Source organism: Primulina eburnea, chromosome 9 (assembly GCF_022965805.1).
Source record: "Primulina eburnea isolate SZY01 chromosome 9, ASM2296580v1, whole genome shotgun sequence".
NCBI classification, from domain to species: domain Eukaryota; kingdom Viridiplantae; phylum Streptophyta; class Magnoliopsida; order Lamiales; family Gesneriaceae; genus Primulina; species Primulina eburnea.
This window is the reverse complement of record NC_133109.1, coordinates 34,136,575-34,190,088: the sequence shown is the minus strand read 5'-3', so window position 1 is coordinate 34,190,088 and position 53,514 is coordinate 34,136,575. Positions and strand designations below refer to the sequence as shown.

The following is a 53,514-nucleotide window of genomic DNA, read 5'->3' as shown; positions in this document are numbered from 1 at the left end:
AAGCCCATCTAGTTGAGAACTCGGCATTCAGGGAAGCGCGAGAGGTCATCTGGGAGGTCATCCCAGCCGACCTCCCATAACAGCAGTTCCGTAGATCGGGAGGTCAGTCGACCTCCCACCGAGCCGACCTCCTATAACAGCAGTTCCGTCGATCGGGGAGGTCAGCCGACCTCCCACGCCCTCCCATGCCGACCTCCCAAGGTCATCCTTGTCCGACCTCCCATATCAGCAGTTACGACGATCGGAAAGGTCAGCCGAGCTCCCAAGCCGACCTCCCTGGCCGACCTCCAAGAAGGTGATATCGGGACGATTGGAGATTCTCGGCCGAGCTCCCGAGCCGAGCTCCCATAAGGTCCTGGATTCAGGCGGGCTCATACTACGAGAGCTCTTACTCAGATATTAAGTGCGTAGCCCACAGAGATCAAAGCCCAGAAAGGTAAAGCCCATCAAAGATCTAATCAAATCTGGCACGATATCTAAACCAAATCTGGGCAAGATCTAATCAAATCTTTCGAAGATTCTGAGGATCCTAATCTGCCAAACTAGGACTCTATTGTTCTCCTATAAATACCAGGTTCCGTTCATTGTTTTATTAATTCATATATTCACATTCTCTCAGCACACACATTATCCTCTCGGTTTTCTGTTCTCTGACTTGAGCGTCGGAGGGGCTACGCCGGAACAACCTTCCGGCCCCCTTCTCACACTCTTGTTTGTGCTTTCAGATTTCGGAGATCTGACCCGAGCTCCCTAAAAGTACAAATCCGAGCTCCCCGCTCATTCTTGCAAGTACAAATCCGAGCTCCCCTCTCATTCTTGCAAGTCCAATCCGAGCTCCCCGAGTGACGTGCCGACTTTCCAGCCAGCGTTCCAAGGTTTGATCCGAACTCTCCAAGCAAGGATCTGACCTCCCAGTTAGCATCACCGATTTCAGCAATATCAATTGGCCGTCTGTGGGAACACTGAGCAAAGACGTAGATGTGAGAATTCAAAAAGAAATTGGGTGGAAGAGCTCCCAAGCATGCTATGGTCGTACATAACCACTCCGAAGATTGGCATCAGGGAGACGCTTTTCAGCTTAGTTTATGGAAATGAGGTGCTCCCGGCAGAGATGACGAAGAGACCTCCCGAGTAATATTCTATTATGAGCGAAACAGTGAGAGGCGAGCGGCGGACTTAGATTTCTTGGAAGAAAAGCAGGAAGCCGCGGCCATAAGGATGGAAGCTTACAAGAGACGCACAGCCCAATCGTACAATAGAAAGGTCATTCAGATGGGCTTTCAAGTGGGAGACTTAGTTTGGAAGAAGGTTCAAGATGTGGACGTGGGAAAGTTAGATCCAAGATGGGAAGGACCATTCAAGTTGATGGGAAAGCTTAGTTCGGATGCCTACTACTTCGAAGATCTGGCAGAGAAGAAATTGAAGAGGCCATGGAATGCTTACAACCTCCGCAATAACATCACTTAGATATTATACCTTTAATTTCTTTTATTTTGTCAGTTACTTTTGTAGAAAAGACCTAAGTATTCGATGCTATATTCAGTTACATTATTAAAATTACACATTTTCTTCCAAAATTATTGAAGCTTACACGGGTTTTCACCATGTCTTGCAGAAGCCCCGGAGCTCACCTCGTCTTGGTTACGCCAAGTTTGAAATAGGGTTTTCACCCTCAGTCAATTCAGGAGCCCAAGCTCACCTCATCTTGTCACGCCAAGCATGAATAGGGTTTTCACCCTCAGTCAGTTCAGGAGCCCAGAGCTCACCTCATCTTGGTCACGCCAAGTATGAAAAGGGTTTTGACCCTCAGTCAGTTCAGGAGCCCAGGGCTCACCTCATCTTGGTCACGCAAAGTATAGGAGCCCAGGGCCTCACCTCATCTTGGTCACGCCAAGTATGATAAGGGTTTTCACCCTCAGCCAGTTCAGGAGCCCAGGGCTCACCTCATCTTGGTCACGCCAAGTATGATAAGGGTTTTCACCCTCAGCCAGTTCAGGAGCCCAGAGCTCACCTCATCTTGGTCACGCCAAGTATGAAAGGGTTTTGACCCTCAGTCAGTTCAGGAGCCCAGAGCTCACCTCATCTTGGTCACGCCAAGTATGATAAGGGTTTTCACCCTCAGCCAGTTCAGGAGCCCCGGACTCACCTCATCTTGGTCACGCCAAATATGATATGGGTTTTCACCCTCAGCCAGTTCAGGAGCCCAGGGGCTCACCTCATCTTGGTCACGCCAAGTATGATAAGGGTTTTCACCCTCAGCCAGTTCAGGAGCCCAGGGCTCACCTCATCTTGGTCACGCCAAGTATGATAATGGTTTTCACCCTCAGTCAGTTCAGGAGCCCAGAGCTCACCTCATCTTGGTCACGTCAAGTATGATAAGGGTTTTCACGGGTGTCTTGCAGAAGCCCCGGAGCTCACCTCGTCTTGGTTACGCCAAGTTTGAATAGGGTTTTCACCCTCAGTCAATTCAGGAGCCCAAGCTCACCTCATCTTGGTCACGCCAAGTATGAATAGGGTTTTCACCCTCAGTCAGTTCAGGAGCCCAGAGCTCACCTCATCTTGGTCACGCCAAGTATGAAAAGGGTTTTGACCCTCAGTCAGTTCAGGAGCCCAGAGCTCAACCTCATCTTGGTCACGCCAAGTATGATAAGTGTTTTCACACCCTCAGCCAGTTCAGGAGCTCAGGGCTCACCTCATCTTGGTCACGCAAGTATGATAAGGGTTTTTCACCCTCAGTCAGTTCAGGAGCCCAGAGCTCACCCTCATCTTGGTCACGCCAAGTATGATAAGGGTTTTCACCCTCAGCCAGTTCAGGAGCCCAGGGCTCACCTCATCTTGGTCACGCCAAGTATGATAATGGTTTTCATCCTCAGTCAGTTCAGGAGCCCAGAGCTCACCTCATCTTGGTCACGCCAAGTATGATAAGGGTTTTCACGGGTGTCTTGCAGAAGCCCCGGAGCTCACCTCGTCTTGGTTACGCCAAGTATGAATAATGTTTTCACCCTCAGTCAGTTCAGGAGCCCAGAGCTCACCTCATCTTGGTCACGCCAAGTATGAAAAGGGTTTTGACCCTCAGTCAGTTCAGGAGCCCAGAGCTCACCTCATCTTGGTCACGCCAAGTATGATAAGGGTTTTCACCCTCAGCCAGTTCAGGAGCCCAGAGCTCACCTCATCTTGGTCACGCCAAGTATGATAAGGGTTTTCACCCTCAGCCAGTTCAAGAGTCCATGGCTCACCTCATCTTGGTCACGCCAAGTATGAAAAGGATTTTCACCCTCAGTCAGGAGCCCAGAGCTCACCTCTTCTTGGCTATTCCCAGCATGACAGGGGTCCTCACCCACACTCGGTTCAGGAGTCTCATAGCTCACCTCAGCTCAGCATAAATTTTACGGTTCAAAGTTATGGCTAAATGGCTGACCGAGCTCCTATGGCCGAGCCGAGCTCATCACTATTTTATTTTTACCCGGTCATTATGGTTAAGTGGCTGGCCGAGCTCCCATGGTCGAGCCGAGCTCAGAAATGTTTTGTTTTTACCAAGTTATTATTCTATTGAAAAGTTCAGCCGACCTCCCATGGCCGAGCCGAGCTCCCACAGCGCAACCTCCCATGGCCGAGCTTACCTCCCACAGCATGATATTACAGAGTTATTATTTTATTGAAAAGTTAAGCCGACCTCCCATGGCCGAGCTTACCTCCCACGGCATGATCTTACCGAGTTGTTATTTTGTGAAGGGTTGTGCCGACCTCCCATGGCCGAGCTTACCTCCCATGGCATGATCTTACCGAGTTATTATTCTATTAAAAAGTTCAGCCGACCTCCTATGGCCGAGCCGAGCTCCCAGAGCGTGACCTCCATGGTCGAGCTTACCTCCCACATCATGATATTACAGAGTTATTATTTTATTGAAAAGTTAAGCCGACCTCCTATGGCCGAGCTTACCTCCCACGACATGATCTTACCGAGTTATTATTTTGTGAAGGGTTGTTCCGACCTCCCATGGCCGAGCTTACCTCCCATGGCCGAGCCGATCTCCCTCAGCGCGACCTCCCATGGCCGAGCTTACCTCCCACAGCATGATATTACAGAGTTATTATTTTATTGAAAAGTTAAGCCGACCTCCCATGGCCGAGCTTACCTCCCACGGCATGATCTTACCGAGTTATTATTTTGTGAAGGGTTGTGCCGACCTCCCATGGCCGAGCTTACCTCCCACGGCATGATCTTACCGAGTTGTTATTTTGTGAAGGGTTGTGCCGACCTCCCATGGCCGAGCTTACCTCCCATGGCATGATCTTACCGAGTTATTATTCTATTAAAAAGTTCAGCCGACCTCCTATGGCCGAGCCGAGCTCCCACAGCGTGACCTCCCATGGTCGAGCTTACCTCCCACATCATGATATTACAGAGTTATTATTTTATTGAAAAGTTAAGCCGACCTCCTATGGCCGAGCTTACCTCCCACGACATGATCTTACCGAGTTATTATTTTGTGAAGGGTTGTTCCGACCTCCCATGGCCGAGCTTACCTCCCATGGCCGAGCCGATCTCCCTCAGCGCGACCTCCCATGGCCGAGCTTACCTCCCACAGCATGATATTACAGAGTTATTATTTTATTGAAAAGTTAAGCCGACCTCCCATGGCCGAGCTTACCTCCCACGGCATGATCTTACCGAGTTATTATTTGTGAAGGGTTGTGCCGACCTCCCATGGCCGAGCTTACCTCCCTCGGCACGATCTTACCGAGTTATTATTTCATTAAAAAGTTCAGCCGACCTCCCTCGAGATGACCTCCTCGGGTTATCATCGAAGTGTTGGGCCGAGTTCCCATAGCCCGATCGACTTCTCTCTGGATGACCTCCTCGGATTATTATTTTATGGTGTTGGGCCGAGCTCCCAATCGACCTCCCTGAGGATGACCTCATCAGATTATTATCTATCAAGTGTTGAGCCGAGCTCCCATAGCCCGACCAACCTCTCTCAGGATCTCCTCGGGTTATTATTTTATGGGGCCGTTCTCCCAGCCGACCTCCCTGGGGTCGAGCTCCCATAGCCCGGCCGACCTCTCTCAGGATGATCTCCTCGGGTTATTATTTTATGGTGTTGGGCCGAGCTCCCAATCGACCTCCCTGAGGATGACCTCATCAGGTTATTATCTATCAAGTGTTGGGCCGAGCTCCCATAGCCCGACCAACCTCTCTCAGGATCTCCTCGGGTTATTATTTTATGGGGCCGTTCTCCCAGCCGACCTCCCTGAGGATGACCTCATCAGATTATTATCTATCAAGTGTGGGGTCGAGCTCCCATAGCCCGGCCGACCTCTCTCAGGATGATCTCATCGGGTTATTAATTTATGGTGTTGGGCCGAGCTCCCAATCGACCTCCCTGAGGATGACCTCATCAGGTTATTATCTATCAAGTGTTGGGCCGAGCTCCCATAACCCGACCAACCTCTCTCAGGATCTCTTCGGGTTATTATTTTATGGTGTTGGGCCGAGCTCCCAATCGACCTCCCTCGGGATGACCTCCTCGCGTTATTATTTTATAAGGACGATCTCCCAGCCGACCTCCTTGAGGATGACCTCATCAGGTTATTATCTATCAAGTGTTGGGCCGAGCTCCCATAGCCCGGCCGACCTCTCTCAGGATGATCTCCTCGTGTTATTAATTTATGGTGTTGGGCCGAGCTCCCAATCGACCTCCCTGAGGATGACCTCATCAGGTTATTATCTATCAAGTGTTGGGCCGAGCTCCCATAACCCGACCAACCTCTCTCAGGATCTCTTCGGGTTATTATTTTATGGTGTTGGGCCGAGCTCTCAATCGATCTCCCTCGGGATGACCTCCTCGCGTTATTATTTTATGAGGACGATTTCCCAGCCGACCTCCTTGAGGATGACCTCATCAGGTTATTATCTATCAAGTGTTGGGCCGAGCTCCCATAGCCCGGCCAACCTCTCTCAGGATGATCTCCTCGGTTATTACTTTATGAAGTGTTGGGCTGAGCTCCGGTCGACCTTCCTCAGGATGACCTCTTCGTGTTATTATTTAATGAAGTGTTGGGCCGAGCTCCCGGTCGACCTCTCTCAGTATGACCTCATCATGTTATTATTTAGTGTTTGCCGAGCTCCAAGTGCCTGACCGACTTATCTCAGCACACACATTATCCTCTCGGTTTTCTGTTCTCTGACTTGAGCGTCGGAGGGGCTACGCCGGAACAACCTTCCAGCCCCCTTCTCACACTCTTGTTTGTGCTTTCAGATTTCGGAGATCTGACCCGAGCTCCCTAAAAGTACAAATCCGAGCTCCCCGCTCATTCTTGCAAGTACAAATCCGAGCTCCCCGCTCATTCTTGCAAGTCCAATCCGAGCTCCCCGAGTGACGTGCCGACTTTCCTGCCAGCGTTCCAAGGTTTGATCCGAACTCTCCAAGCAAGGATCTGACCTCCCAGTTAGCATCACCGATTTCAGCAATATCACGGTTCTTCTTTGTTCTCGGTATAACCAACGTTCTATACAGTTGTGTGGTAGTTGGCTTGTCTATGAGCAAGGTAGCCATTTTCATCTTCGTTATTCGGCATTGAATGATTTCAAACTTACCAGAAACTTTTTGCTACCGGATGCAGAGGAATGCTTAACATAGAATTTCAACCGGATCATATTCGTAACCCGGTTGCTAAATGCAGATGTATAGCTGGAGGAAGTGGGAGATTCAGGCAGGTCTGGTGGCCGAGGCGAATGCACAAGGTATTTGAAATTCTTGTGTTAATTAACCCTCCATCCTTTCAATCACTAAAATTCACAGTCAATTCCGAGTTTGGTTGGCAGCTAAGAACGAGTTGATGAGACGACAATCGACCTTTGCTTTGCATCGTGCATCCCATCCATGGAGTCGGAATCAAGTTCTCATTTGGATGGTATTACTTCTCATCACCACTTCCATGCCATCAATAAATGTTTGGAGCTCAACTTTGGCTTCAGTTTTCGTTGTTTCGGATTTTTTCTCTTGAGACGACATGTCCACATTCAATATATGCAGTTTTGCTTCCTTAGACAGTTTAGGAGTTCAGTGCAGAAGTCAGGTTATATGGCCTTGAGATTAGGTTTCATCACAGTGAGTGTTCAGACAAGAAACTGTAAGATGATTTTTCACCAACAATTGAAGAAGAGTGTAAGCTTATCCGTGACTTTTCAGAATCACGGATTGAATTAGTCTTAAAATTTTCATAAATATATATATGGTTCGCGTCATGGAAGACGAGTTCTATAAGATCGTCAGAATCAGGTATTTCACCTGACCTGTTCTTAACGAAAAGGTCCAGGGAGTTTATATATATAAGAGGTGAACCCACCAGATTTTTGTTCTGTAGCTGCCCACTTTGGGGTTATGCCATTCTCTGTATCTTCGTAAACATGCACGGTACGAAATTTGATCACATATCAAGATCAAAAGCACCAGTTTCTTGACACAAATCAAAGTCCTTGTAATTGTATATCGTGGTGCAGGTCATAATATATACTTCTGGCTTTCGTTTATGCCCGCAATCGTAAGTATATATCTAGTTTTCTTGCCTTTCCTACTTTAAATGAAAAACAAATTGGATTTTCTTCGATTATTTCTATAACTGGATGATTCTTCTTGGCAATATTAAGTTGTGCCCCTGCTAAACTCGAGTCGGATAGCATTGAACATAAAGGGACGTTCTTTTCCACTTGTTTACATTTCTAACCCACGCACAGTTGTCATGTTAAAGCTTGTCATGGTAGTGGGGACGAACTCCAGCATGTTGTGACCCTGTTAGCACTTGAAATCACTAAGCCCAGAGAGCCGTCGATCGGGAATCAAGTGAAGCCCAGAGACGATCAGTTTTGGTTTGGCAAACCCGAAGTTTTGCTACGTTTGATGCAGTTTATTTCATTTCAGGTGAAATAATCATGCCAAGCTTTAATGCATCGAATCAAGAAAAATGAGTAATAGTGTAGATCTTTGACATATTTTATGTTCGTGCAGAATGCTTTTGAGATGGCAACCTTTATCTGGTCCTTGGTAGAAACACTTGAAACATAACCTCTAGACTGTCAGTGCAGATTTATATCAATTTCAGTTTGTTTTTTGCAACTTTTGTGCAGTGGGGCTTCAAAGAAACATCCTGTTTCACGAGCAACCATGCAATTATCGTCGTCCTATTGATTACCGGGTGATTTCATTTTTCCACGCCTATTTCAAACTCATGAATACAACATCATCAATGGCATCAATCAATCGCACCTCGTGTGAAATTCAAGCTTTTTTGCAGAGTCCTGGTGCAGTTTTGGTGTGTCTATAGTACGGCCCTTCTCAACGTAATCATCACTACGGTGTGTAAACTACCAGAAAACTTGAAATGTTTTCCTTCCCGTTTGATCAGTTTTGCTATCATATTTATATATCTCAGACGGGATCACGTTTCAAGAAAGCTTTGATCGCGGAGAGTGTTCGGATGTCGCTACATAGTTGGGGCAAGAGGGTAAGGAGCGGTCCACGACTTTGAACTCGATTGCGACAAGGTCTACAAGTCCGATTGACGAGGGAGACGAGACGAATACAGCGACATCCGGCACTGTATCTCCATGTTCGTCCCCGGGTTCATTAAGTGCTCGTCTCGAACTGTCTAATGTAGCTCAGCAATGTGGTTTCGACGCTTCAAATGCAGTGGATGGTGAAAAAGATAGTGAAGCAAACGTCGATAGAACAGACTAGAAGGCCGGCCAAGAATTAGGCCAACCTTTACTCATGATAATCATATAATGCATCGTTAGTTTGAATTGCATTAACACACCATTTCTCTATTTTCGTAGAAAAGTCGTCCTTGAAATTTGTGTGGTCCAAGGCACTAACTAGCTAAGAAATGGGGATCGAAATTGGTTTTCTTCTGTTACAATTCAGTATCAACCAGAGCCCTGGTCTCACATATGAGATTTTTAGTGTGAGGTGAACTACTATTAGAGAGATTTAATGACACATTAATCTAAGTTTAAGTTACAGAATCAATAATCAAGCATAATTAAGTAATCCCACAAATAAGAAATTACTAACCCAACAAGATGAAACGATATTAATTTCATAAAAAAACATGCATGGAATCGCCTCAGGCTGTGAGTTCCTCCTCCTTATGCGTCTCAATGGTAACATCAGACTTGGGATACGCAACACAGGTCAAAACCCATCCACCTTCCAACTGATCATCGTCCAGAAAGCTGCCATCCTCCTGATCGACCGCCCCGCTCAACACTTTCCCGGCGCAGGAGGAGCAAGAGCCGGCGCGGCAGGAGTACGGCAGTTCGTACCCGGCTTCCTCCGCCTTGTCCAGGATGTATACATCGTCTTCGCACTGGAACGTCACTTCTCCTTCCGGGGTCAGCAGTTTCACGTTGTAGGTGGCCATGCATGTGACTCTTCCCTTGGAGGGGGAGAGCTTGGGGAGGAAAAGGGCGGTGGCTTGGGTGGTTCTGTTGAATATGGAGGTGCAGGTGTCCGGTGATGTGGGGCTACGGCGGGGGAGGAAGGAGGCACTGATGACGGTGCCGGAGAGAGTGGCCATTGCTGGAGTATGTTGGATGCGAGGAGAGTGTGGAGTTGGGGAGGGGAGGCTTTATCTTTGAAGTGTGGAGATAACGTGGCTCAGCTTAAGCTTGAATTTGTGTGGCAGTCACTAATCTAATCTGTTTTGGCATTGGATTCTTGTCCACTCATTCATCCATGTGGGCTGTGGCACTTGGATTGGGATGGGGTTCTATACAAGTCTAGAAAGTAGCAACTTATGGCAATTTCTCATTCTCCCAATAATAATAATAAATAAATAAATAAATAAAACTAAAACTAAAAATCACTCTCATATGTCCATTTTTTCAATATAAAAAATATAAAAATAAAAACCCTTTTGGTGTAATGTAAAATATAATAATAATGTAAAGAGAAAATTGATGATTTATCGTCCGCCTGATATGAAAATCTCAAATATTTGATGAGATCTCGGTGTCAAACATCAATTACAACAAATTACTAACCCAATTCAAATATATGTGAAGCATTTTAAGAAATTTTATGGATTGAGAGAGTGAGATTAACTTATTTTATTTTAAATTAGGATGAATACATTCACTTTAACAATGAAAAAATTGCATTTGTGTGTTATGTATATGTTTTTCTTTGTGATGTGACACTCTATGTTATTATGTCTATTTTTTTCTTTGTGATTTTGACACTTTATATTGTCGTAACAATTCAATAATTTAATTTTCTTTGAATATGGCAAAATATGGCCTTTTATCGTTTATGGTTCTAAAAAAGTGGAGTAAATCTTTTGTGAGACGGTCTCACGACTCTTTATCTATAAGACGAGTCAACCCTACCGATATTCACAATAAAAAATAATATTCTTAGCATAAAAAATAATACTTTTTCATTGATGACCCAAATAAGATATCTGTCTCACAAAATAAAATCCGTGAGACCATTCTCACTAAGTTTTTGCCAAAAAAGTGATGTCAATATTCAAATTTAAACAAGATTAATTAATATGTCATATTTATGTTCACGATTTTTCTATTTAATATCGATAAAAACACTATTCGAAAACATAAATAAAATCTTGTGTCCAAACAAATAGTCGCTCAATCGAACTCAATCTTACAAAAGTTTATGTGAAATTGGACGTCATTTAATCAATTTTTTTTAAATTCCAATTTTATAGTCACTATTACTATTGATGTTGCTATTGTTTTTATTTAAATAATTTTTACTATATCCTTGTAATAAATACTATAATTTCTCATGTTACAATTATCATTAGTATCATTGCTAGTATTAATGATGATGAATATTGACCCGATTCAAGGATCCAAACACAAACCCCACCCGGGGCCGGAATGGGATTGCCGGGTGACCCGTATATGGCCAGCCCCGAATTGCGAAGCCCTAAACGCATCCCGCCATTTCGATTTGAACCTCCCCAATTCCTGACACACACACACACATTTCCTTCTACTCCGATTCCTGAACTTCTTTCAAAACCACTGTACACCACCGTTGATTTTGTGTGCAACTCACATTTAGATTTTCAGTTCTCATTGAGGCATAATCAAGAGGATTGTTTATGACATGATCTTCATTTTTTGGTCCTTTCCCCATTTTTAAGTGTTTAGAACTTGATTTCATGACCTTTGAATCGATTTTTTTCTGGGATTATTGGTTTCATATCTCACACGTATGTCATTAAGAATGAGCTTTTGCGGACGTCCATTAACGTAAGAAGCTAGAAGAATTTATTTGTTGAAGATGAAGGAAATACACACAAGGTAACGACAATCCATATCCTTTCAACTCTTATATATATATTCCATTATTTTTGTTTCCTTTAATTTTGGTTCCTGTACTTTTGGTGGATGCAGGGGCATCAATTCAAATGGAGATAAGAAATCTAGCAACAAACCACTGAAAATCAATTGGCAAGAACACGCCAATGCACACTACGACTTCTCAAGACAAGATAACTTCTTGAGTGCAAACTTTCTTTTCTCCTTGCCAACTCAAAAACCTCAAATTGGTGAAGCAATGGATGCAAGGTAAAATTCATTTTTGTGACTTTGAGATAGTTGATAAATATATTTACCTGTGGAATGCTGTCCTGAAATATTCACTTTTCTACTATCTTGCTTTTCTACATACTTTCAGGCCTGCTCTCTGTTGTGATATGCATGGGAACAAGCCATAGAATATGTATATGGTTGTTACTGATAGGAAATCAAGCACAAACATACTTGAATTTTTTTCAAGTTCATGGTTATTGTTGTCCGTGTCTTCTTTATCCTTTCTCGCTGACCTGGCATTCATTTAAAAATCATGATATAAGAAAATCATGTACGTTGCTTATTCTTTATGGAATTATTACCCAGACGATTAATGTCGTCTCAGTGTTATTTGCTTTTATTAAATATTCTTCCCTCCTTTTCTTTCTTCAAATGTTGGGTAAACTCATTTTGATTGTAGATTCATTAAGAGGTGAACTTCATGAATCCATGATGCTTTTTTGCCTTTCTCATGATTTATCTTTCTGCATATATAGGTCCATGGTTTGTCAATTTCAGGATGTTAGTGTGCAAAATGTGCGAGTTGAAAAGGTAAAATATTTTTGTGGTTGTAGATCTGTATTGTAAATCTTTTTCCTGCAGGCAAATACATTAGAAAGAGGTGATTTTTGAGCTCACTCTTTGACTCTTGTGCACATTACTTAGGAGTGTTCTATGTTTCGAGGCTAAAGATTGGTGTTTGACTCCATATCAACTAAATTAAATTGAATCCTTGAACGGGGATCTGATACCTTAGTGCATCAGACGATAGGTTTGTGATCTAAAGTAATCGTCACTTGTGTAGTTGTGAAACCCTCGTGTCAAATTGGTTTATGGACGGAGAATGTTGCCGTCTGCTGCAATTGATGGGTTATTGTTAACTCGGCAGCATTTCTCTGCAATATTTATCCATTCCAGTTGATTTTTTGTTTCCTTTATACTTACTCGATGTTCTATGAATCTTTAGAAAAGTATGCTGGAATAGTAAACGCACAGGAATTTATAACAAAAGTTAAATATTCTGCACAGTCAACAATGCCTTGATTAGACTATGCCATTGAGTGCTTCATGATAAAGAAAGTGAAGAATTTAGTCAAAATTTATGTTTCATGCATGCCATGTCTTATAATTTCTTTACCATCATAAAAAATTTGTGGTGCTATAATTGCAGTTGCTTCGAGTATTGTAGCTTTTTCGTGAACAGTTTTTTTTTTACCAAAGAGATACATGGGTCAGGAATAAGAATAACCATGTCGTACAAATAGAAAATGTTTAAACGACATGATAGTGGATCAATGCAGTTTAAAAAGGTTGGATTTGATAGGGACAAGATGAATATACGAGGCAACTAACTATGATGTAGAATTGAAAGGAAAGTGTTTTTTTAATGGCATGCACTGTCATACGTACTTTCCTCTCCACAAGGAACTGAATTCTTCCTGAAACCAGAGATACCAACTCAAATCGAATGTAGCCTGATCAGTTTGAAGCCTCTGGTTTATTCCACCCAATTTTTCTGCTCCAGAGTTCATCCTTCCGTTTAACATCCAACATGTAGATCTAGGGCTGGGTTTCTGGCAATAGTACATTGTAAGATCAGTAAGTTCTTGACCCACCTTCGTAATAGATTTTCTCTCATGCTCATTTATTTTTTTCAGATTACCATACAGACATATATACCGTGTCTTTTATGTTGCTTGTCATGATTATTTGTCAAATCATGCTCCCCTTATTTCTCCATTACTTATGAAGAAATAGAGTCTAATGAATGGAACCTCATTTCTTTTTATTTTCTCTTGATAGCTATAGCATTCTTCACTTTTTCTTTCCCTCCTAAGTCAGTTGAGGTTAATTGACACAATTCTGATTACTGTCACATTCATTTCTTATTTGTTTTTGTTAGTTTTCGCATTTTATAATTTCTTTGTCCGCATATTCTCCTATTTAAAAGAAATGATTGATTTCTTCTAAATTGGTTGTAAGATTTTCTTTTGTTCTTCATTTTCATTTTTTGATCAGTTGTTCTTCGTTTTCTTTGTTGCAGTTTGTGAAATGTCAGTTTCTGGTTTTAATGCTGATGTAGTTTGTTATAGTGCTTTCAAACTTGATTACCACTTTTTACATTTACTCAAAATTTTATTCATTCAGCATTATTTTGGAATGTAAAATATGGCAGGCTTGGAAGCTACTTACAGGCCTGCAGTTGAATTCCAGAAACTACACAAAACCTGGAAAAACCCTTCCTTTATCTGAACATGCTGATGCCACCTCAAGGAGGGCAACTCAGCAGTGTTCGTCTGACTCGAAAATCAAGTTTTCTGGTAATACACGAATGCATCAAAGCCTAGGTGAATCCTATGTTCAAAGCAGCAAAGTTGAGGAAGACAGACAGGTTCTGATGCAAAGTGGTTCATACTCGACGAGCGATAGATTTCAAGCGCAAAACATAAATGGCGTTGCCCGCAAATCTGCTGCTTATGCAATAGCAACAGTTGGGTCCAAGTCAACATATTCTGAACGCATCATTGATGATGATGTACTTGAGGTAATTTTCGAGAAAGGTTTAAATGATGATGGACAAATTGGCTAATAATGTTGTAGTTTTAAACTGGTAAACTTGTCTACTTTATGCTACTTAGTCAATGTTTCTTCTATTGTAATTACCAAGTTGTTAAGTTATTAATGCATTTGTTTCACGGCTTTACTATATTTCTTCAGAATATTGATGTGGACCAAATAGTTATGAATCATTTTCAGTCAAGTTCGACTCCTCAGCCAACAATATCTAAACATCCTCCATTTACTCATGCTATACTTGAGGAAAAGAATTTGCCATCTGAGCTGTGCTTAAACTGCAGTCACGATATTAAGGTATATTATCATTTAACCTATTTACCTGATAATTGATATACTACAAAGTTCTTATGGTGACCACCTGAAACTGGTGCAGCTAGGACTTTGTTCGGAAGCTTCAAACCACCTGCAAGAAATGAAGGACTCTCTGATTAACATATCAAATGATCTAATAGACAATATTGATGAGATGAGTTCGGAGAAGGTAGAGAAGCTTCGTCTACAAAGGTTTGCCTACTCTTTGTCCATAAATCTCTCTACTTTCATGGTTTAAATAATTTAGTTGGTTAATTTTTCAAAGGAAAATACATGGACAGATATGAAAGAATTGTGCCAACTGTTTGTAAGGCTACCATGTCAGAATGATTTTGTTGTGATCATCCTCCTTTTTTTTCTTCCCGATAATTTCCTTATATAACTTATATAAATGAGCTGAAACCTAGGATGTTTTCATATTATTATTAGGCAGCAGCTTAATAAACAAATTCAGCAGCTTGAGAAATATCTACGCTCTACATCAGTTAATGAGGAGAGAATGCCGCCAAATTTTTCTGCATTTAAAGCAACCAAGATGGCTTTCCAGTGTGAAACCCCTCCAACAGTTCCGTTCAGAATTGACCCCAAGAAGCTCGATTCAGAGTTTCAAGTAAATAATGAGCCTGATAGGATTGATAGGTGGGGTTCATCATTTTCATTTTATTCCACGGACAGAGTTGGGATTTCAGCAGCCTCAGTGGGGAGAGAGGCATATGTACCTAAGTATATTGAAGTAAACTACATTGAGGGTTCAACTGACAAAAAGTGGAGCAGTCGGGAGTTTTCTTGGACAAGGGAGCTAGAGGTTTGTCACAGGTATAACCTTCCAGTAATACATCCTGCTCAGTGTTCTAATATGTTATGTTTTCTCCTGTTGTCAGGCCAACAACAAAAGAGTGTTTGGCAATCACTCCTTCCGTCCCAACCAGAGAGAGGTGATCAACGCTACAATGAGTGGATATGATGTATTTGTTTTAATGCCAACTGGAGGAGGAAAAAGCCTGACTTATCAGGTGAAATTAAATTAGTCTCATCCATTTTTAAAATTTTTTCAATGAAATCTATGCTGAGAATAAGAGATGATTGATCAGTGTTATCATCATAATTTTCAATTTATATCAGATTAATTGTTAAGAGTTTGAATGAGGAACATTGGAAATGCCTTTACTGGTGTTTCTCATTTTTATCATTTATTTTTCTGTTTAACAGATTTTCGTACTCAGGACCATTTTCAATGCTGAAGTTTTAGAATTTGATGAAAATTTAATCTGAATATTATATTCTTAGTGGTCGCTTTGATCTAAATCATAACTAGCTAGAAGACTCACATTTTCAGGGATCACATTTTGTCTACTGTAGGACCGTAGTACTGTCACTTTTCTGGGGAAAATGTGTTGTACTCGTCTTAAAATGTGAATTTTTATCTTGATTGTACAAAAATGTTTCTATATATGCTGCAATAATTCAGTCACCTAAGAAGTTGCTTTCCAGTGCTAATATTGCATAAAAATTTGCATGTTATTAAATACAATGTGGACAAGCTATGCTAAATGTTCATTTTTTTGCACTCACTTATCTATTGATGCATTGATTTTAGGGATAATTTCTGTACTCTAACTTTTATTTTACCAGCTGTTCAAACTGGATTTTCTGTTGCTTGTTGGAGTTCCATGCTGTAACAACTGACATTTGATGTGGTTTCTGAATGCTGATTTCTTGTAGCTCCCAGCCCTCATCTGTCCAGGAATAACTTTGGTCATTTCACCTCTTGTCTCTCTCATTCAAGACCAAATAATGCACCTGCTACAGGTAAATTTTCCACAATACTTATTTACGCCTTATTGCATCGTAAACTTTGAGAAATGCCAGTAACATAATTATTCCCGTCAAAATCAAACTAGGCAAATATACCAGCGGCTTATCTAAATGCCAACATGGATTGGTCTGAGCAGCAGGAGATTCTTAGAGAGCTTAATTCAGATTACTGCAAATACAAGCTGTTGTATGTCACCCCAGAGAAAGTGGCCAAGTGAGTAAAGTTTTCCTACATCCTAAAGCTTTATCCTGAAATCCACACTTAATTATTTATGGCCACATTCTGGAAGTTGTAATTTAGCCATAAGGTGTTGAGACTTTTAGGTCCAAGTCCAATAGTTTGTTATTATTTCTTATTTGTGCAAGTATAGGCTCATTAAGCCTTAATGCATTACAAGTCTCTATTTACTTAGAAATTCATTCAATCTTGAGATAAACTTGCATAATCTTTTGTTCGGCTTCAGTTCTTACTACACAAGTTTGAGCCACACGGTTTTCATTCTTGTCTTCTACTGTGAAACTGATTTCTTTTATCATACACATCTTAAATAAAAAAAATACCGCTGATATTGATGTTCTAGGTGTCTGTGTGAAATACATCTACAAAGTCATTGCTCTATGCACCCATGGTTATATACATTCTATACGGTGAGCTAAAACTGAATTGAATTCTATCAGCTTCATTTTATGTGGGTTTCAAGCAAATCAGTCGCTTCTGTAAAAGTCTGTAAGAAATTCAAAAATTGACAAAAGTGCATGTCTATGTATTTGTGTGATTTTTCCATCATATGTATAGACAAAATTTTGTCTACACTGCCGTGTACCTCCTTTGGTTAGTATACACGATGCATCACACTGTCAATGTTAGACTAGTTGTCAAGTTTCTTTGGATATGTTGTTGTACTAAGGAGGTCATTACGGGTCTTTAACATATGATTGAATGTGATTATTTAATAAACAGTCCTTTATCGAGAGAATACATACACAAATATAGAATATCGGAATCTTAAAAGAAGACATGTTGCTGTTTTATCAAATAAAATGATTGTTTTAGCTGTTAAATTTTGTTTGTGCGAATGGGATTTCAGCTGGAAGCCATTTGACTTTCTTTTTAATTGAGAATAATTCAACTATATTCTGCACAAACTGATACCCATCTCAAGGTTGCTAGGATTATTTATGATGAGAACCAGAATGTGTTTAAGAAAACATATCCAGTGGATTTTTTTTTTTTGCACAAAAGCAAATGGATTAGCTCAATATTCATTTCTGCAGAAGTGATGTCCTGCTGCGTCACTTAGAAAGCCTACATGCTCGTGATTCTCTTGCTCGGATTGTCATTGATGAAGCTCATTGTGTTAGCCAATGGGGACATGATTTTAGACCGGATTACCAGGTTTTGTATGTCCAATTTTCTTTAGTATTCGAGGGACACTTATTTAGTTGTTTTGACTGCCACTTCTTTATTATTCCGATCTTTTTTATTCTATTTTGTGGTAAACAGAAAATTTTCTTCAGTTTTCATTTGCGTTTGGCATGGTTGCAGTCGTTATATGGTTGCAATCGTTATTGGTGCTGTCATGTGCTTTTTCCAGAAACTCACATTTAAGGATCTTGGTCTAACTCGAGTATTTGTTTGTATCCAGTGTCTCGGCATATTGAAACAGAAATTTCCATCTATACCCGTGCTTGCGTTGACTGCTACCGCCACAATCAGTGTGAAGGAAGATGTTGTGCAGGCTCTTGGTTTAGTAAATTGCATTGTTTTTCGGCAAAGTTTTAACCGCCCAAATTTACGGTAAGTTTTAAGTTTAATTTATAATGCTTGGCCTTACACTAATGCGTAACGCTGCGAAAAATTGCAGATATTCTGTTGTTCCTAAGACAAAGAAGTGTGTGGAAGATATTGACAAGTTTATCAAGGAGAACCATTTTGACGAATGTGGGATCATTTATTGTCTTTCAAGAATGGATTGTGAAAAAGTTGCTGAAAAGTTGCAGGTATATCTCCTTACGTTCATGTGAACTGGGAAGCTGAAATTATGTGGATAAGATGAACCATTCTCTTCTCTTTTTTCCTAATAGAAGTTATGATGATACCAAAAAACAAATTCGCCCCTGTTTTTGTTCTCGACGTTAACGAGGCAAAATAATTTATGTATGTCTGCCCTCAAACTTCTTGTGTGTGAGGTACTGCTTGTGGAATAAATGAAAAAAAGGTTCTCATTGATCATATATTAAAAAAAATGAAAAGCCTCCTTCTATGAATGTGTATTTATTTGGCAGTAGTTTAAGACATTACTTGAATCATAGTATGTATTAATAGGTAATTAGGTATTTATCTGGAACAATTTTTTATTTAAGCAACCCTTTTTTCTTATAATCTAATTTAGATGCATATGTCATTTAATGATTTCTTTTATAGGTTTGATTATGGTTCTAAAATTGACAGTTCCAGTTCCGATGCCCGAATGTTCAGATTCGATTTTCGGTTGGAATCAATTTGAAGATATATTTTTCAATCTAAAAATCAAAATATTTGAATTATTTGTGAGGTATTTAAGCTAATTAAATTTAACGATTTAACAATTATATTACAATATATTAATTTTTTAGCATAAACGAAATAAAAATAGGGTTTCAATTTCACTTATATAAAATAAGTAGTTTAACTTATATAAATTAAGGTGTGTAAACCATAACTTAATCTACGATTTTTGTTACAGTTCATGCTGTTATGAAAAAAAAAACAAACCTCTATCTTAAAGGAGCCTCTGTAAAACAATTGATTTTGGTTTCTTATCTCTACATTCTAGGAACCAGAAAAATCCTTGGTTTTGGTTTCAGTTTTAAAATTGATACAAAAATAGTTTGCCTCTAGTTTTTGGAGATGGTTCCAATTTAGATTCATGTTTTGTAGGGAGCCGTGGTTGGCTCTAGTTGGTAAATTCTGTGAGCAGAGTTCCTCACAGTCAAATTAATGTAGAATTGTAGGCTTTAATTCGTATAATGTATTTGTAATTTTTAAGTGGTGATGCGTGTGTCTTCCAGCAATATGGACATAAAGCAGCTTTCTACCATGGCTCCATGGACACCGACCACCGTGCAATGACACAGAGACAGTGGAGCAAGGATGAGATTAACATAATATGTGCAACAGTTGCATTTGGGATGGGTATGGTTTCAGACTGTAATGCTGTCTTTGGAGTCATTTTCAGTGACGTGCTGACACGGATATTTTAGGTATAAATAAACCTGATGTCCGGTTTGTCATTCACCATTCCCTTCCGAAATCTATTGAAGGCTACCACCAGGTAATCTCCTGTAGCAATGTGTCCTTCCTTGTTTTTATGTACTTATTTTATTGTAAATATATATCTTATATGCCTGGATATTGAGTTGTGGATTGCAGGAGTGCGGCCGTGCTGGAAGAGATGGCCAGGCTTCGTCTTGTGTGTTATACTACAGCTATAGTGATTATGTAAGTCATAAGAAAATGACATCTTTTCTCATTCTCTCTTTTTGGATTTGTTTGAATGGTTTGCATTTCTTCCTGCTTGTGTTAATGCACGCCTGTCAACTTTTTGACTTTTTCTGCAGATTCGGGTGAAGCATATGATAAGTCAAGGAGTGGCAGAGCAAACACTCTTTGCACCAGGATATAAGCGTGCAAGTACAGCACCTTCGGGGAGGTTACTGGAGACAAACACAGAGAATCTCCTGCGAATGGTATAGATAGGATTTTGTTTGTTGCTATTAGAATCACTAAATTATTAATATATTTTAGCAACATATTTTCAGGTTAGCTATTGTGAGAATGATGTTGATTGTCGGCGTCTCCTACAGCTCATTCACTTTGGAGAAAAATTTGATTCTGTAAACTGCCAGAAAACTTGTGATAATTGTTCAAAAAATTTAAGCTTCGTTGAAAAAGATGTCACGGAGATTGCCAAGCAGCTGGTTAGGATTTTCTTATTTATTATTTATGCCATGAAATTCTTTCTCATAGATGTATTTGGTTCTTTTATCCTTAGATGGGCATGTGTTAGAAATACAATTTATTTACAACTTTTAACTGAAAATTGTTTTGTGACATGTTAATAGGTTGAACTGGTAAAGACAACAGGACAACATTTTTCGTCGGCCCATATCTTGGAGGTCTACAGGGGTTCCTTAAACCAGTTTGTATGTCCTAATGATCAAAACTTTGTTGATTTTTACTTATGTGGTACTTTGTTTAACATTATCCTGATACCAAACTTAGGTTAAGAAACACAGACATGAGAATTTGAGCATGCATGGAGCTGGAAAACATTTGGCCAAGGATGAAGCGTCCCGTGTGTTGCGTCACCTTGTGATCGAGGACATTCTGATGGAGGATGTGAAAAAAAGCGATTTATATGGATCAATATCATCGCTATTAAAGGTAAAACGGGCTTTCTTTTCAATGTTCTTTAATATACAAGAGAGCATCTATAGAAAACTCACGAGAAGAAGAACGCGTGTCTTCCTCACTCTAGTACACCCTCTCTTGTTTGTTCCGATACACCCACATACATATAATAGTTTATAGTTATTTATCTGATAGCATCCTTTGAATATTGCCTTTTTTTAATCATCAGGTTAATGAATCCGGGGTTTACAATCTCTTTGCCTGTGGCCAGACGATTAAACTAAGGTTCAATAACTCTGATTCTTGAAATAATCATACTTTTTATTTTGGAGCATTGAAATATGCAACATTCTTAATCAAATGACTATTAGATAATCTTTTCAAAGAAATGATTCATTGACATTCTGCTCTGAACATGTCCCATTGATTTGATAACAGATCTCTTGTTAAAGCTTTTGCTAAATGCCCCATCTTTTCTTGTTTTTTTCCCTACACAAAATAAAAAACATTTTCATAGTTGCTGCTTTTTTTCAAGTCACCCCCCTTTTTTAACTTGCACTTTTTCGAAATTTAAGAGCACGGTGTTGATTTACGACAAAATTTCTCTTGCAAATAAGGATTCATCATCGGCCAAGTCTGTATTCATATAGCAGTACTGAGGATCATTGTCAGCTCAAACAATTTATCTTAAAATTTGGTTGAATACTCCGATTTCTTTCCCTACTCCTCCACGATGTTGTAGTTTGTCGTCTTTATAATGACATTGTCTTCCATGTAGATTCCCATCTTCTGGTAAACCATTGAAATCAGGTCGATCTGAGGCTACTCCTGCAAAAGGATCATCGACATCAGGAAAACAAAGTCCTCCACCAGTAGATATTCCTGCCGAGCCCCACTCTGAAGTTGATTTGGTAATAATACAATCTTCCATCTTATTCTTAGGATTCATCGTTTTTCTATTACTACCCTCTAGCTTAGGTTCAATAATTTATTTCGTGTTGTCTTGTTTCTCTACAGAACCTTTCAGCCAAATTATATTCTGCACTGCGAATGCTCAGAACAGTCCTAGTCAAGGAAGCTGGAGAAGGGGTCATGGCATATCACATTTTTGGGTACACTTCTACGCTTGTTCTCTCTGTTAATAGTTTGCTCGAAGGAACTACTCAACAAGCATATATCTGTCCTAAACTTTTTCTTTTGCCATTGGTTCTTATTCGTAGAAATGCTACACTGCAGCATATCAGTAAAAGGATTCCAAGAAACAAAGATGAACTCTTAGAGATTAATGGTATTGGCAAGTAAGTGAGATCTTCCAATTAAATTCATCGAAGAAACTTGCAAATATAACCAATGTTTTAATTTCAGAGCAAAAATAACCAAATATGGTGATCGAGTACTGGAAACCATTGAAGCTACTATTAGGGATTATTACAAGGACAAAAACAGCAGCAGTAGCAATGATAGCACAGATTCAAAGAGGAGAAGACAGGCCACCGCTAGAGTTTCAAATACAAATTCAAATGACGATGATTTCTTAGTTGAAAGCACTGGCAGGTCCAAGAAAAGGTTGGTGAAAAAGGTTGATAAGAGTCTGGGAACAAATTTGAACAAAAATCTTGAGTGTGAGTACCAATACGAAGATATTGATTTTGATGATAGCTTATTTGAGGTTGAAGTTGGTGAGATTGATCAGAATAGAGGAGGAAGAGTTCTACCTTCATGGCATACAACTTGAGTAAGTTTCTTCATGGTCGATGCTAGAACCATTTCTCAGATATTCTTTGGGAAATGAAATGCATTTGATTCTAACATTAGAGTTGCATAATAGAAATGCGTTTCGCATTGTAGTCAAAACTTTGTATGCTGCATGAAGAGATTATCCAATTGCAATCTTTGCAATGTAACTTGATTTTGACAATATCTGATAAATGTTACTTCCAAATTAATTAATTAATAATACTTTTCTAGGTAAAACAGTGTTTACTGTATAATTTATTATGTTCTATGAATGATGTTGCATTTTTATATTTTTTTTAAAAAAGATGATAACTAATTCGTTGTTTAGAGTTAGTTTTATTTTTAAGAAGGCAGATTTATAACAATTATTAGTGACAAGATATCGATTTTATTGAATTTTGATATATTTGACTAATATTATATGTATATGTTAAATATATTTTTTATTTTTGCAGTTTTTCAAATAAAATTAGATAAACGGTTTTGGCTGAATTATAAAGTTACAAAAATAAAAAATCTATTGAGCCACGATGTTAGATCAATAAAAAGAAGATTTAAATTTTAGACGGTGTATCAAGCATAATAAAAACTAGTATATTGACGCACGCGTTGCTTGTTTGTATAATATTTTTTTATATTTCATTTGATTTATGTTAAAATGAGGATCAAAATATAATTATAAGAAATAACGAGGGACTACACTGTAATTTTGATATATAAATTGAAAAATAAATTGAAAAATAAAAGAAAAAAAAATACCACAATAAGAATTGAACCTATAACTCAAACCCCAAAAAATAAAGATTATATCCGCTAAATTACACATAACTTGCATTAAAAGTTTGACATTTTATTAATATATATAATTATTTAAACAGATTATGATATCAAAATTAGTTACTCAAAGTGTCTCAAACTTAATAAAATAGTATAGAAAATTAAAACATTGTTGGTCAATTATAATAAATTTGAAAGCTTAAGAATAAATAAATTAGGTCAAAAGGATTTTAATACAATTACTCATTTTTATTTTTATTTGACATTTTTTTATAGTTAGTAAGCTAGTAATACTTTATTTATATGTTTAATAAATACCCATAAAATATTACATCGATATTAATATATCTGTAAAAATAAGTGACGTGGTGGATGCGGTTTCTTAAAAAAATTGTCACTACATAATATAATATGATGTGATTACACCACTGATCATACCACTGAATCTTGATAATATAGATACTTCTCACCACTGATCTTACCACTGAATCTTGATAATATAGATACTTCTCTGACAGATTTCGTTGTAAAAAAATATGTGGGATCACTGCCCCATAGCGTGTCTCCACATTTCCTACCATAGTGGCATTCGAGGTGAATTGAAAACGTTCTCTACCATAATCCGAAAACACTAAAATCTCGGAAAACAAACGGAAATGGAAAGTAAAAATCTTGACTCCAAAAACTCCCAGAAGGAAGTTCAGGCACAGAAGAAAGTGGGGTTTCAAGAAGGGGATGATCTTCATATATATTCTCTTCCCAAGAAATGGAAACGAAAATGGAGGCATGTGAAAAAATCTGCCTTTTGGGTGGAGGAAATGATGCCCGAGGAAGAAGGGAAGATGAAAGAAAATGGAGTTTTAGAGGATTTTGTTGGAGGTTGCAGCAGAAATAATTTGGCTCCCGTTGAGGAAGTTTGCTCCATCTGTTTTGATAAATTCAACATCCCATGTAGTACAAATTGCGGTCACTGGTTTTGTGGCAAGTTTTCTACCTACTTTTACTTTTTCTTTATACTTTTGAGGATTTTTGGTATTTTTTCTCTGTTTTGTGTCTATGGGTGGCCTCCTATTCTTGAGTTAATGTATTAGATGAGAAGTGAACTTAGTATTTTGATTATATATGTTTATAGGTTTATAGTAAAGTTAAGATATAATGGTTTGTTGCAGAGGGATATCTGGAATTTTTCCATGCCAGTATGCCCATTTTCACGTCAAAAGCTGCCTCCTACGTCCTAACATAGTGTTTCCATTTTGGAAATTTGCGGAAAAATATATTTGTTAAGTAGAAAGCATCAAGCAGGGCCAGGGGATGATTTTGCTGTCGCACTTCGTTTCTGTGCTCTGAAGATTTTATTCACTGTTTCTTGTGAATATGCTTCATATGAGATGGACACAACGTAGGAGGAATTTGAATGGGGCCAAAATGTATACTGCGGTAGTGAAAATCAAAATATAGGTTTTTTCCCTTTGGGAGGTGGCAAAGTTCCATTGGTGGAATGCAAGGCCTTTTCCAGGTAGGATCGAGTCACATATCCGCTCTTACATTTTCTGCTAAGTTATCTTTTTTTTCATTCTTGTGTTCTTCGTCTTCTTTCTTAAGCTCCATGCTTGTCACTGGAAAAAGGCTACAACACGACCTATCAACATTTATGGAGATAAGTACAAAATTTTCATCTTTTAGAAGTTCAATACTTATCACAATGATATTTTTTTGGGTTGTTTAGTGAAGTTTCGCATAATTATGTTTACATTTTTGTCAGGACATATAGGAATCTATACTCTATTGCCTTTTGATTGCCTCTTCTACTCCCTTCCCTGTTTTCTAAGTAACATAGAATGCATGCCATCTATTTATAATGTCTTATGCATGATCCATTCTTTATTATCCGGCAAAGTAAAAAAATTTGTTGTGCACATATATGGTTTTATGATGTTTTGTTGTCAAACTTGGAACCCATAGTAACACATGCTGGAAAATTGATGTTACCTTTTGTTTTGCATAAAGTATTAGCTTTACTGCTACTTATGAGCAGATTATTGACAGCTTCCAATGGCGTGAGATGCATTTCTCCGTAATACGTCTTCTTGGGGTGAGCTTATTTACTGGGAACAGTTAAAAAAAATTACTTCTTCCATGCTTGTCTTCAAATGAATGTTTGCATCAGGTACCCGTGTTTTCATACTTAAATAATACCAAAACAAGTCCAATAGTTGTAGCTTCTTCAAATATAACTATTTAATTCAAAATTCTGTTTTTAGAAGTGCAAATTACATTTATATGTATACTGCAGGAAATCTACATTATTGTTCAAACTTAGCTGAGTAACTAGAACTGAATCAAGATTTTTGCATCAACTTCTGTCGATTGTGTTGTATGAGTTCATTCCCACTGGTATGTTGAGTTTCCCTTCTCATGCACACTTCACTTCATTCCAAGATAGGCGCTGGCGCTTTTAGGGACGAACTTACGAATATTGGATATTGGATCGATGTTTGGGCACATAAAAGGTAAATATACACACGATCTATACAGCATAAGCATGTCATACATCCTTTTAGAGTGAATGCCTGAAAGTTATTTAATTGAAATTACTTGCTATTATGCCAGCCACTTATTTGTGACTTCTTGGAATGAATGAGAGTCCATTTGACACTTGTATGCCACTTATTACACATGTTTGAGTCTTAGATCTTTAAAATTTTCGCGAGATAAATGATTGAGTTTGCTTCCATATACGATGTTCATGACTCATGAAACAGAGACATCTTATTGTGAATGTCACAACTCACAACTCTGTTCATATGTATGTGGAGCTGCGCATAAATGCCTAATGTCGTGCTTTAAGTTTCTTTACATGTGCACATGAGTAGGATTCTTTGTTTAGATTATCATGTAAAAGTCTCGCATTATATGCTGGAGGATTCGGGATTCAAAGTGCGTTTCACATTGGTACGAATATGTTTTTTGGTACTCAACTTTTCGTTGAGATTTTTGTAGTGCACAGGTGTCGTTCGAGACATCTGGCTGTGCTACAAATTGGGCATATTTAGTCCGAGTCGCTTGTTTCTCGGGTGCGCGGACTTGTAACTGTCTCTATATTTGACCCATATCAGGAGCACTTTAATTTTTAGCCATGATCAAAAGTTTTTTTTTTTAAAAAAAAAAATAGTCCCCCCTAGTGTTTTCCTAGTTTAGTCAATTTGGATTTAGTAGCTTTTTTCTTAAAAGTTTTTTTTTATTTAAAGTGTTTTTATAGTTTTATATATGTTTGGATAGATATTGTAGTGTTTTTAAATTTGCGAATAAAATTTTCAATGATACTTGGAAAATCCATTCGAAAGCCTAACACGCGTTTGCTTGCTTAATATGATTTAGGAAAAAGCTTGATGGAATCACAGCTCTTAAATTCAGTTAAGTCGATGTTATCTAAGAGGATATTTACTCCACGTGATTTGGATAGACAATTCATATATATATATATACGTGATTTTAAAAAAATTAGCGAGCCTTATATATATATATATATATATTACTAAATTTGAACTCTTGATTAGGTGGTAATAATCCTCTAGGATGAAATCAACCTTGAATTCTATGCTAGCCTGAATTTACTCGTCTTGTCCAGGTTCATCCTCTCCCCCGTGTCTCTTCAAAATTCATTTAATTTCTTGTTTCGTCTTATCCCAATCCAATTCTTGGAGTTATTAGATTAGATTAGATTTAGATGGGAATATCACGCTCCTTCGACGCACCTCGATTTTGCTTCCGCTGCTGTTGTTGTTATTGTCGCTGCTGCTGACGCTGTTGGTTGTTTTAGGTTCTTTTGGGAGCTTCGATTGATTTTACAGCTCCGTTTTTTTATGGATTCAACCTTGCTGCCAACCACGACCAAGGGGCTTTCTCTAGGGTTTTCATCTCATGGGTCGAAGGTGGTTGAAAGTGCTCGGGGTTCGAAAATCGCCGACGACTCGATTTCGTTCCAGATCGAATCGAGAGTTAAAGACCCTTTACATCCCGTGCCCTCGGTTCCACTCCAACTGATGGACCAGGAGACGGCGAACCATCATCATGATTTGGACCATCATCATGATTTGGATATTAATTCCAATGAAATTAAAGGTAGACGGACTGATGAAGGAGAAAAGGACGCAGAGGAGTTTCGGATTTTGGGCCATTCTCTGTGTTTGAAGCGAAGACGCGACTGCGATTCGGGGTCTTCGGTTCCATCTTCCTTCACAAAGGTATTTATGGTTTCTTCTCCAGATATGGAATCGCGTAGGAAGATGGTCAAAGCGTGGGGAAATCAGAGATTGCAAGATGCAGACCCTGATGTTTTTGGAATCATGGAAAAGGAGAAGCAAAGGCAGTATAGAGGGATCGAATTGATTGCTTCGGAGAATTTTGTGTGTAAAGCAGTAATGGAGGCATTAGGAAGCCATTTAACTAATAAATATTCAGAGGGGATGCCAGGGGCTCGATACTATGGTGGAAATCAGTACATTGATGAGATTGAAACACTTTGTCGCGAGCGTGCTTTGTATGCTTTTGGGCTTGATTCTGAAAATTGGGGTGTGAATGTACAGCCTTATTCGTGTACATCAGCAAATTTTGCAGTTTTTACGGGTCTTTTGTTCCCTGGTGATAGGATAATGGGGTTGGACACTCCATCCGGAGGTAACACAAGCCATGGATATTATTTACCAAATGGGAGAAGGGTCTCAGGGGCGTCTATATTTTTTGAGAGCTTGCCATACAAGGTTAATCCCCAAACAGGGTATATAGATTACGAAAAGCTTGAGGAGAAGGCACTTGATTTCCGCCCAAAGATATTGATTTGTGGTGGGAGTTCATATCCTCGTGAGTGGGATTATGCAAGGTTTAAACAAATTGCAGAAAAATGTGGTGCAGTTTTGTTGTGTGATATGGCTCAGATTAGCGGTCTTATTGCTTCTAAGGTGAAATGTTTTATGATTTGTATGGGCTGACGTCTTTGTAAACTTTTTTATTGGTCTGCTTTGTTTTGCTATGTATTCCCATTTGATTTAAAAAAGCATGTCTTGAATTGATTACGCTTCCCACAGTCGGTGTTTTGTAGTTTTGCAAGGTCTGGGGTGAGAGAGAATGAATGCCTGCTAGGATTGTAATTTTAGAAATGGAACCTAGCTTACTACCAAAAATTTCATTACGCTCACTATGCCATCCTCAGTGTATTGCACTTTTTATCATTTATTTTCTAAGGTGTTCCTTTGATTTGTAATTTGTATTATTTTTTATTGTTATTACCAAAGGTTGATCATGGTGGCGTTTCCTTCTCTTGTATCATAACCTACCGATTTTGATGCCTTATTTATGTTGAATTGTTCATTCGATTCTTGCTGGATTCCAGCTTAAAGAATTTGTTCTTGCTAATGTTAGTGGGTATGCAATTTGTAGTTATGAATAAGTAGCCTGACCTTGAATGTCCTTGAACTAGTAAGGCATCAAATACAAACCATGATGTACTGCCTATTGAAGCAGTGTTTTGTTGCAGTTAGCTGCACTATTGGATGAAATTGGTTGGTTCACATTCTAACTTGGAGAAACAAATTGTTTTGTGTTTAGCTGGATTTAAGAAATCCGCAGAACACAAGTTTCTTGGTGATTTTTATTTTGATTTCTAACATTAAAATCTGATATTGCGCTCACAGAACAGAACAGAACCATGTGGCACCATATACTATTTGTTTTTTTTTTTGCCGATTCAGAAATCAGTATTGTGTGAATTTATATAACATGGTTACTACGGACTATGATGTCCTTCCTGTTTTGAGTGCTGTAACTCCTCTTTTGGGTCAGAGTTTTACGCATTTTGTATAAATAGGCTTCTTGTATTTATCTAACTACACGAGTTTCTACATGCAGGAATGTGCAAGTCCTTTTGAATATTGTGATATTGTCACCTCAACTACCCATAAAAGTCTCCGTGGCCCTAGGGGAGGGATTATTTTTTATAGGAAGGGGCCAAAGCAGAGGAAGAGAGGGATGCTTTTAAATCAAGGTGATGGTAGTGATAGATATGATTTTGAAGAAAAGATAAACTTTGCTGTTTTCCCAGCACTGCAAGGTGGACCACACAATAATCACATTGCTGCACTTGCAATAGCATTGAAACAAGTGGCTACGCCTGAATACAAGATGTATATGCTACAAGTCAAGAAAAATGCTCAGGCTTTGGCCGCAGCTTTATCGAAGAGAAACTGTAGGCTTGTCACTGGAGGCACAGATAATCATTTGTTGCTTTGGGATCTGAGAAATTTTGGATTGACAGGCATGTTTTTCCCCAGAACAAGTCCCACCAATTTTCCATATTTATTTTTTAAAAGCATTTTCCTTAGCTACTGAATTTTTGATTTCATTGTTTTATCATGTTCAAGATTATATCTCGTCATATGTGTTGAACTCCAGTTCTGGCACGAGCTGTGAAAATTGTTTTGGTTTTGCAAAGTGCATATTAACAGTTTTTATCTAGAAGACTTCTTTAAAGTGCTCCAACTTTTCATTGAGGAAAGAGATCGATTTCTTTTTTTTTTTATCCTGCAAATAATAAGATAGTCAACTATATTTTCTTTGCTTCTGTTAGTTTGATGTTTGGATGTTGTGGATGATACAATCAGCTGTAGAGTGCCTCAGTTCCATATCCTTGCCTATTTTTGTACTCAAACTGGGCTACTTTTTTTCTGTTACTGGAAAGGAGCTTTCTTTGATTAAATTTAATTTAGAAGTAAATTTCCATTGATGTTTGGCTAGTTGATATAGAATAATAAATGTTTTTTGTGTGTCATGAATATACTTCGGTGAGCATTCTCAGGGTTCGGCGACCTTTTATCTTTTCTTTAGTCTTGGTCTTTCTTCTCTGCTCGACTGATAGAATTCTTTCTTGGTGTAGGGTTTTAATTTGATGTTTTGTAAGAAAATATGGAACTTTTGAACTATAATTTTTTTACTTGAATGATAATGTTTATTTGCTAACATAATACAGAATTATCCAAGCACTTGCTCTGTGTTGTTATATGTGTGCTGAATTGGTGCTAGCTTGCTTTTGTCTATGGGTACCTTCTTCTGCTGATGTTTTTTCCGTAGGCCATGTATTTATCTTCTCTAAACATTGTGCCGTGTAGGGAAAATTTTTGAGAATGTGTGTGAGTTGTGTCACATTACACTCAACAAAGTAACCATTTTTGATGATAATGGCAACATTACCCCTGGAGGTGTAAGAATCGGTAAGTTATTATCTTTTTGAAATGAACAACTCGAGCACATTTCTGTAATGTGTTATGCGCCGTCATTATTTGTTGCCGTAACGGAAGTTTTCATGTTTCTTCCCACAGGTACTCCTGCAATGACATCAAGAGGCTGTCTCGAGGCTGATTTTGAGACAATGGCTGAATATCTCATAACTGCTGCACAGATTGCTAGTTCAGTGCATAGGGAACACGGGAAACTACCGAAACATTTTCTGAAGGGTCTTGGGAACAACAAAGAGATAATCGAGCTTCGAGCAAGAGTCGAAAATTTTGCCTCCCAGTTTGCAATGCCAGGCTTTGATGAATAATCTGGTCACATTACAGTGAAGATTGATTCTCGTCTTACCAAGTAGTTTATCAGGGCCTGCGAGGTGTATGGATTGTGCTTCAAACTTGTCCGTGGCAAGAGGCGATTTTCTTGTTCACGTGAGCTAGAAAGTTGGGGTAGTCCAATCATGCCAATCCAAATCTTGGCTATTCTTTCTTGCAGATTTGTTACCAAGGGTGTTTTAAATATGTTGGGCTCACACTCGGTTCATTTTCATGTTTGCGCAGGTGTATATCGATATCGGAATCATCGTCCAACATGGTGTTGTTGCAAAGTCGTAATTTGTACTCTAATTTATCGACGTTCTTTACGAGATTTAAAGTAAACAAATCGTTGAAAGAGTTAACGATGGGTGCAAGACCTTATTATTGAAAGGAACTAGTCCTGAATGTTTGAAAGAAAAGCAAGAAAACGAAATTGGAGGGTTATTATTTTCATTTTTTATTAAAATAAATTATGAAGTGCATTGACGCCACTTAAAACTCAAAGGTATAAATACTTCAAATGTCATCATAAACAATTTCTTCAAATTTCGAATTGTGACTCAAGAAGCTTTTGTTTTGATGGTAACTACGAGATTATATTTATCTTTACGAATTTTGTATATTAAGTATGCTTCTGAGAAAAAAAAACTGACTGTTTGTTTGCCTTGGGTAGAAGCTGAGATTAGGAAAACATAGTACAACCCAAAAGCAATTAATCGAACTGCTTGCCTTCAAAAGATTGCCCAAATTCCCAATTCTTGGGAGCTACAATGTAAGATGTGATTGTGATTCCATCGCCGCTTGTAATCTCGAAAGAAAGAGGCTGATTCTTCAAATCCGCATTTACATGCCAATTCTGCCCCCAATTTCTCCCCATCGGAAGCCACCCAGTTCTCGAGCCCTTTATTTTCACCGCTGCCACGTCGCCTCCGCCGGCGACGTTTCTTATCAGCACCGACAAGAATATTCCGGCGCCGCCTATCGTGAATCTCATCCCTCCTTCCTTCCTGCATCCGATTCTGCGGTACTGAACGGGCATGTTCGAAGCCTTCCATATTGCGATCTTCTCGAAGGCCTCGATGGGGAGGACAAAATGGGCATTCGGGGGGTTGCATTTGCCGCCGCCGTCGGCGTCGAAGCCGTAGTTGGGGGCACAGAAATTGGTGGCCGTGACGATTATGGACGTGCCGGGTATGCACCAGCGGAGGTCCTCCACGCAGCGGAGCTCGAAGCAAGCGCCGCAGATCTGACCCTTTTCGAAGAGGACAGTGCTGAGGGCAGCGGTGGCTTTGCCGTAGCCGTTTTTGTCCAAATCTCCAAATCCACATGCTCCTCCGACAGTGTCCTGGGGATCTTCGGAAGCGTAGTAGGTGGCGTGAGCGGACTTCCACTCGGACAGTTGAGCGGATGAGGGGGTGGAGGGGAAGTAGTGGGAATCTACTAGCTTAGTGTGCAGTAGTAATAATAAAGGGAGTGTGAGGAGGAGGCGGCGGCAGCGGTGAACTGACATTTTGAACCGTTGCGGCGGAATGCGGTGGTTAGGAAAGTTGCAGCACTCGAAGTAAAGCAGCAAGCTTGCTCAGTGCTGTAGAGAGAGTAAATGGATGAGTCTTAAATACTTCGCTCCCACTAAATCGTGAATGATTGAGGATTAAATGATTGCCGGTCTCCTTCATTAAAATTATTTTATTCGTATTTACATGGACTAATCCACCTCATGTCTTAACTTTTTTCCCACGTACTTTTATCGTCTCCACCACTTCTGTTGCGTTTGGATGCACATTAAACCATTCAAAAAATAATAAACAAATAAAATTATAAACCATTTGCATTTGATTTAAGAAAATAATTGAAAGTGATTTGAAATGATTCTATGTTAGGATGAACTAAGAAGTTGAAAGTTGGTTGTGACACAAATTCTTACGATATTGGCCAGCAGAAACACAACAAGAAGTTTAACTAAGAATAAGCTTCAGTAAAAATACAAGATACCATTGAAGAAACTACCGCAGCATCTATTCATTCAGGGGCAGGCAGCAAGTCGCTTAGCAATTTCGAGCAACGATAGAACTGCACAGAGAATTACAATAGTGTATTAGGAAGTTATATGTGGAAAAATAGAAGTGGTAATAAGATTTTAATTAAGAATCCTTAGGCAGTCCAATACAAATGTGTCCAGCACTTTTATTAATCAAGCTATGAAACAATGTTGTGTCAGGTGATGTAGGGTAGAGTAGCCCGGTCAATATCAACAAGTGTTTAGTTATGTGCTGCATTGACAGCAGATGGATTTAAAACATGGTTGCAACAACACTTGTTTATGAAACGACGTGGCGTATCATTTCGTGTAATCTTTTCCCAGAAACAAAACCAGCAGAAATATATAAAATACAGTTGCATCTGTTTAAACAAGCGAGTATCGAGTACCTCGGTTAAAATTTCATCATACTTATGGCTTAATTCATGCATTTTAGTCCCATCATCCTCCATAACAGAACTGATCTTTGAAACTATAGCATCCGCCTGAAAAAAACTCCGGGGCAATTAAGCATTAAGACTCAGAATCACTTCATCAGTATACTACCTGACCTAGAAAACAAAACATTACTGATACCTCGGCAACCATGAACTCTACTTTTCTTTGCCTTGATTCCAAAGCACGTCTGTTTGATTCTACTTCCAACTTCACATTATTTAATTCTTTTATAACCTCCTCATGGTTAAGAGCTCTCCTTCTCAAGCTGCCTTTTATTTTCTTTCGACTGGCCCACTGGAAAAAAAATTCTACTTAGAAACCACACGAAGTACAGAACACAACAATTCAAATTAGAGCTTTAAAAAACAATTCAAATTAGCGAAACTATTGCTACCTTTTGCTTGCAATTCAACAAGTTTGGCCTCAAGCGACTTATTTAACACTCCATCATCGCTAAGCTTACTTTTGAGAACCTTCACATCTTTCTCAACTGTCTTAGCAGAGTTCACCTGTTGAAGGTCACGATAGCACAGGCTAAAAATTTCACATCAAAATAAGAGCTTGCATTTGTCCTGTGGGAAGGAAAGGTTTTTGGTCTTATGACTCTTATGACTTATCCTATGATTCTCATCCATTAAGAGCGAAATTCATGAAGTAACAATTTATAAATACCAGCAAGCGAACATGCATACAACTATAAAGCCACATTTGTGATTTAAATTAAAAAGTAGAATACCTTCGAATAAGCCTCAACTGTAGTCATCTTATCCCGATACAATTGAATCGTTGCTCTTTCAGCATCTTTTGTTTCAATTTTAATATTTTTTTCTCCTCTAAAGCCCTCTGTCAATTAAAGAAATGCTAGTGATAAAATAAAGATAATGAAGTCAAATTAACAGATGAAAACGTAAGGTTAAAAGAAATGTAATGCAACCATCCCAATTTAACTTCATCTGATCAAGAAGGATGAGTACGGATGGGATAGATAAGATGAGGGACAGGAAACAAGAAGGATGAGTATGGTAAATAAGATGAGCGAAATGCACAAATAATTTTCATGTAGGCAATATCTTCAAAATTGTTTTATGTTGAAGGTCTTCAATAAAATGATTAATGTACATATATAGAAGACGAGAGCTTAAATATCAGCATAAGGAATGATTACATCCGGGCCAGTCCAGCTCAATCACAAGCAACAGGTTTTATTCAAAGTATCCATGATTCAAGAGGAAAGCATGACCATAAAAAGAAAGTTTCCAAAAATAGGTTAATACTAACATGGCACAAGAAAAACATGTCAGAACTCTATAAGGCCATATGGCAACACCTTAAGGCCACAACAGATTATAATGCCTAGGAAAAAAACAGTACATTGCTATCATGTTGAATCTTGCAATGCATGATGTCCATAGATTATCCATTTCCACACCACTTATCATCATTCTGTTTTGCTTAATATCATCTGGAGTGAGGATCTCTGAGTATGCACAGTTAATGATAAGATAATACAGATAAAGATTAAAGACACAATTCACAACACAGAAAATGGTAGCACCACTATCGGTTCTCTATGCCTTTCAAGCATCATTTGTGCCAGAGAGAAATGATTTTCAAGGGAGTGGCTGGGTCTTTGCCAACCTCATCCTGTATCGCATAGGCTAAGTATAGCTTCTCCACTCTCCTACAGGAAGGATCCACTTAAGTGTTTTTCCCGGATTATTTTTGTCAAGGAATGAACACAGACCAGATAAAAATTTCAAGCAAAATGCAGTACATGCTCACAAGTAGGTTGAAGTAACATCGTTCAGAAATCATATGTGTTCCTTGCATCTTGCTGCAAAACTCCACATATTTAAACGTCAGGAAAAACAGTGTTCATACCTGAAGCTTGTCTGGTGACTGGACTATTTTAGATTGTAAATTTGCATTTTCTTGGACACTTTGAACCAATGCAAATTCTGCATTAGAGATCTGTCAAAAAAGTCAAAATCACACTAAGCGTGCATATAATTTATGCATTTTGAAGAAAACGAAAATTCGCATCAAACAACCAAAATATTAGCATGAATTTATAACTTCCAAAAAAGAAAGATAAACATTGCATGAACAGTCAAACCTTCTCATCACTTTCCTTGGCCTTATCCTTCAATTTTTTAGTAGAAGCCTTCAAGGACCTTTGGTGAGTGTTAAGGCTTGAAACAGTCAGACGCAATTCATTAACTTTAGTGTTTACTTCTTGAACAAGTGGCAACTCCTTTTGTCTAGACTCCTCACATTCTGATATCTCCGAGTTCAACTAATGTTGAATATCAAGAAAGAATTCAAATGGGAATAATCAAAAACCACGCCAAACAAAGAAGGAAGGCGAGATACATGCTACTCATGTACCACAGAAATTCTTGCTTCAGCAGCTAGTTTACGCTCTTCAAAAAGATTAAAGTCATTTCCAATAGAATTCAATTGATTTAACTTTGTCTCTCTGCATCACAAACCGTAAAATGAGAAACTAGAAAATTGTCAATGTTTTTTTTAAAAAAGCACCGGTCTAAGAACCTAGATTTCTTTTGTCACCTAAAGAGATAAAAATTGAGAAGGGCACTGAGAAAGTGTTCAGTGCGATCAGGCTCTGTTTTTAACAAGTCCTTGGGCATGAAAGATTTGGGGCAACTGATGGCAGCCAAAAGCTCTCGAATCTTGCTATACAAATTCATGAGCTGAATCGAATTCACATGGGTCTCCGGATTTTCCAACTGCTCAAGAGCACCAAACTCCATCTGCCCATTATCATCCCTGTGAATTTGAATATGGCGAAAAATATAAAAACCCAAAGACATTAGACTTAATTTGCTCGTACAAAACAATCTCTTGTCCTAATAATGGGTTCGGATTCACCAAATTGGATTGGTGGAAACTGAAATGGATAAAAATCCGGAAAATTTAAATGGAAGCATTTCTAAACACAAAATAAACCTTCAATTCCTCAGTACCAACAATCTACCAGTAAAATAAAAAAACATTCTCAAAGTAAATAGTAGAAAAATACACTCCAAATAAAAAAAGAGAATTTATCAAGATTAAGGTTTAGCGTATGCTAACAGTAGAGACATTGCAGATGAATTCTGGGTCGGGGTGGTGTAGGTCGGCCTCGGATACGGCGGCGATTTGATTTTCGGCCAGAACTGCGATGATTTCGCGGCGAGAGAGCCTTGGATATTCAAATATCGACATTTTTTCACACATGAAAGAGATTCGCGCCTCAATCTCTCCCTGTTTGTTTGTGTATGCGTATATTGGGCCTCAAGCCCGATTCAAACGGCCCATTTAAAATAACTTTTTTGTCTTTATATCTTCGATTTTCCCATTTTGGTTATATAAGATATAAAAGTTTTTTTTTGTAATTTCAGTCATTTTTCGACGTATCTACGCCGTTGATTTGATGTCAACATTCTCGATAAAAAAAAATAGAAAAGAAAGTATTGGTATATTATTATTAAATGATAGAAAAATACAACTCAAAAATGTCAGCATGGACACATTGTTATATGGAAAGGTCACGTTATCAATGTTGTTGCTTACTTGACGTGAAAATAACAAACCAGAAACCAAAGACGCACGCCTTGATGAGGTCCAAAAGGCATGCACGCACCATTCATGACCAAAACAAAACTTGCATTTCCCTACAAATTTGCATCAAATAACAAGAAAATCCATATTTACTCTAGAGGAAATTAATAACCCTCCAAAAATCTTGAATTAAGCATCAAAAAATGGTGATTTCATCTGAAACTTCCCTTTCCTTTATCCCTTTTTCTGCCTCTCAAATCTTAGCATTCAGTGTATTTCTCTTCCTTGTATACTTCTTTTCTTCAAAATCCATTGGCGTTTACCTTATAGACTTTTCATGCTATCTCCCACCTGCAAATTTAAGGGTTCCAGGAGCTCATTTCGTAGAACATGTTGAGTTAAGCGATGTTTTCGTGAGAGAAACCATAGATTTTCAAACAAAAGTGTATGAAAGATCTTCCATTGGTCCTCAGTCTTGTTTACCTCTTTCAGTTCATCAAATCCCACATGATAAATCTCTAAATCCACCCAAAGCCGAAATAGAAACTGTCCTCTTTACTGTCGTTAAAGACATCCTCGAAAAACACCAAGTGAACCCCAAAAACATAGACATTCTTGTATCCAACTGCAGCATCTTCTGCCCCACGCCTTCCATCACATCTATGGTCATAAACAAATTCGGATTCCGAAGCAACATAAAAAGCATTAGCCTCAGCGGAATGGGGTGCAGCGCCGGATTAGTAGCCATTAGCTTGGCTAAAGATTTGCTAAAAGTTAACAGAAACTCACTTGCTTTGGTTCTTAGCATGGAAGTCATAACCTCAAATGGTTACGAAGGAAAGTTAAAATCCTTTCTTTTAGCAAACGTTCTGTTCCGAATGGGGGGCGTAGCAGTCTTGTTATCCAACAAAACCCAAGACAGAAAACGATCGAAATACACTATTCGTCATCTTTTCAGAACCCACATGGGGTCAGATAACGAATCGTACAAATCCGTTTATCAAGAAGCCGATGAATCCGGGATAGTGGGAGTTTCGTTATCAAGAAGCCTGCTTCGTGTAGCAGGAAATGCAATGAAGAACAACATAACAGAACTAGCCCCCCATATTTTACCCCTTAACGAGCTGATTATCACCGGACTTTCCATAGTCAGATCAAAACTTTTCGGGCAAAAGACAGAAATATGTGTTCCGGATTTCAAGAGAAATATCAGTCATTTCTGTATACATGCCGGTGGGAAGGCGGTGATCGATGCGGTACAGGATAAGTTGAGGCTGAGCAACGAAGACGGAGAGGCGTCAAGAATGACACTTTACAGATTCGGGAACACTTCATCTTCCTCTGTGTGGTATGAGCTGAGTTATTTGGAGGCCAAGGGTAGGATTAAAAAGGGTGATCGGGTTTGGCAGATTGCATTTGGGAGTGGTTTCAAGTGTAACAGCGCGATTTGGGAATGTATCTGTGAGTTGGATCCCAAGACGAGGAATGTGTGGTCCGATGAAATAGATTTGTACCCAGTTTCCATCCCAGATGTGGCTGATTATTGATGTGCATGATTTTGAGGATTAGGCTTTGTTGTGATTAGTAATTCTTGGTGACATATTTTTGAACAAAAGTTGGTCTTTAATTCTTGCAAAATTGTTAGGAATGATTGAAGGTTGCATTTTATCGTTTTACCTTTTAACTAAATTATCATAGTGTATATGAACCGGATCGAGCCGAATTTTAATAAAATTGAAAATTCGAATTTAGCTCAAATTAAGTATAATTTGAACTCAATTCCAAGTTCGGATTTTTTTAATTTTTTTTGCTCAAATTCAGCTCAAAAAGAAGTTTGAGTTCGATTTGAAATTTTCGAAAATATTCATGAGTTATTCGAGCTATTGTTCAGATAGTAAGGTTTGAGAATGAAAGTTCGGAAACTCGAAACGTCCAAAAGCTTGAAATTTATAATATTTAATATATAATTAATATTATATTAATAAAATATCAACATTTGATATGCGAGCAGCTCGCAAATATCAAACAAAATAATTTAGGTCTGAGTTTGACTTGAAAAAAGTTTGAACATGTTCGAATTCGATAAATTCAAATACGAATCAAATATTTATTGAACAGACTCAAAAAATTCACGAACCGGCTAGATTTGTTTACTGCCTTTTATCATATTATAGCCCTCAACTTTGTTAACTTTTCTATAGAGTAAAGTGGGACAATTAATTGTATGTCATCAAAGGATTGGTTATTTTTTCCCTGATGAAAAAATAATGTTTTATTTCCTTTCCCTAATTCAATTATTTGTCCAAAGAATTATTTATAAATTCTCCCTTAAATATCAACTTATTTCTGATAGATGAGGTAAGAGAGTATAGTTAATAAAATAAATTTGGGCATTTTTTTAAAAAAAAATGAACTCTGGCATGTGTATTCGAGTATTATTTTTCAAATACTTGAATGAAACAAGGCTGTTTTCAAAATTTACGAGGCCAATTATTGGGAACATTGAAGTATGACAAAAATATAAGACTTGATAGTAAATAGGAATTGAATGTAAGACTTACAATTTAGTTCTTGGAATGAATAGCAAGGATTAATAGAACGATTATAAGATGATCCATATGTATTACAATATCCTAATAACTTATCAAGACATCAATTTTCAATTGTCCTAAATACCATTTTACCTCTTTCAAAAGCTTTTATAGTTGAAAATAGCAAAAATTATTTAACCCTCTTAGCATCAGTCTTGAAACCAACATAAATTTTAATCGCATCCAAAAGGAGAAAAAAACTTAAAATAAATCATCAATATAGAGGAATGTTGAAGTCGATATTCTACATAGACTTTCCCCCAATATTACTTCACAAACAAGCGCAGAATACTTCACATAGAAAGGGAAATGCTGAGGTGGCAAGGACTGATTTCAATGTCTGCTTTTCACCATTAGACAGTGAAAATTCATAGTAGAAAATTCATCATTTCAATCCTAGGGCAAATGACAACTTAGGTCGAGATTTGTTCTTGCCCAACAATTTCATTTGATTCGCACGTTCCTCCTCTTCTTGCTGTTTTTTCCTGCGCAGAGCCTCTTCTTTCTGCCGCTGGCGCTCCACCAATTCTTTATAGCGCTCCTCTTCTCTTGTTTGCTGTTCTAATGCTTCTCTTCTTTGAGATTCTTCCACCCTCCTCCTGTTATCTTCCAGCAATCGTTCCAGCTCTTCTTTCTCTCTTCTAGCTTGTTCCTGTACATGCTCGTGCATTACAATTACACTCTTTCGTAGTAAACAAAGTCAAAGAATGGTTACATGCAAATATAAAAGACCAGAAAATACACCTGGACGCATCAACCAAGTCAAATTCAGTTTCTAAATACTACTGATCAAGGATCAAACATTTATGCGCATTGAGTAAATCACATCAAGAGATCTGAACTCTCAGATTAAATACGCCGGTATATTTGACACACAGCAATATTTTACATCTTTTTAAAAAAGTGAAGCAAACCAGATTACGAAAAGTTGGGAGTACAATAAGGTATGGCTAAGGTACATCCGCTATATATCTACCTAAAAAGAGAAGATAAATAACAAAGTTCACAGATGTCTCGTTTATCAGGCAATCCGGGGAGGAGCTTTCCATCCCCCCAAAAGGGTGGCAGCATAGAAACGTGAATTTTCAATGAAATGAATAATATAAGCTGACCTCTTTTTTACGAGTTTCTGCAAGAGCAGATTCCTTTTCTTTTTCAAGTTGAGCTGCAACCTCAGAAACAAGTTTCTTCCTACCTTCCTTTAGGAGCTTCTCTATTTCAAGGCTGAGATCCACAGAATTCAATCTCTCTTCAACTTTCTTCTGAATTGCCTCCGCTACCCTCTTTGCAGTTTCTTCCTCTATCAATTTTAATTCTGCCTCCTGTTGACGCCTGGAAAGAGGTGAAATTGTCAAATGACAAATTGCAAATGATCCAACATCGGATGAGTCAGTTCTAAGGATATCACAAGTGTTCAAAGATAGAGATCACTTTTACATAGGTGTAGAATATGAACCAGATTTCTTAGCAGCTATTGGCCTTTTGATTTTCTGTAATCATAACTAAAATGAACGACAAACTAACCTCCATGTCGAAAAAGGCATTAGACATTCATGCTTATGCTTTTTAAGCATACCTCTAACTGATTCCCGTTCCAAAATATTTCAGTTTCATGTCTGGTAAACAGTAGATTAATGAGAAATCAAAATAAACATTACCAGAAACATCCTCCAATTTATCCTGTCGAGAAGACTGTCAAACAAATATATAGGTCTTAATGCTAGTTACTGAAGTACACTAGCCCATCCATTGTTGTAGAAAGAAAAGCTGATGTTATTCGGATACAGCTCTTTTCAACAAATAATTGAAGTAATGCCAGCAGATCTTGAATTTAACATTAAAAAAAAAAAAGAAAAAATAGTTAAGCTAGGTCTGAAATCCCACTCAAATTATCACACTACATATGCTTCTGGGTTACATCTTCGTCAGTGATTATCTTAAACACCAACTTTTAAGAGATGCATGTGTCATAAATAAAAATAACAGCCAGGTCAATTCAAGTCCAATATAACTTGAAAACCAAAGGTAGATTGGATTCAAAGCCTCAGCAATCTGAAGGGGGATAATTTAGAGATTAATCGAGGAATTTTTTAAATATTTTCCATTTTGCTAATCTTTTAGAATTATAACTTTTTTGGTAGGATTAATATTATTTATATTTATTATATGACTCTTTTTTAATTTTTTCTATTTGATTTCGAATTTTACTTGTTTTATCAGATATAAACCCCACTGAAAAAGGGTACAGGCACTAAAATCTTAAGATTCATGGTTTCAACAAACTAATTAATCACATTGGCACAATGTTGCATTAATTGCAGCACAGTTTCTGAATGAGAGACTGAATATAGACAGGAGAAAAAAAATAAAGAATATCATGCATGTTTTGTGAATCTTGATATAAGTTGCATGTACTTGAAAGAACAAGAAGAAGAGATAGAAAATCAGCTAAAATAACTCAAATTTATTGCAAGCTATGTTTACAAAACAATTTACGATAGAGGTGACAATCCCATTATATAATAAGAACCATTCTGAAATGGTGAAGGCCTAATATAGATAGGATCAAGAAACAGATTCAAGGAAATACTTCAACAAAAAAACGAGAAGAGAAAGTGAAGATTCCGAAAACCAAAAACAAATTACATTAAGAGTGTATAGATCATTAAAACTGACTCCCTCCCATGATATAACCATCATTAGGCTTACACGTACGATAAAGAGGACATACTTCTCAATTATTACAAGACAGTTTCAAAACTCATTGCGATTATCAAGATAAGAAATATAGCACACTGCCATTGACTTAGATGTCTATAGGTAAAGTAACTCGTTTGTGCCACTGACTTAGATGTTTACAGATTAAGCAATTTGAGTGTCTTCCACAATCTATGTCAAATATTACAACACAATTAAACTCAATTGTTATTCATAATAAACAAAATATTACATTTGTGAAACCTACCTTTGGGAGAAAGAGAGAAACATTGGATGGAAATGATTATCTATATTAAAAGGACAAGGAAATGGTTGAAGATGTGTTCATTCAAGTGGTGCAATTAACAACTTCAACCTAGCAAGAAGCAAAATATCACCTGAAATTGTGTTGCTTCTACAACACTCAAAAAGAGAGGAGAAAAAAAAGTCCACCTACAAGGTGGAAGAGACTGCATCACCAGAGGCTTAAAGAGAGCCCACGATTACATATGCAAATGAACTTCCTACTCGACATACTTGGATTAAAAAGATAGTTGAACCTTCACTATTCTCCTTGTTAAAAGCTAATTGTTAAATCGGGACTGGGAGGAGAGCTTAATTTCTCCATCTGATCCAAAGACAACATTGACACACATAAAGTTAATTAAATGGTTTAAGCAAAATCCACACCCAACAGATTTTTATTTCTTCCATTTCAACTAAACATAAAAATTCATAATTCTCTGTGTCAATCACATGCCTGTGCAGCCATAAAAAATTCCAGACTTCCATGCAAACATACAAAACAGTAAAAAATTAGCATCGGCCAAAAAGTGCAATAAGTTATAAGAAGAAGAACAAGAGAAAAGGTCTCTGATGATTATACCTCTTCTTTTCCTCTTCTTCTCTTAACTTTTCACTAGCATCTTTCATCTGTTTTGAACCAGAGATTACACTGGGAGAAACATTTAAGGAAGATACAGAGGTACTCTTTTTCCTTTGCCTTTTATCACGCTTTGGTGTAGAAGAGCGACTTTTATGGCATTTTTGAGAGCGGGAGCGACTTCTGCGACGGTCGTAAGATGATGAACGACTTCGTCTTCTGTAAAATACAATAAAACAGGTGACCTTGAAGTAAAAGGAATGGTCCCTGCATGTTTCTGATTATGCTCTTTCAAAACCCAGCGCCTGATACGGAAAGTATATGCAGTTACCTCAAACATTGCAAAGAATAAACTGTGTGCACCATCTTTTATCATTAGAAACTGCTAATATCACAATCGAGCAACGAAAGAACACCACGTCAGCACCCATCACCTGTGGATTTCCCAAATAGAGGGAACACGTTGTTTCTTTTCTAAAACCAACAACAATGTCGACTATCTCCTTCGTACTATGTTTAGATATCTTATGTCAAAAATAAAAAATGATAAAAACTTTTGAGAGAATCTCCGTCATTCATAGCATTAACTATGACAATATACAGTTTAGAAGCTTTTATCCAACTGACAAAAGATTAAACAAGACTCGAACAAGGGCGATAGTCATCAACTCAACAACCACAAGCATGTAGCATATCAAGGTGCTGATGGAAGGCGAAAAGTCTCATAGGCAGCAAATTGCACAAGGAACACCAAAGTTAGAATTTCCATAGGCAGCCTGTAACTCAGCTAAAAAAACAATATGATGTTTATCATATAAAATTTATGACAGTTCAAGTCATTATCACCCAGAAACATCTCTTGGGTGGTTAGAAAAATTTACAAAACAGAGAAAATCATGCTATTAAAATAAAGGCTTAAAATAAAAGCACATGTGCTCCATGCTAGAACGGCGAGAGGCCTTTGGATATTCAAAGAAAGACGGCTGAATCAATCATATTCATGCGCTAACTGAACATTTAAATTTAACTTCAACTAAATATATATTGTAAGCAAATAGGTTACTCTCTTTTCCAAGGGCAAAAACTCGTGATCATTTCCATCTTAAATAAACATTCAAGATTTCTTCACAGATAACACCACTGTTTCAAAAAACGTTTATGTTGTTTTCCCTAAAATATTTGTAAAACTTTTGAGCTACCAAATTTGTTCGTGGAGACAACAAATCAACTTAGGGTACCCCAAAACAAAAGTTAATTATCCATCAGAAAGTATACGGTGTCTCTTCATCGATAAATAAGGATAAACCTGTGGAAGAGAAATTGAAATAACAAATAAATAAGGAGCAAGTATGAGTAAAAGGGTATCACCTGCTCCGAGAATAAGGAGATCGGGTTCTGTCTCTGCGGCTGCGATGGACAAACCTAACCGGTGATGGTGACGGAGAGTATCTCCTCCGATGCAACGGCGACCTAGATATGCCCCTGTCTCTACCCATCCGAAAGCTACCACTAAGTGACGCGAACAAAATCAATTAGTCGCCTGCAATATCAAACACAGATCGAAAGATAAAATTTGAAAGGACCCGCAAATTCCACAAATAAGCCATGCTTTTATAAGCATTAGTTGGTTTTCTCGATTTAAAACAGTCGAGTCAATTACAGAATTAGATTAACAACCTGTCACAAAATAGTATAAGATCTGCGTTCAATCAAAACTCCGTGTTATAAATCCAACGAAGAACAAAACCTAATAATTGGGAAATTTCAGAGGAAGAGATCAAGCATTTGGGAAAAAAATTCCTGTAGAGGACGAGGGATTCGGTAAAAGGTTGACACAGGACACGAGTAAATATGAATTGGGCTGCGAAAGCAGTATTTAACAGTAGATTTCCTCTGTAGAGTTCGATCCTTATTATTTAATTCGTGTCGCACGATATCAACATTTTTCAGGGTTTCATTTTCTTTGTGGACGTTTTTTCATGGGTAGATCTGACGATTTCACGAATCTTTATTTGTGAGATAAATCAATAATATCGATATTCATAATAAAAAGTAATATTCTTAGCATAAAAAATAATATTTTTTTATTGATAACTCAAATAAGATATATGTATCACGAAATACGACCCGTGAGATCGTCTCACACAAGTTTTTGCCTTTTTCGTACTAAAATTTTCTGACATAATTTATCTGATTAATATGGTTGTAGATTTAATACATTACTCCGAGGTTTACTCGGCTATCATCGTCATGAAAAAATCTATATTATAGTAGAATATGTATCTTATGAGATAATCTCACGAATCTTTATCTGTGAGACGAGTCAATCCTACCGATATTCACAATAAAAAGTAATATTCTTAGCATAAAAAGTAATATTTTTTCATGGATGACCCAAATAAGAGGAGTGAGTCTCATGTGAGACCGTCTCACGGGTCATAATACGTGAGACGGGTCAATCCTACCCATATTCACAATAAAAAGTAATACTTTTAGCATCAAAAGTAATACTTTTTCATGGGTGACCCAAATAAGAGATCCGTCTCACAAATACGACCCGTGAGACCGTCTCACACAAGTTTTTGCCAAATAAGAGATATGTCTCACAAAATACGACCCGTGAGATCTTCTCACACGAATTTTTGCCATTATGTTATTAGATTTTGAGATATAACTAATTTTGATGTAATGACGAATATTTTAAAATAACCATTATCTCTCTTTAAAATTATAAAAATACTCTATTTTCATTTAATAAATAATATTACAAAAATGAGTAAGTCTCATGTGAGACCGTCTCACGGATCATAATCTATGAGACAGGTCAACTCTACTTATATTCACAATAAAAAGTAATACTCTTAGCATAAAAAGTAATATTTTTTCATGGGTGACCCAAATAAGAGATCTGTCTCACAAATACGACCCGTGAGACCGTCTCACACAAGTTTTTGCCTACAAAAATATATTTAATAAATTTATGATTATCTATGTGTTTTCTAAAAATTCGAAAACTAACCAAACACTTTCTTTAATATTGATCCAAGCTCTGAATGTTTAAATGATAAATATCATTTTTAATATAAAAATTTTTATAAGAAAATATTAAATTAAAAATAACAAAAAATTATCACATATGCATATAATACGTGCGAAAGATCATTAGTAATAATAATATTTCAACATTTTAAAAATCGAATTTTGTTATATATACATATATATATTTTGTATGTATATATTTTTATACTCTTTCAATGTTTATTTAATTGAACTTGATAAAATGAACCATTATTTTTTTTTACAAAATCAACTAACTGGATTCAGCATGTCAAAAATAAAATATATTTTGTTATTTGAAATGAAATGTAAAATCCATGACAAAAAATGTCATGTTCATGCAATTATCATATATATCACGTTAAAGATTAAACACTAACAGATGGAATTATGTATATATTCAAATCATTAAATTATTTTCTTCATCTACATCTAAATTTGAATTTTAAATAATAATATTAATCGTGACACAAAAATTATTAGTGTGACAATGAGCATTATAATTAGTTTAAAATATTCGATGGACTTAGTTGCATTTGGACTTATAAATAAAATAACCTTAAATAATCAATCATCAATCATCATACACAAACGGAGCAAAAATGATCAACTCCGCTGAGTGAATAGCTCGGGCAAGTATCAGCCAATTCTACACTCAAGGTGGTACATGTAAATAAATATACGAATCCAAATACGTTTCGATCATACAACAGCTGCTGGGAAAAAAAGAAGAAGATGAGACGGCGAATAAAGTAGCAATTGCCAACACTCTTGCGCTGATGAAAATACGAGGTCTAACACACCACACATCTGACACTATAACTGGTCAATATCGCATGTGCATCGGAGCTCGGACGCATTTTAATTCATAAAAATGCGTCGTTTTCAAGCAGCTTTAGTACCTCGTCTTGGGTATTTAGTTTAGCAACGTCTATAGGCGTCTTCCCGTCCAAGTTCTGAAGAGTGCTGCATCAATGAATGGGAAAAAGAAGCCGGTTTACTTGAATGTCTGCATTGCAAGGCAAAAATGCATATGTAATGAAAGAGGGCTTACACAGCAGCGCCGTTTTTCAACAGAAGCTCAACACAGTCTTGCCTGCCATAGCCTGCGGCATAATGGAGAGGGGTGTTCTTGTTCTTATCCAAAGCATCTACCTTTGCCCCGGCATCCAGAAGAGCTTGAGCGCACTTGGCCTGAAAATGGAAGATTGATCAGCTTTCAGCCTTATGGAGAGAAGTAATGAATGGTGAGCATCTCAGCATGAAACGATACAAAACTACATGGCAGCACTACAAAGGCAAAAAAGAAACACAGATAAGAAAGTCACGTGGGGAAAAAAGGACGGAAACAACATAAAAGAAGCAAAAATCAATGATTACAGTAGTAGCACAAAAGAAATATGGTATAAAGAAAGAGTGATGGTTTAAGGATAAAAAAACGTTCAGTGATCAAGAAAGAGGAGGCCAGCAGCTAATTCTCTCTTGTTTTATTCTAACTTCAAAGCTTGCAGAGCAAGTCAATATACTTCAAATAAAGCTCATTTTACTAGACATTATATACCTCGCCATATCCACATGCAAAATGTAATGCAGTCCTTCCCTCGGAGTCCACTTCGTCCTTATCAGCACCATCAGCTAATGCCTTTTTCAAACCCTAGTTTACACAGAAGCAAATTTAAATGAATTGGTGTTAGAAGTTTTTGCAGCCGTTTGACAGCTAATGTTTAATAATGAATGACTAGAACAAATGAACTCGGATATTTCAGCGTATCAATTGGAAAATTGTCAGGCGCAAATCTTTGCAAAAACCTTATGATAAGCGAGACAAATACTTTCAGGCGTCCAGTTGTATAATCAGTTTAAAGTACAATACATATGACTAGGAAATGGTACCTCAACGTCACCAACACTAGCAGTATGGTGAACAACAGATTCTTCTTCATTAAATTCATCGGTTTCGTCTTCACCAGCATCAACACCAGCAGATGTGGCAGCTTCTCCGACACCAGCAAATCCCATTGCTTCACCCAACTTTTGGAGTACCTCTTTATCATTCCAGTACCTGATCATATCACATAGCATCGTACAACCAAATCACAAGTGTTGAGTGATTTATCGATGAAATCTGATATGATTTGAATTTGGAACAAATAGCTAGTTTAATGTTGAAATCCATATAATCCAGAGGATTAAGCTATAATAAGGAAAACATTTAATATGACTTAAACAAGTTCCTTCATTAGTAGCCCCTTTTTTAAGGCCAACAAAATCAAATTTTCACATCTGGGTCATGTCACTTTTGCTGTTCTAGTATACACATATATACATACATAGATGGGGTGTGTGTGTGTGTGTGTGCGCGGGATGCACAAACAGAAAATACCAAGTAGAATTAGAAATTACGCATCATCTTTTAACCAGATGCATAATCGCCGACTAGAAAATGAAACTACTAATTACATACTTATGCAAACAATTAATTATTTAGCTTGATTATTAAAGTTCCACTTGGACAACTCACATCATGATTATTTGGATCAATAAATTCACCGTGTTCAGTGACATTTCTTCGTAATTTTAGTACAACATGATGCTGTTCAGTATGTGTTCAGTAACATATCTCCGTAATTTGAGCCACTTCAAGGAAAAGCATCATGTTATACCACAATATCATTAGATATAATCCCACGAATGAAGATAAATGGGAAAAGTGATTACTTCATCATAGCAGCAGGACCACCTGTCTCAATCTCTTCCAATATAGGCTTTAATGATGGATCTTCCTTAATTTGTGTCATCCGTTCTTCGAGTTGGACTTTATTAGCTGGATTTGTCAAGCCCTCAAGCATGCCAGACATGGCTGGGTCCTGTAGAAAAAGTGAGAACATCACACTTGCTCATGCAACTGTGTTTAAACTTATACCCTACAACAAAACAAGAACTATCAAACCAAAAAATACCTGCATCATTGCAGTACCAAGTTTCTCAGCCATGGTCATAAATTGAGGGTTTTGCATAACTTTTTGCATTGTAGCGTAATATTGTTGTGTGTCAAAGTTGGGGATACCATTATCAACCGTAGCACCATGAAAGGTTTTCTGCAACTGTTCCGCCATTTGGTTAAATGAAGGATCTTTAGCTATCTGTTCTGCTAACACCTTGATGCTTGGGTCCTACACATTTTATGATATTTAGATTATACACATATGTATGTATGCATGGACCACACACACACATATAATATATTGCAACATAAGGAAAACCCCATTGAGCGGACAAAGAAAATGTGAAATCCTATTGACAAACAATAAAAGTGGGAAAATATCAGAAACAATATTGGATATGTAACACTAACTCGAAAATATCGAGCAAGGAAAAAACAAATCATGTTTGTCCTCACCAAAATTGTATAAGCATCAGGTTGAGCTGATGTTACGAATTTAAAGACTCAAAAACATTCTAGTCTAGACAGACGAAAGAGAGAGAGTTTACATTCATAAGTCCAGTCATGGCTGAAAAATCAAAGGGATTTGGCATTCCACCAAATGAAGCAGGGGTAGTTCTCTGCCCAGGTGGAGAGTCTGCAGATGCTGAGGCAACAGGAGCTTTACTCTCAGCTGCATCGGACTTTTCTTCTAAAGGGCGTAAAAAAGCATTTAAAATAGTCAAAACTAATTAGTTAACCATTAAACAAAAGCCCACAAATTTCTTCCCCGATATAAAACATCCTAATATTGGATTTAACTTAAATACATAATAAAAGGCTTCAACTTCAGTAAAAGAAGGAAAAGTGACAATTGAACAAAGGAAAAGAAGTTTTCCCAGGCAAAGTCGCATCATCTTCAATCCATTCACTGCAATATTTTCCCCAGAAAGCAACAACGACCACGGGTAATATACACTCGAATCAACTATGTTCCTAACAAACAATATTTCAATGATTGCAAAATAGATTTTAAAGCATTCAGAGAAAGTAACTGCTCCTGATACTTGACAATATGCTTAACGGAAACTACTACCGAGTAATGCCATCCAATTTTCGCTGCCATCAGACCTCCACACAACGAAAACAGTTCATTGAAGCAGTTCCAATATGATCCAAACAAAATATAGTTATTCGACATCAATGATAAAGAGTCCAGAAAATCAGCCCATTAGTTGATGCACATTTCCAATTTTCACGGATAAACACATCCAAATTCACATATTCACCAACTTCACAGATGCAACAACAGCAAAACGAAACATACACTTACCCTCTTTAGAAACCGGAGTAGTTTTTACAGCCTGGAAAAAACCCACCAACAGAAAACATAAAGAAAATAAATATCATCAATAAAGCACCTGAGGACCTCAGAAAAACATAAACTAGAACCCAACAAAATGAAATAAATATCAAATAACATTACAGGACTCTATTATAATTTATAAGTAAAAAAGGACCTCAAATTTCCACAAAGAAAACAATCGAACACAACACAATAGAACTCTGAAAGATCTAACCGATTAAATATAACAAAAAAGAAAACGATTAAAACCGAGAAATCGATTCTGCAACGGTACCTCAGACATGATAAAAAGGGTGTTCCAGAAAGCTGGCCTGCAATCGAAACAGGTTTCTGCAGAGACAAATAAGAACGAAGGGATTACGATTCACGAAGCGAGTGGGCCAACTATATCCTCATCTTCTGGCGAAATGAATGGCACATATATATCTCTTGCTGATTGCTTTTTGCTGTTTGCCGCTGTCTCTGTGTTGCCATTTTTGGACTGAAGCTGACACTTACTATTGGGCTTCACACACAACCACACAACAGCCCGGCTCACTAATAATTTACAATTAATTTTTTTAGTTATATTATAAAAAAAATTTAATTTGAGTGTAAAATTATTATTTTTTATATAACAAAAAATATATTATATTGATATATACTAATTTACGTCGTAGATCGACATACCTCACAAATATAAATATTTGTTGCATAAGATACATACATTTATTAAAATGGATGGAAATTTTAAACTATAAATATAGACACATATATAAAACTATAATATATATATATATATATATATATATATATATATATATATATATATGGAATTTACTGTTAAAATACACACATAGAATTTAAATTTTTTCATGTGATCCAGAGGAGTTGGATCTGTCTTAATTTGTGGAAGATGAGCAGTAGTTATGAATTTAAAGTACCATAAAGCTGAATTCAACGCTTTAATTTCAACTTCCCCATACAAAATGTAGAAGTCCCATGTAATAATTTCATGTAAATTGCAAATCCAAGCAAAAATTATTCGTCAACAACAATATTATAGTACACCAATAATTAGTTATAAATTGGCTCCCACACTAGCTATATTCTACGCAGGATGAATCTTGTTGCCCGACAACGCCTTCGCTGCAGATTTCATCGAAGCGACAGCAGAACCAACCGCAGCTTCGATATACTTGGTTGCAGCGAAATCGGCTGCCTTCTCCATATTCTTCCCCAATTTCCTCGCACACTCGGCCAAGTTGATTAGACTGCTGTACTCTGATTTGCAGAGGCTGTCCATCTCCTCCTCGAACCGGTGGAACTCGGCCATGGCTTCGTCCATGGCGGAAACCAGATATTCTTCGGACTCCTTGATGCATGATTCGGACGGCGCTACCTCCTCCTCCTGGTCCAGTTCTTGGCTGGCCCAGGCTTTGTAAGCCTCGAGCTCGAAGAGCTTCATCAGATCTTCGACGGTGGAGGGGTCGAAGTTCTTGTCTTCCAGAGCTTGATTGGAGAGAAACGCGAATTCGGAGAAGAAGGCCTCCATTTCTTTTTCTTTAGCTTTTGTCTTGGGTTGGTTTGATTTGATTGCAGAAGAATTGTGAGCGAATAATCAATCATATGAAGAGACGTTATACCTAAATTTTGGGATAATACTCATTTTCATCATTATTTTTATCAATTTTTTCAATTCAACCCCTCTTCATTTTTAGCTGCTGAATTAGTCCTTCAAATTTTCAAAATCTTTTCGAATTGGTCCCTATCGTTATCTTGACGTTAAAATTAACATTGACTCACGTCATATACCTCTCACATTTTCATTTTGTTGTGAAGACAGTCAGTCGATTACTCCTTATCATTTTACTCCCCACCTTTACAACCCTTACTCCCCACATTTACAACCCTAATTCCAAACCCATGGCGAACTCGAAGAAAATTTAGTAATTTCAGATTCAATCTACTACAACATCTGCCATGGTAAAGGCTTTTCATTATTTTCCATGATTTTGTTGTAGCTTCTCGATTAGTATGTTCGTAACATTCTTATTTTGTGAACTTTTATATAATTTTGAAGTGGATATTAGTTGATCCTGAATGATAAATAGAATATATATGTATATATTGTATCTCAACATTTTGGAATATAAATTTCGAATGTGGTTTATCAATTTATTTGGTGTAGTTTTATGTAATTCTCCTACTTAGTTATTGTAAGGCCCGAAATTTCGATTATTGTAATCTACCATGAATTATGGATAATTAAGATGCAATTATAGACGGATATGATTAGACCGAAAAGACGGAAGAAAACCGAGTTTTGGGCGAAGACCGAAGGTCTCGCGCATATGCGCGAAGAGTAGGAGCGCATATGCGCGAGCTGTGCGGAAGTAGGGGTGTAAACGAACCGAACACGTTCACGAACTTTTCGAGCCGGTTCGAATTCGAAATTATCGACTTCGAGCCGAACTCGAACATGTTCGAATATTTTTCGAATCGAATTCGAGCTAAAATTATATTGTTCGATTGTTCGCGAACTGTTCGCGAACTTTAACATTATATTTAAAAAATAAATAAAATATTATTAAATATATATATATATATAATATTATTACGTGTATATATATATATATAAATATAATATATATAATATTATAACGTGTATATATATATATATATATATATATATATAATATATTATATACAATATTATAGTATTATATTATATATAATATTATTCGAATTCGAATTCGATTCGAACACGAGCTTCAGTTCGAATCGAGTTCGAATCGAAAATAATAAAAGTTCGAGTTTCGAATCGAGTTTCGAATATGTTTATTCGAATTCAAGCTCGAACTCGAATACTGAAAATTTCATAAAATCCGATTCGATTCGATTCGTTTACAGCCCTAGCGGAAGCCAAAGAGCCAAGTTGGGCGCATATGCGCCGGTTGGATGCGCGCATATGCGCGAGTGCTGAGCGACGAGACCAGTAGGTCTCGCGCATATGCGCCGATGATGTCGCGCATATGCGCGAGACGTGTAATAGGCGGAATGAGCCACTCGTCCTCTTGCATGTACGTGTATATATATACATACCTTGCAATTCTTCATAGAAAAGAACGAGAAGAAATCGAGAAAAGGTTCGGGAAAAGAAT

The 53,514-nt window shown here is 37.6% G+C and overlaps 7 protein-coding genes, 2 long non-coding RNA genes and 1 pseudogene across 13 annotated transcripts; 5 read left to right on the top strand and 5 right to left on the bottom strand.

Annotated features, from left to right (window-relative positions):
- The first annotated feature begins 7,745 nt into the window (after nt 1–7,745).
- On the top strand, nt 7,746–9,234 carry LOC140841972 (uncharacterized). The gene is made up of 2 exons (XR_012120292.1): nt 7,746–8,127; nt 8,296–9,234. It is a non-coding gene; the product is annotated as an uncharacterized lncRNA (long non-coding RNA).
- Nucleotides 9,235–10,946: 1,712 nt separating this feature from the next.
- LOC140841969 (ATP-dependent DNA helicase Q-like 4A) lies at nt 10,947–22,665 on the top strand. 3 transcript variants are annotated; one of them, XM_073209733.1, is made up of 25 exons: nt 10,948–11,335; nt 11,429–11,602; nt 12,103–12,157; nt 13,782–14,150; nt 14,324–14,476; nt 14,556–14,686; nt 14,924–15,299; nt 15,376–15,507; nt 16,217–16,303; nt 16,396–16,523; nt 17,585–17,705; nt 17,956–18,107; nt 18,175–18,310; nt 19,361–19,484; nt 19,553–19,623; nt 19,722–19,790; nt 19,910–20,038; nt 20,111–20,269; nt 20,414–20,494; nt 20,574–20,735; nt 20,932–20,987; nt 21,481–21,613; nt 21,720–21,814; nt 21,923–22,000; nt 22,068–22,665. In XM_073209733.1, the coding sequence occupies exons 1-25, from the start codon at nt 11,316–11,318 to the stop codon at nt 22,435–22,437; spliced, it is 3,561 nt and encodes a 1,186-aa protein (XP_073065834.1). In that variant the 5' UTR covers nt 10,948–11,315; the 3' UTR covers nt 22,438–22,665. The 3 variants fall into 3 exon arrangements, with proteins under 3 accessions (XP_073065835.1, XP_073065834.1, XP_073065836.1); XM_073209735.1 differs by lacking the exons at nt 10,948–11,335; nt 12,103–12,157 and having other exon boundaries at nt 11,466–11,602; XM_073209734.1 differs by lacking the exons at nt 19,722–19,790; nt 19,910–20,038; nt 20,111–20,269 and having other exon boundaries at nt 10,947–11,335.
- Nucleotides 22,666–23,804: 1,139 nt separating this feature from the next.
- LOC140840634 (uncharacterized) lies at nt 23,805–26,370 on the top strand. Its single transcript, XR_012120034.1, has 2 exons — nt 23,805–25,383; nt 25,510–26,370. It is a non-coding gene; the product is annotated as an uncharacterized lncRNA (long non-coding RNA).
- A 563-nt stretch (nt 26,371–26,933) lies between these two features.
- On the top strand, nt 26,934–31,267 carry LOC140841970 (serine hydroxymethyltransferase 6-like). The gene is made up of 5 exons (XM_073209736.1): nt 26,934–28,174; nt 29,121–29,526; nt 30,377–30,478; nt 30,587–30,946; nt 31,058–31,267. Exons 1-4 carry the CDS (start codon nt 27,080–27,082, stop codon nt 30,808–30,810), a joined length of 1,827 nt encoding a protein of 608 aa, XP_073065837.1. The 5' UTR covers nt 26,934–27,079; the 3' UTR covers nt 30,811–30,946; nt 31,058–31,267.
- A 257-nt stretch (nt 31,268–31,524) lies between these two features.
- On the bottom strand, nt 31,525–32,884 carry LOC140841968 (expansin-A13-like). The gene is made up of 2 exons (XM_073209732.1): nt 32,807–32,884; nt 31,525–32,399 (listed from the first exon to the last, which is right to left on the bottom strand). The coding sequence occupies exon 2, from the start codon at nt 32,322–32,324 to the stop codon at nt 31,527–31,529; it is 798 nt and encodes a 265-aa protein (XP_073065833.1). The 5' UTR covers nt 32,325–32,399; nt 32,807–32,884; the 3' UTR covers nt 31,525–31,526.
- A 357-nt stretch (nt 32,885–33,241) lies between these two features.
- Nucleotides 33,242–36,986, bottom strand: LOC140841967 (kinetochore protein NUF2 homolog; annotated as a pseudogene).
- A 42-nt stretch (nt 36,987–37,028) lies between these two features.
- On the top strand, nt 37,029–38,559 carry LOC140841966 (3-ketoacyl-CoA synthase 7-like). The gene has a single exon (XM_073209731.1). It carries the CDS (start codon nt 37,058–37,060, stop codon nt 38,399–38,401), a length of 1,344 nt encoding a protein of 447 aa, XP_073065832.1. The 5' UTR covers nt 37,029–37,057; the 3' UTR covers nt 38,402–38,559.
- A 1,084-nt stretch (nt 38,560–39,643) lies between these two features.
- LOC140841965 (uncharacterized protein At1g10890-like) lies at nt 39,644–44,943 on the bottom strand. 2 transcript variants are annotated; one of them, XM_073209728.1, is made up of 5 exons: nt 44,703–44,943; nt 44,394–44,565; nt 43,029–43,244; nt 40,558–40,777; nt 39,644–40,097 (listed from the first exon to the last, which is right to left on the bottom strand). In XM_073209728.1, exons 2-5 carry the CDS (start codon nt 44,519–44,521, stop codon nt 39,831–39,833), a joined length of 831 nt encoding a protein of 276 aa, XP_073065829.1. In that variant the 5' UTR covers nt 44,522–44,565; nt 44,703–44,943; the 3' UTR covers nt 39,644–39,830. The 2 variants fall into 2 exon arrangements, with proteins under 2 accessions (XP_073065829.1, XP_073065831.1); XM_073209730.1 differs by lacking the exon at nt 44,703–44,943 and having other exon boundaries at nt 43,357–44,565.
- Nucleotides 44,944–46,649: 1,706 nt separating this feature from the next.
- Nucleotides 46,650–50,880, bottom strand: LOC140841964 (ankyrin repeat domain-containing protein 2B-like). Of its 2 annotated transcripts, XM_073209726.1 has the most exons (9): nt 50,646–50,879; nt 50,339–50,369; nt 49,575–49,717; nt 49,043–49,255; nt 48,801–48,949; nt 47,976–48,144; nt 47,644–47,736; nt 47,137–47,276; nt 46,650–47,048 (listed from the first exon to the last, which is right to left on the bottom strand). In XM_073209726.1, exons 1-9 carry the CDS (start codon nt 50,652–50,654, stop codon nt 46,949–46,951), a joined length of 1,047 nt encoding a protein of 348 aa, XP_073065827.1. In that variant the 5' UTR covers nt 50,655–50,879; the 3' UTR covers nt 46,650–46,948. The 2 variants fall into 2 exon arrangements, with proteins under 2 accessions (XP_073065827.1, XP_073065828.1); XM_073209727.1 differs by lacking the exon at nt 50,339–50,369 and having other exon boundaries at nt 50,646–50,880.
- Nucleotides 50,881–51,284: 404 nt separating this feature from the next.
- On the bottom strand, nt 51,285–51,992 carry LOC140840633 (uncharacterized). Its single transcript, XM_073207816.1, has one exon. It carries the CDS (start codon nt 51,903–51,905, stop codon nt 51,462–51,464), a length of 444 nt encoding a protein of 147 aa, XP_073063917.1. The 5' UTR covers nt 51,906–51,992; the 3' UTR covers nt 51,285–51,461.
- Nucleotides 51,993–53,514: the final 1,522 nt, after the last annotated feature.

Coding starts and splice junctions, on each gene's coding strand:
- LOC140841969 (XM_073209733.1), top strand. CDS start 11,316: ATGAAGGAAATACACACAAG. Junction 11,336..11,428: donor ATGAAGGAAATACACACAAG/GTAACGACAATC, acceptor TGGTGGATGCAG/GGGCATCAATTCAAATGGAG. Junction 18,311..19,360: donor AAGTTGCTGAAAAGTTGCAG/GTATATCTCCTT, acceptor TGTGTCTTCCAG/CAATATGGACATAAAGCAGC.
- LOC140841970 (XM_073209736.1), top strand. CDS start 27,080: ATGGATTCAACCTTGCTGCCAACCACGACCAAGGGGCTTTCTCTAGGG. Junction 28,175..29,120: donor GCGGTCTTATTGCTTCTAAG/GTGAAATGTTTT, acceptor TTCTACATGCAG/GAATGTGCAAGTCCTTTTGA. Junction 30,479..30,586: donor CCCTGGAGGTGTAAGAATCG/GTAAGTTATTAT, acceptor TTCTTCCCACAG/GTACTCCTGCAATGACATCA.
- LOC140841968 (XM_073209732.1), bottom strand. CDS start 32,324: ATGTCAGTTCACCGCTGCCGCCGCCTCCTCCTCACACTCCCTTTATTA.
- LOC140841966 (XM_073209731.1), top strand. CDS start 37,058: ATGGTGATTTCATCTGAAACTTCCCTTTCCTTTATCCCTTTTTCTGCC.
- LOC140841965 (XM_073209728.1), bottom strand. CDS start 44,521: ATGGGTAGAGACAGGGGCATATCTAGGTCGCCGTTGCATCGGAGGAGA. Junction 43,245..44,393: donor TCTCCTTATTCTCGGAGCAG/GTGATACCCTTT, acceptor TGTATTTTACAG/AAGACGAAGTCGTTCATCAT. Junction 40,098..40,557: donor CAGAAACTCGTAAAAAAGAG/GTCAGCTTATAT, acceptor GAGCATGTACAG/GAACAAGCTAGAAGAGAGAA.
- LOC140841964 (XM_073209726.1), bottom strand. Junction 49,718..50,338: donor TACTCCGGTTTCTAAAGAGG/GTAAGTGTATGT, acceptor TACGCCCTTTAG/AAGAAAAGTCCGATGCAGCT. Junction 48,145..48,800: donor GGTCCTGCTGCTATGATGAA/GTAATCACTTTT, acceptor TGATATGATCAG/GTACTGGAATGATAAAGAGG.
- LOC140840633 (XM_073207816.1), bottom strand. CDS start 51,905: ATGGAGGCCTTCTTCTCCGAATTCGCGTTTCTCTCCAATCAAGCTCTG.